This window comes from Perognathus longimembris, chromosome 21, assembly GCF_023159225.1.
Source record: "Perognathus longimembris pacificus isolate PPM17 chromosome 21, ASM2315922v1, whole genome shotgun sequence".
Taxonomy (NCBI): domain Eukaryota; kingdom Metazoa; phylum Chordata; class Mammalia; order Rodentia; family Heteromyidae; genus Perognathus; species Perognathus longimembris.
The window spans coordinates 3,918,283-3,987,982 of NC_063181.1; the positions used below are offsets into that span (position 1 = coordinate 3,918,283).

Below are 69,700 nucleotides of genomic sequence, written 5' to 3' on the forward strand. Positions count from 1 at the left end.
GTACCGGAGGCAGCTGCGGCCTCCGGAGTCCCGGATGTTCAGGTGCACTGCTGAAGCATACGTAACCACTGACTGTTTGTACTGGGGTTCAAGCCCCGGGTCTTGAGCTTGCTAGACAAGCCCTCTGTTACTTGAGCCATGTGCCCGACCTTTGGTTTTTGTTGTTGTTCTGGTTTTGAAGATGGGGGTCTCTAGCTCTGTAGCCCAGGGTAGCCTTGAACTTCCACTCTCCTGCTTCTGCTTCTTGAGTGCGAGAATTGCAGGACTACACCAGCACACGTAGCTTCCAACGCTCCATTTCAAGGGGGATTTGACCCGGGCTGAGCGGCTGAGCCGTTCACAGACACCCAAGCCCAACAAGCAGACACATCGGCCACGAGACCCAGAACGCGGAGGGTCCGTGGGATGAGACAGCACAGCGCTGGTGTCCAGCTCCCCGCCTCGCAGCTCAGAGAAGGGTGCTTAACACAGGCGGGGACGCTGAACCCCAAGCTCAGACCCAGCACGGCCTGGGGCCCCCGCGGAGTTCACCCAGCCCCTGTGAGACACCAGCGTGGATCTCCTACTAAGCCAGATGTCTTTCTAGAAAGCAAGCCTAGGTCTTTCCAGTCCAATGTGGGTCCTTTTTCCATGACGTCGAGAGACAGCAGATAAAGCACTTGGCCATCTCTTCCACATACGCCTGCAATGAACAGGGGCTTGCGCACAGGGACAGAGCCCGGGCTTCTCTCGGAGTTCAACCTGAGGTCCTCACACTGCGGGGTCTTGCTCCTGAGCAATGACATTTTAGGGCTCTTGGCCCAGAAAGAGGCCCGAGGTGGCCAGAAGTCCAGGATGGGACTGTTCTACAAGAGTCCCCGTTCCAGAGTTTAGAAGATCTACCTTTTCCTTCTGGGTAGCACTCTCTTCTGGAAAGTTCTAAAGGTGGAATGAGAGAGAGAAAGAGGGGTAGAAATACCACGCTGTGTGGAGGGAGGAGGTGGTTTTTTTAGACAAGCCATCTCTCCTCCATGGAGAGGGTAAATTCCACTGCTGACAGAGCCGTCTGCCCTGTTTTTTGACGCAAGTATTTGCAGGCTGTCTTCTGAGAATCCCAAGTGCCACTGACAAGGGCCCAGCAGACAGACTGGAGACCAGACAGGTTTTCCACGCCACCTTTAGGGGCTTCAAAGGGATATCATTCCTTTCGTGTTAGGACACGTTCCTTCAGTTGCTTCCTTGGGTTCAAGGCAGCCTTTCCAGAAGCTTCTGTGCTCCTCCATGTACTGTGGCTCCTGAGACATAGGGTTTTTGCCATTTCACCACTTGCTTCCGGGATGGTGGCGTCTCTAACTGGGTTTCTTGGAAAATTTGTTGCAAACACCCAAGCACCTTCTCCCTTCCCAGAGCAAACAGTTTTGTTTGGGGAGTTATCAGGGACCCACCCCAGGCCTTTCCAAGCCCGGCGTTAGCATACAATGCCCAGATCCTCCCAGGAAAGCTGTCCTTTCTCCTCTGTCTCCTGCTTGTCTTCCAGCCCTCCCCTCCTTTCTCCCTGGTGGGATGACAGGATGACTCACAGAGAAAGGCGTTGGCCAGGGGAGGCTCGGGAAAGCTGAGCTGGACCCCAGGCCGGTACCCCTGCCTCCGTGCTTATCTTTCACCCAGTGCTTAATAGCGTTGTCGTGATTATTAGTCCGTCTCCCCTCCCCCTCTCCTAGACAGTAAGCCCCAGGGGACCCGCACCCCGGTTCACATTTTATTCCTGTGTCTCCCGGGGTGGCGGACACTCAAGCCGTGTGTGCCACCCATGGGGTCCCGTGATGTGTGTAAGCTAAAAAGGCCCAAGGGTGGTGCAGAGGTTGACAGTTCGAGAGATGCCACAAATGAGAGGTGACAGGGTTTGGATCCCCACAGGGAGGCCCTGTGATCCAAAAAAAAGAAGACCTGGTCTTTCTCGTGGCGGTGGGAGGAGGGCGGAAGGGATCTGGGAGACCACTGAGAGGGAGCAGGAAGGCGAGGCTGAGAAGGGGACCCCACCTGCCCCTTCTCTGGCTGGGGTGCCCGGCCAGGGCAGGCCACACCTCTCCCTGCATGGACGGCCATTTCTCAGGAGGGAATGGAGAGGGGGACCCCGTGCCTGCCCCATGCTCACCCCAAGACCCGGCCTGCTTTGGAGACCAGAGCTGTAGGAGCCTGGTGGCCCAGCCTCGGCCTGAGACGCTGTCTGCATCACCAGGGCAACGTGGGGACCCCATGCTGGCGGAGACACTGACTTAAATGGACCCCCCACTCCGGCCAGAGGCGTAACTCGCTCTTGGAGGAAGTTCCCCTTCTACCAAGCCACCCTGTCGGTGCAGACCCGCCCTGCTCGGCCCTAAGGAAGCCCAGGCTGGGAGGAACTTGCTGGCAAAAGTGGGGTTTGCCCGGGTGCGCGGGAGCGCCCACAGGCTGCCGTTCCAAGGGCCGCCCTCCTCCGGCAGCCGTGGGGACCAATGTCACTGTGGTCAGGGTGACTTCCAGACCCTCGCTTCCTCGCCCTCCGCCGCTCCAGGCTGGCTCCGAGGCTCTGCCTTTATCTTGTCCCCAAGTTTCCAGCGCTCTGGGCCGTTATCTGGCCGCCCCGCCAGACGGCCAGGCAGGAAGCCGGCCCGCGAGGCTCCTCGCCACCCTCCACCCTCTTCCTTCTCCACAGACAAAAGCCAAAGTCATCAGCTCTGCATTTCCCTTGCCTCTTTGACTCCCATTTCCCTCTCTCATTTTTTCACAGGCTCCAGCCTTCCCCGGCCCGGCTGTCCCCAGGAGCCGCGGTGTCCTGTCCCCGGGCGTGAAGGCCCAGGACGGTCACTTCCTCCCAGCCTGTCTGCAGAAACCCCAGCCCTGCCTCCCGGAGCCGAAGCTGCCCGCGCGGTTTATCCGCGGTGACATCAGCCGGGCCCCGGCCCCGCAGGCTGTCTGGCCGGTGGAGCCAGGCGAGGCTGGACAGAGCTCTGGCCTTGCTCATTAGCGAGGTCTCCGCATCTCTTCCTCCCTCCGGCCTGGCTGGGGTTCCCGTTAGAGCCGCGAGGTCTTGTTTTCTTAAGGGCATCATGCATCGTTCATTATTTCATCATTCACTCACTGGTCTACTGCGCACGTCCTAGCAAAATAGAGCCTCTGTCCTCCGACGAGAGAGCGGGGGGCTCCCTGGACGGGGTCGGAAGGCCCTGGTACGTGCTAGAAGCTTCTCCAGGAGGGATGAGGTTTGCCTGGGGGGTCCCCAAGGCTAGCTCAGAGTTCTCAGCACTTGCGCGGTCCCCTGGCTGCTGGCGTTCTCTGGTTGTCAGGGAAACTCAAGGGGTAGGTAACAAGCACGTCTGCCTCACAGAGCCCGGGGCTTAGAGAAGTTAAGTCAAGCGCATAGACACTGGGGCCCAGAGCCAGCGGTCGAGTTCCCGGAGGGCAGAGACAGCTCAGACGCTACCCCCTGCCTTCCTCCTCCCTCCACGCGTGCCACTCTGTCCAAAGAGCCCCTGCCTCACCCGGACCCCACAGCCCGTCTGACTGAAGACGCTCAGTCGTCCGTCTCCATGAATTTTCTACCAGTGGAATCACACGGTCTTTGTCCTTTTGCAAATGGAGACCTCGGGGTCACCCACCCCAGTGTGCTCTTCTCCCCGGGGGCTCCTCGCCTTGGAGGGCATTGCTCTCCTGGGGCAAGCGCGCTGGTTGGAAAGTTCTTCTTAACCCGAGTTCAAATCCTTTTGCAGCCTTTCCTTGCTGGCCGGGCCCTGCGCACCCCTCCTGTCTCAGTTTGCCCTCCTGTCTGAGGAGTGGCCGCCGGGTCGGCGCCCAGACCTGGCATCTCGGCCCTCTTCATGAGGCCGGTCCCGGGGGCTGGCACACCCAGGCTGCCTGCCCGAGACGCCCCCGGAGCCCAGGGGGCGCAGACGCCGGCAGGGCTGGGGGAGCGCCACTCCCCCTCCCGGGAGTTACTGGAAGAAAACGCTGGCTCTCTAAGGACTTAAATCATCCCTGACTCCGACCCGAGCCCTTTGGCCCACAAGAAAGCATCGCTCAGGCCGCACGGCGGGACCAGGCTGTGTCAGGACAGTCCAGCTCCCATCTGCCCACTCAGAATCCCATCAATCACCCCCATTAGCAGGGCAGGCCTTCAGGTGGACGCAGAACAGCTGGCCAGCCCCAGGGCTCTCGAGTCAAGAGACCACGGGGCGCCCCTCTCCTCCCCGCCACCCCGCCACCAGCACTCAGACTCCCCTTGGGACCAACCCCTGGTCCCCATGAGAGAGAGGGGCCAGGCAGGACGCCAGGACGGCCTCAGGAGGGGCACAGTGCCCCCCAAATGTGAGCTGCGGTCTGCGTCCTGGTTACTGTGGCCATTCTGCCCTTCGTCATCCTGCTCATCCACGCAGTCCACGTGCAACGCTGTCTCATTCCCACCTCACGGGTGGCAAAGTAAAGGCTCAATTCGGCTAGCAAAGAAGCGAGCTCCCAAGTCCGCACCCAGTGTGGTACAGCCCAGGGGTGGCCAGAAGCTGCCCGGGGCGCACAGATCACCCCTCGACCAGCGATGGGGTCCGGAGGCGGGGGATGTCCTAGCATCAGCCCTCAGGACCTGTGAGCCGAAGACGGCCCCGCAGAGCCAGCCGGGGCTCGCCCTGTGTGCGGTGCCACCGTTGAGCTCATCTTCAGGGCCTTTGCTTTCTTGGCTCTGGAGTCCTCCAACTCGCCCCACTGCCTCAACAATCCTGTCTTCTTCGACGTCCTTCCTCAGTCTCCCTGTGCTGAGCTCACTTGGCAGTCCACAATGGCCGTGAGTCCCACTGTCAATGCCCTGATTTCTTGTTTCCTTTTTGTTGGTTGTGGGTCTTGAACGCAGGGCCTGGGCGCTGTCCCTGAGCTCTTTCACTCGAGGCTAGCGCTCTTCCACTTGAGCCACAGCACCACCTCCGGTGTTCTGGTGTTTGGAGATAATCGTCTCACAGACTTTCTTGCCCAGATTGGCTTTGAACTCTGAATCTCAGATCTCAGCCTCCTGAGAAGCTGGGGTTGCAGGCGTGAGCCACCAGCGCCCAGCTTGGGAAAGTTTCTTGAATGTTGCTCCTGCTGCTTTGGCTCCTTCTCATCTGGACCCGAAGCCCGTGGATGGAGCCCCGTGTTCCCAGCAGAGAGGGCTGTCCTGGCCAAGGACGGCTGGGAGGCTCCGTCCTCATCCGGGTCTTGTGACTCCTGCAGGCAACCTGGGGTTGACCCGGTTCCCGGCCCTGTGGGTGAGGAGCAGCCTTGAACCCCTGCCCCCATATCTCCAAGGCCACCCAGGAGAGTTCAGAGTAGAGTCTCCAGGGGGTTGGGTATGGACCCACCCTGCGGTCATCACAGAGGTCTTCAGAGAAGATGAATGGCACCGGGCTCTGGCTGCCCCGGGCACTGCTTACCCTGGGGCATTTAGGCCAGGAAGAAGGCAGCTCTCCACCTTTCAGGGTGACAGGGGCTCCGAGGGTGCCAAGAGCTCAGGATACGGGGGGGGGGGGGGCGCAGAATTGGCCAGCACCCGGGTGATCACAGGAGGGTGTTCTAGAATTCAATGGGCTAGTACACACACACACACACACACACACACACACACACACGTGTGTCGATGTAGACTAAAGGTACATGCATACTGGTACGTGCAAAGGAAAAGTGAACTGAACGTTTAACACGCACACCCCCTTCCTGGGGGCAGGGAGGAGCAACTTCACTTGTAACCCATGTGTACTGTTGATAAGTCCAATCACACACTTGGAACCACCACCTTTGCTGCCAGAAATCCAGCGCTGGCCGTACTCCTGCTTCTCTACACCTCTCTCTTTCCTTCTTCCTTCATCGCTGGGGTCTGAAATCAGGGCCTTGCACTCCTTAGCCTGGTGTGGCCTTGCTGAGCCAGGCCTGCTGCCCTGGCTTTTTCTTGGGGAGGTGGATGGGTGCCGGAGGAAGTCTGTCTGTGTTAGCTTCCCTTGGATGAGCTGGGGTCTCCTGGATTTTCCTCCCTGGGCTGCCCTCAATCCTCTTGTTTCAGCCTCCTACGAAGCTTGGGTTGATGGTGCCTGCCACTGTGCCCAGAAATGGATTGAGGGGCAGTTTCTCAAGCTTCTCTTGTGGAGCTGGCCCAGAACCGTGATCTCAGCCTCACGAGTAGTTAGGATTACAGGTGTGAGCTGCCTGTGCCCAGCCTGGAAGGTACTTCTTAGTCAATGCTGTATCTAGGATTTAAAAGTCAGTGCAGAATTGTCACCGCCAAGAGGAACTGAAGCTGACACAAGGACAGAATGTGCTATTGGATCCTGGGGCCAGAAAAGCACAAAATTCAAGGAGAACTGAATAAAATGTGATCGTGAGTTAAAACTAGATAGCAAAAATAGCGTTGAAGCTGGGCACCGGTGGCTCATACCTGTGAATTACTCTGGAGGGTGAGATCTGCGGATCATGGTTCCAATCCAGCCTGAGTAGGAGTCTGTGAGACTCTTATCTCCAATAAGCTACCCCTAACCGGAAGTGGAGGTGTAGCTCCAGTAGTAGAACACCAGCCTTACGCAAAAAGATGGTCACGGACTGGTACACACACACACACACACACACACACACACACTAGCATTGATAAATGATTGTGACAAATGTTTCAGGCAGAGCTACTTAGGAAGCCTCTGTGTCCATCTTTGCAAGTTCTCAGTAAGTCAAAATCTACTCTAAAATGCAAAGTAAACTTTAAAGAACAAACCAGGCCGCTCGGCCCCGTTCCTGTGCTGATTTTCCAGGGTTTCTGTGTTGAAGAGCAGTAGGCCAGAGGGCTGGGGTGATAGACTATTATTTTCTCATAGCTCCACAGCCCCCTCTCCCTAGTTTGCAAATGGCCACTTTCTTCCTATGTCCTCTTGTGGGCTTCCCTTGGGGACCCCAGGCGTGTTGGATGAGGGGTCCACCCTAGTGGCCTCGCTGTACGTCACCCCTTTACACACCTGGTGTCAAGCCCAGTCGCATTCTGAGTCTATGGGGCTCAGGCCTGCCCTATGTGACTTTTGAGGGGCCAGGGGTCCCGGAGCCTGCCTGAGCAGGTCCCATGGGCCGTGGCCAAGGATGGAGCAAGGGCAGGTGTTGGTGGGATGGTCCGAGGTTTGCTCTGTTCCTTTGCTACCAGCAATCATGGCTTTGGTCAAAGCAGGGGTGCCGCGGTCTCCGCCTGTGCCTGTGTCTTCTGGCCTTGAACCCCGGCTCCGGCTGAGCGCGCAGCCCCGTTTCTCGCTCGCTGTAACGGTGGCCGGCGCAGCCCACACAGCGCGCCGCAGTCAAGGCCTGGGCCGCAGGGCAGGGGAGGCCTGGGGGGGTTCAGACTAAACTTCACAGAGCAGCTTTCCTCAAGGGCACCGCGTCCTCTGGGAAGCAGCTGCAGCTGGGCGGGGGGGGGGGGGGGGGGGGTGCGCCCGAGAGCCGCCCTTTGTTGTGCTTTGAAGGGGCCGGGGATGAGAAACAGCTCCCTCTGGGAACACGGTCCTGTTGCCAGCGGAGCCCAGATGGCGGCCGCCCTGAGTGGGCACAAGGACGCGGGCAGCGACCTGGACAGGGCGGCGTCGGGCTTGAGGTGCGCCCTGGCCGGCGGGGTCTCCAGCATGGGGCACACGGGTGTGTATGGGGCTGAGCCGGGTCCCGGACACCAGCGCATCTGCAAGGCAGAGGGGGAGACAGGTCCCCTCTGAGGTTCCGTGCGATGGAGGACTGCCCGAAGGCTGGGCTGTGGCATGAGTCTGTGCCCGGCACCTCGGGAGCTCAGCAGACACCCCGGGGGGGCACCAACAAGAGAGGTTGGTGCTTGTCATTTTGCAGGGGAAACTGAGGCCCAGAAGAGCCAGGCAGCCCAAGGTCGCAAGGCCGGGGTCCAGGACCTCTTTGGACATCAGGCCTGGGCGCATTTTCCTCCACACGCTCGCCACGTTCGTGGGTCAGGAGTGGGGGGCCGCTCCAGACTCCTCCCCACCTCCTGCCTACTCTTCCCTTCCTGGGAGGGGGGACGGGGAGCCCCCGCCCCTGCTAGGGGCCCCTCCCACCCGGGGTGAGCCGCAGCCCCGCAGTTCCTCTGCCACAAGGGCCTGGGACCCTAATGGGCTTCCTGGGTATGGGGTTGAGAGGCGTCGGCACCTGCTGGCCCCGCCCTCCGGTGTCCCTCAAGATTTCCAGACACGGAGGAAGCAGGCAGGGGAACCCACGGCCCGGGGAGCACAGGCAGCTTCGTGTTCAGAACATCTGTGTCTGTCGGCTCCATCTTGAGCATTTCCTGGGAGCGAAGGCACGGCCGGCTCCCCCTGCGGCTGGCGACGGGCCATTGCCTCAGTGGAGCAAGTGCCACGTCCCAAGGAAGAAGGGGGGTGAGCTCAGGGGCAGCAAGGAGGACGGAGAGCGCAGAAGCCAGAGAGGCACCACGGGGACCAGGGCTTGAAGGCTGAGCAGGAGGGAGCGACGGGCACAAAGGATTTTGCTGTGCCCCCCCGTCCCCCCCAAAACACAGCCTTCCTGTGACGCTCCAGATCCCAGGGCCCGGTCCCAAAGCAAGGCTGGAGGCCCGGGCCCCGCACGGTGCCGCCCAGCCGCCTCGCCCCTGCTTCTGGAGGAAGGTCCAGGCTCGGAGCTGAGGGAGGGAGGGGCTGGGGTGCCGGGCGGCTCCCTGGAGGGGAGGCCAGGAGGGGAGATAAGACCCCCGTCATGTGTCTTTTGGATTGGCCCCATGCGGGGAGGAGCGCTGCGTGCTCCTGGTCCCGCTGGCTGGGGTCCAGGCCCCCGACGTGGGCCACGGCCTGCAGCGGGGGGGGGGGGGGGCGGGGGGGCTGTCCCCTGGAAGGGCACCTCGGGGTGGCTCAGGCCGTCGAGGGGGGACGCACTGCCCAGTCGGAGGCCCCCCGCGGCCCCCACATCCATCTCAGAAACTTTAAAAGCAGCTCAGTGACGGCGCGAGACACCGTGGGAAGAACCCGCGGCATCGCGCAGCACCTCCGGACTCACGCCCTGCTGGGGATGGAGCTGCCACCGCGGGGCCCGGCACGGGGAGCACAGGGAGAATAGGGGAGCACGGAGAGCACGGGGAGCACGGGGAGCACGGGGAGAATAGGGGAGCACAGGGAGAATAGGGGAGCACGGGGAGCACGGGGGAGCACGGGGAGCACAGAGAGCACGGGGAGCACGGGGGAGCACAGGGGACACGGGGAGCACGGGGAGCACGGGGAGCACGGGGACACAGGGAGCACGGGGAGCACGGGGGACACAGGGAGAATAGGGGAGCATGGGGAGCACAGGGGAGCACAGAGAGCACAGGGGAGCACGGGGAGCACAGAGAGCACAGGGGAGCACAGGGGAGCACAGGGAGCACAGAGAGCACAGGGGAGCACAGAGAGCACAGGGGAGCACAGGGGAGCACAGAGAGCACAGGGGAGCACAGAGAGGACAGGGGAGCACGGGGAGCACAGGGGAGCACAGAGAGGACAGGGGAGCACAGGGGAGCACAGAGAGCACAGGGAGCACAGGGGAGAACAGAGGAGCACGGGGAGCACAGAGAGCACAGGGGAGCACAGAGAGGACAGGGGAGCACAGGGGAGCACGGGGAGCACAGAGAGCACAGGGGAGCACAGAGAGCACAGGGGAGCACAGAGAGGACAGGGGAGCACAGGGGAGCACAGAGAGCACAGGGGAGCACAGAGAGGACAGGGGAGCACGGGGAGCACAGGGGAGCACAGAGAGCACAGGGGAGCACAGAGAGGACAGGGGAGCACAGAGAGCACAGGGGAGCACGGGGAGCACAGGGGAGCACGGGGAGCACAGAGAGGACAGGGGAGCACAGAGAGCACATAGAACATCAGGGGTCATGGCCCCATGCCTGCTTAGAACACTCCTCCCACCCCCGGGCGCATTCTGGAGTGGGGGGCAGGGGAGGAGGGAGCAGCCTTTGGGGCAGCAGGAGCTCAGGACATGGAGCTCGATGGCGGAGGAGGACGTGAGCAGGTGGCGGCCAGGGACGAAGAGCTCCGGTGCCTCGGTGCCCCGGGCGCAGGCCGCCTTCTGACGCTTCCCAGAGGGCGCGAGTTAAAATGACTCTCACCGCCCCCCCCCCCAGGTTGCGCTGCTCAGCCTTCCCTCTGCCCCCCGTGGAGTGGGGGCTGGGAAGAACCAGCGTCTCTGTGTCTCCGTCCGTGTCTCTGCCTCCCCGGGCCTGGGTCTCACGGGAGTCCCACGGCTGGGGGAGGGGAGGAGCGTGGAGTCCGCGGGGGCAGGCGTCCATCCCAGGGAGGAATGGCGTCGGTGGGCATGGACTGCGCGTCCGTCCCAGGGAGGAATGGCTGCGGTGGGCATGGACTGCGCGTCCGTCCCAGGGAGGAATGGCTGCCGTGGGCATGGACTGCGCGTCCGTCCCAGGGAGGAATGGCTGCGGGGGGCATGGACTGCGCGTCCGTCCCGGCAGGAATGGCTGCGGGGGGCATGGACTGCGCGTCCGTCCCGGCAGGAATGGCTGCGGGGGGCATGGACTGCGCGTCCGTCCCAGGGAGGAATGGCTGCGGTGGACATGGGCTGCGCGTCCGTCCCGGCAGGAATGGCTGTGGGGGGCATGGACTGCGCGCGTCCAGCTCTGCCCCGCGGGCCGGGGGGCGGAAGGCCCCCTGTGTGTGAAGCTGTGTGTGAACAAGTGTCTTTTCCCCTCCACACAGCAAACTGTCAACGACTCAGGGCAGGGAGGAGCCATTACTGGAAGGACCCCACCTTGTGGATGGTGACCCCACGTGGCTGCCATCCCCACTCGGGGTGTGCGCTCAAGGGAACCCCACCTCCAAACCTTGCTCCTCTGCCCTCGGTCCCACGGACAGAGGCGGGGTAGCGCGACAGTCCTCAGTTTCCCCTTTGTCCTTGCTTTCTCCCTGGGGAGATGGAGGAAGGGAGGCAAGGTATTGCCGTGTCCTGGTGGTGTGGAAGCCTGGCCTCAGTCCCCCCCACCCCCGTCCTACCAGCCCGCACCTCCAAAAGCCCCTGACAGTAACTCTACGTGACTCGCTGTCAGTCACCGGGGACTGTTGTGTCAGAGGGACAGGCACACAGACACCAACAACACCGGGCCATAGTGACAGGAAACCCGGCTCAGCCTTGCCTGACCCGTCCCGCCTCTGCGGAGCCCCCGGCTCAGCCCTAACGGCCCAGCGAGGGTGGCTGTCCCCTCTTGTCTTCTGCAGGCAGAGCGGGCTTGGGAGAGCCATTCCGGGTGCTCAGCAATCGTCCGCCTTGTGCGCACCGAGCAGGAGATCAAAGCCCCGGGGAGGTCCACGCAGGCCGGGCTGGCGGCCCCGTCCATTCACGCGGACGGGTGCTCTGTCAGAGCTCCCAGGCCGGAGGTGGAGGCGGGTGTCAGGGCCTGGGGGGTGAACCGGGGACGGGAGCTTCGGGGGGCCCGGGGAAGGCCGGAGCCAGCCCCCGCACCAGCACCCCCCCCACGGGGTGGTGCCGGCTGCTCAGTCCTACCGGGAGCGCTGTGCACAAGGGGCACACCCGGACATCCTGCCAGGAGCTCAAGGCTGGGCCGTGTGGACCTTCCAGAATCATCTCTGGAGGTGAGGAGGAGTAGAGAGTCCTCGGAGGAAGGAAACAGAGGAAACGAAGGAGAAAGAAGCAAGCAAGTAAAGGAATGAGGCTTGACTGACGTTCTCTTAAAAATCACAGGCCGGCGGGGCACCCGGCTCACGCCCGTCATCCTGGCTGCTCGGGAGGCTGAGCTCCGAAGCCCGCAGCCCACGCCAGCCAGCCAGGAGAGGCCATGACACCCCAACCTCCAGCTAGCCCCCGAAAAGCTGGAAGTGAAGCTGAGCCTCAACTGGTAGAGCACCAGCCTTGAGGAACAGTGGCCAGGGACGGTGCAAAGGCCCTGAATGCAAGCGCCAGGAGCAGCAGCTCCCTCTCCTCCCACCGCCCGCCCCCCCAAATCACAACCAATAATCCTAACGGCTCAGGAGGCTGAGAAGTGAGAATCACAGCTGAAAGCCGTTGCGACAGACAGATCTGAGAGGCTTATCTTCAGTTAACCAGCCAAAATCCAGGTGGCTCTCTTTCTGTGGGGGGCGGGGTCCTGGGGCGCCCCCGTGGGGGGCGGGGTCCTGGGACTCCACCGTGGGGGGCAGGGTCCTGGGGCGCCCCCGTGGGGGGCAGGGTCCTGGGGCAGCCTGTCCTGTGCTGGGAGCTGCTTGCTCTTGGCAGCCAGGCCTACGGCTCCCAGCCAAGGGCAAGGCGGTTCCCCTCCCGCCTCCTCCTGCAACTGGGGTGTTTTACTCGTCTCCAGGGTGGAGCCGGGGCCCCCCAGCCCGGCCCTGGCCCCCCTGGCCGCCAGCCCGGCCCTTCCGGGCAAGCGAGCGGAGACGCCCGAGCAGCAGCCGCCCCGGGCCGACCCCTGACCCGACCCCCGGTTATCACAGGGGACATCCCCTGGTGGCCGCGGACCACCCACGCTGCGGCCGGCCACAGCGGCGGGCAGCGCCCGGGGGACCCTCCGGGGAGGACGTCCAGGCTCACCTCACCCACCGGCTCCAGAGTGGACGGCGCCCCAGACCCTGCCGTGCCTCCACTCAGCCACAAACCCACGAGACTGAGCCACAGACCTGCGCGATGCCCTTGGGCCTCCGCGCGGTCCCGGAGGCAGGCGCTGGGGGCACGGGGCCCGGGCCGTCGGGACACCGCGGCGGGGGACGCCCGCCGGCCTCCCGGAAGCGGCAGCATGCTCCTGCGCTGTGTCCACGCCCCTCCATCCAGGTCTTCACCCCAGAACCCTGTGGCGCAGAACAGGCAGGGGCAGGGGAGAAGAGGGCTTCTTCCTGGGTGGCGGGGGGGGGGCACCCCCGTCCCGCCCAGCTCCTCCAGTGAGCTCGGCCCTCGCCGAGGGGGACGCACACAGCCACACGCCAGTACCCAGTAGGGCTGGCCGGGGAGAAAAGCCACCGAGCTGCTGAGCCGGCCAGGGCCCCCTCCCACCCCCCTCTCACCCCCTCCCACCCCCAGGCCCGTGGGGTTGTTTTTGTGGGGTTACGCCGTGTGACATCTCTGTGGTCAATTATCACCCAGACTTCAGTGCTGGACATCAAGCCCACAGCCTCGTGAATAGCCGGCAAGTCCCAACTCCACCCATTATTATTATTTTTTTTTTAGCACAAAATTAACTTAAAAGCAAATTATCTGTGCCAAGAGCCTTAATGAGCTCCGAGTCACATGACACAAACCCTTCGATTATTTTTGACTGACAAATATGGTCGTTTCGTACAGTACAGCCTAATAGCTAAGACTGACCCAACAGAATGTGCTAGAAAGTCGGCAGGTCATGCCGGTCCTTCTCCATCCAGCCACGAAAGCCACGTGACCACGCTGCCACTACACTTAGCTCCCTCTTCTGAACCCTCCCGTGGGGGGTTGAGAACACTAAACAAGATGGCAGGCGGGAGGCCTCAACCACCGGCTGGCACGTAGGGTGGAGTCTCCAGGAAGAGGCGTGGCCAGAATTGACCAATGCACATTAACGCTTGGCCAGAACTAACACGCATCCACCCTTCTCTCCCACTCCACTGCTAGATGAGGCCTTGCAGGCCACCACCGGGCCCACCAATATGGCCACGGCAGACTGACGTCGTCCTTTTCACCTTCTTGCTCCATCCCTGTGCCATCTGTCTGGGTGCTGGGTGGCTAGAGGCCCTAGAAACACGGTCACACTTGCTGGTGAGGGGGGCTCTGGGTTAGGGAGATTACAGGCCTCTGTTTCTGTCCTACCCCTCCAAGTCCCTCTGTGACTGACCCTGCGCCCTCCCTCTGTCTCATCTGTCCTCCTATCTTCATGGGACAGCTGTCCCCTGCCACCCTGGCTCCCTTCCGCCACTTGTGGTGGGCAGAGCCCACCGGTGTCACCACGCTTCGGATGCCACAGCCGCAGACACTACCGAGGTTCTAGCCTTGTAGCAGACATTGCCTGCCGGTGTGGCAGCTCCGCAGCCGGCCGTGCCCGCCAGTGTCGCGGGTTCTTGTCTGGGGGATGGAACGAATGAATTCTACAGCAACGAAGGGTGCGTGCAAAGAACTTTATTCCAAAGGCTGTGGCTGCTCTGTCCCCTGGCGGCTGCGTCTAAGGGTTTTTGATGCCCTGGCTGTGCTCTACTGGGTTGTTTCCCGTTATGATGTGTTTGGAAGGTAGCTGTTTATTGGTCCTGTCTCATAACATCCCACTTGTTAATACCTAATCAGATTCCGTCTGCAAATCCCCTCCCCTAGGGTTACCTAGCAAAACTGCAAGACCCTACCTGAGAAATAACTAGAATAACGAAGGACTGGGATTATGGTTCACGTGGTAGAGTGCCTGTCTAGCAAGCACAGGCCCCGAGTTCAAACCCCAGCACTACAAGATAAAAACAAAACAACAAACAAACAAAAAGATGTTAGATGACTGGCCAGAAGCAACGGAGCTTAAGTGCACATGGAAATGGGTGGGAAGGTATTTCCTCTTAGACCCGTCGTAAGGGTCTATGTGGAGGTCTAGGGTGGCTTCCTCCTCTGAGAAATGGTTTCAGGGCCCCGAGGAAGCCGTGATTTCCTAGACACGAGCAGGTGAAGGAGGTAAAGCTCACTCTTTAAAAGAGGCAGAGTCCTGGGCTAGCCATCAGCAGAGTTCTGGAATTTCTTGGGAGGCTTTGCGGGAGAAAAGATCTCGCTTGCCTATTTTATTCGGGAAATGAACACCGGTCTGGGAAATCCTCTTTCCTGCAGGAGGGTGTCAAAGAAATTCACTTTGACTTGGCGGATGACACAACTACAACATAGGGTTACCTTTTCCTTTTGACCATGGTGATGGGTGGTGGTGGTGGTGACAATGACAGTGATGGTGGCTGTAGTGATGGTGGTGGTGGTGGTGGGAATGGTGGTGGTGGTGGTGGTGGTGACAATGACAGTGATGGTGGTGGTGGTGGAATGATGGTGGTGGTGGTGGTGGTGGTGACAATGACAGTGATGGTGGGCTGTAGTGATGGTGGTGGTGGTGGTGGGAATGGTGGTGGTGGTGGTGGTGACAATGACAGTGATGGTGGCTGTAGTGATGGTGGTGGTGGTGGTGGTGGTGGTGGGAATGATGGTGGTGGTGGTGGTGGTGGTGACAATGACAGTGATGGTGGCTGTAGTGATGGTGGTGGTGGTGGTGGGAATGGTGGTGGTGGTGGGGGTGGTGACAATGACAGTGATGGTGGCTGTAGTGATGGTGGGTGGTGTGGTGGGAATGATGGTGGTGGTGGTGGTGGTGACAATGACAGTGATGGTGGCTGTAGTGATGGTGGTGGTGGTGGTGGTGGTGGTGGGAATGATGGTGGTGGTGGTGATGGTGGTGACAATGACAGTGATGGTGGCTGTAGTGATGGTGGTGGTGGTATTGGGAATGATGGTGGTGGTGGTGGGTGATGGTGGTGACAATGACAGTGATGGTGGTGGTGATGGTGGTGGTGACAATGACAGTGATGGTGGCTGTAGTGATGGTGGTGGTGGTGACAATGACAGTGATGGTGGCTGTAGTGATGGTGGTGGTGGTGGTGGTGGGAATGGTGGTGGTGGTGGTGGTGGTGGTGACAATGACAGTGATGGTGGCTGTAGTGATGGTGGTGGTGGTGGTGATGGTGTTGGTAATAATGGTATTGAGGATGACGGTGGTACACTCTGGATCTTCTCCTAGAGTTGCTTGATACCCGGGTGTTTGCCAGGCCTCTCGTGCCTCTCTTATTTGCACAGGTGCTTCGATTGTACTTCCTTACAGACAAGCAAAGCGAGGCCAAGGGATGGCCCGGTGGAGTCCAGAGGGCTCCGTGGCATCATTCTGCCAAGTCTCTCCCCCCCCCCGGCTGCCGAGGAGTCTGCCCACGGTCAGTGGGCTCCCGTGGAGGTGGGGGTGGGCACCGTTGTTGAGCGTTGTCAAGAGGACCAGCACCCAGGAGGAGGAGACAGAACGAGTGGCCCAGAAGTGGGAGACCCCGGCCGGGCGCCAACTTCTCCCCCGGACCTTCTGCCCTCTGCGCGGCCCGTGCGCGGCCATCTGTCCACGTGTTTGCGGCCCAGGTCCAGACCCCGACTCTCCCGTGTATGTGCCGTGGCTCGCTCGCTGGGGCCCCGTGTGCTCTCACCCGGGAAGCAGGGGCCCCCACCTTTGTCCTTCAGGACTGGGTCTGACCACCGAGGGACCCATTCAGCTCCGAGCCCTGACCGTCACCGCAGGAGAGCGTGACCCGAGGCCCAGTCTGCTTGGGACGCCGCAGGTGGGGGAGAGCACGGGCCGGGGCTGGGCGCTGCGCGGCCCCCTCACCTGCACTGACCACGCGGCCCTCCTCCCGCCCGCCCCCCTCGGGCCGGCCCAGGCCCCGTCAGCCGTGGAAAGGGGCAGGGAGGAGCAAGACGGCCGGTGAGGCACCGAGGAGAGGCCGGGGCAGCACCCAACCCTCCCGGAGGTCACGTCCTCCATCCCCGGCCACGGCACAATGGTCCATCACCGCCCCGCTGCCCGCCGCCCGTCGGGCTTTCTCCTCCAGAATGCATTAGTGCCTTCTCCCTTTAAACGATGATGACGATGCAGCAACAGAGACAGAGCAGAACACTGGCGTCCCTCCCCTCCCCCTCCCCCTCCTCCCCTCCCCCTCCCCCTCCTCCCTCTCCCCCCTCCCCCCCTCCTCCCCTTCCCCCTCCTCCCCGCTCTTCCTCCCCCTCCTCCCCTTCCCCCTCCTCCTCCTCCTCCCCTCCTCCTCCTCCTCCTCCTCCTCCTCCTCCGCCCATTACAAGCCCACCCGCGTCTTCGGGGTCACTGGCCCTCTCTGTCGGTTTCACTGGAGCCCCTTGGCTGTGTGTTTATATACACGTGAGCGTGTGTGTGTTACAAATGCAAACTGTGTGTGTACAACCACACGTGTTTCCCTGCTCCCACACGTGCCTAAATCATCACGTTCCATATCCAGCCTGTGAAACGCCTGTGTTGTATGAAGGCAGACCAGCAAACAGCTCTAATTTCCTCCCCGGTTTGTGTCCGAGTTGCCCCCCCACCCCGCCGCCCACCGCCCGCCCCCCCAGGAGGACCGACAACGGCTTGCAGAGAGGAGCCCCTGCACTCACCTTCGGGACTAAAGGCACGTGTCGCCCCAGGAAAGGACTCTTGAGTTGCTTTTGTTGGCATACATGTGCAAGTGGGCAATATTGTCCTGTGTACACACATGCGTGGAATGCACTTTGATCAAATTCACCCCGGCCATCTTGTTCTTTCTTAAGTTCCTCCCTCCACCTCCCATTTTTAAAACTGTAATGGCTTTCAAGACACCATTTTTCTACATGTACACAAAATACTTTGACTCGCTGTAGTTTTCTTTCTTTTTTTTGGCCAGTCCTGGGCCTTGGACTCAGGGCCTGAGCACTGTCCCTGGCTTCTTTTTGCTCAAGGCTAGCACTCTGCCACTTGAGCCACAGCCCCGCTTCTGGCCTTTTCTATATATGTGGTGCTGAGGAATCGAACCCAGGGCTTCATGTATACAAGACGAGCACTTTACCAGTAGGCCACGTTCCCAGCCCATCGTTCTCTCTTTTTTTCTTTTCCCTTCCTGCTGGGTTCTCTCCCCCAAACAGCTGCTCTTTTATAATCGTGTCTCCTTCCTTCTCCCTTTTTCCTCCTTCCTCTCCTCCTTCTGCTCTTCCTTCCCCTTCTCTCCCTCTCTTCCTTTGCCTTCTAGTTCTCAGGAGAAAAACCATGCAGCATTGTCTCTCTAGCTTGGCGTTTCTCGCTCGCTCCATCCAACAATCTTCAGTTTCCACTCACTCTCCCTTAACCGACCTCATTTTGTTCTCCTCATGCATATACATGACGTTTACGTTGCACGGGAGGGTTGTTTCCCAGGGGTAGAATACCTAGCTCCAGCCCACCTCCGAGCACCCGCAACTCTTCCCAGGAGCTTCCTACCCTCTTCCCCCACCCTCAGGCTTCCAGCATCTTCTCCGAGGTTGGTTACTGGCATTGCTTTCACTTTCCAGTCTGATGGAGAGACATTACGCAGGACTGTTTAATTTGCTCTCCAGGGCGGCTGGTGCGGCCGCGGAGCGGCTGTTCTCCCCGAGCGGTGCTCGTTCTTATCGCCGGCCCATTTGTCTCCGGCCTGCTTGGGAACAGGAAGTGCTCCTTGGGTTTTCTTTGCGGTAATCCTTTGTTAGACAGGCGCTGCAAATATTTTCTCCCTGTCTGACTTTGATCACAAGTCCTTCGCGAGGCCCCCGGGGCAGGGTCGGCAGCCGTGATATCGCCGCTCCAGGATGTTTACCACCCGTCTCCCGCGCGTACCGGTCGAGCCGCCCTCTGCCTGGTGCCTGTGCCGTGCCCGGTGTCCCGCCGAGGCCTGCAGGGGCACCGGCACGCCCACGGCAGCCAAGGCTTCTGCTGAGGGAAGCTGCTGGACTGTCCGGGGGAGGACGCAGGAGGAGCCGGGCTTGAGCCCCGGTCTGCCTGGCCCAGATGCTTCGGCTGTCTCCCACAGATCTTCTCGCGGCTCAAACCATCCTTGCCGTCTCAGACTCGCTCTATTCACGTGCAAACGTCCGCAGGGCACTTCTCTGCAGCACCAGAGACAGCGGTGGGGAAATAACGCGGCCGGCTCGACGGAGGGTCGGGTCTTGCCAAATCGCTCCTCGTTTTGCGTTGCCGTTGGCTCGTCGACGTAACAACACCTGCGTCTCAGTGGGGTGGTGGGAAGGCCCCACGGGAGTCGTGCGCGGGTCGGTGTGGGGATTCCCGCTCATGGCTGGGCTGGAAATGATGCCATCGGCTGTCAGGTGGAAACCTGGCAGGCAAACAGGAAACAAAGTCGCCAAGGAGTGGATCTGGTGATGCGTGCTCACCACCCCACGGCCGTGTCCTCGCTGGCTCACGGCGGGGTTAGGAACAGGCAGCACGCCAGCCTTGCGCGCGTGCATGTGTGCACACACCCTAACTTCCCGGCTCTCAGGACCGTGGCATGCATTCCACGTGCTCTCTGGAGAGCACGGGGCACACAGCCCAGTGTGCCTGTGCAAGGCCAGGTCCCAGGGGTTCATGGGAAAGGCCACTCACCGTCCAAGGAAATGAGTAGGAGGCTAATTTTAACCACGAGCGGCAGAATGACCTTGGTACGGGGCGTGGGGGTGGGCCGACGGCCCCAGAGATGCCCCTAGATGGTACCCAGGCCCTCCCCGAAGGCCTGGGCTGAGATTGGAGCACCGGTGCTGCCATCCTGCCTCCCCTTCCTCCTGCGATGCTGTCGGCTCAGGGCCGCCCTCCCCCGTCACCCCATCACGCCTCGGGAATCCGTCCGCCCCCCCTGAGCTCAGGGCCGCCCTCCCCCGTCACCCCATCACGCCTCGGGAATCCGTCCGCCCCCCCTGAGCTCAGGCTCCCCCGTCACCCCATCACGCCTCGGGAATCCGTCCGCCCCCCCTGAGCTCAGGCTCCCCCGTCACCCCATCACGCCTCGGGAATCCGTCCGCCCCCCCTGAGCTCAGGCTCCCCCGTCACCCCATCACGCCTCAGGAATCCGTCCGCCCCCCCCTGAGCTCAGGCTCCCCCGTCACCCCATCACGCCTCAGGAATCCGTCCGCCCCCCCCTGAGCAGGCTCCCCCGTCACCCCATCACGCCTCGGGAATCCGTCCGCCCCCCCTGAGCTCAGGCTCCCCCGTCACCCCATCACGCCTCGGGAATCCGTCCGCCCCACCTGAGCTCAGTCTCCCCCGTCACCTCATCACGCCTCGGGAATCCGTCCGCCCCCGCTGGCTGCCCACCGGGAGCCCGGGAGCCCAGGGGCCAAGCTCTGGGGGGGGATGGAGAGTTTGGGTCTGGATGGTGAGGGGGAACAGCGGCCCTGGCGGGCAGAGTCCCCAGGCAGCCCCAGGGCAGGGCTCCTCTGACCTAGGACCTGGCTTCCGAGCACGCGGAGGGAAAGGAGTGTGCGTACGCTGGCGTCCTGTGGCCCGCACGGTTCTGTGCACAGAGTTAGGACATCATCTTGGGGTGCCCAGCACCCCCAGAGGTGGGTACAGTGGGTCCATTTCAAAGGCGACGGGTCTGAGCCAGAGAGGGGATCCCAGGATGCCGCGCGGGCGGGAGGCAGAGCCGAGAGGAGGAGAAGGGGGCCCTGCCCGACCCCCCGACCCCCGCATGTCCTGTGTGTGCGCTGGAGGGGGCTGCGGGGGCCGAGGCCCTGGCCCCACTTCCTGTGCCACCTGTCCCCCCCTCTCCTGGGACCCTGGCGGGAGGCGCGTGGGGTAGGCCGGGGTGGAGCTAGCACATGGCCTGGCCTCTGGGTCTCGGTCTTCACATCTACAAGATGGGGCCAGCCCAGAAACTTCGGTTGTCACAGGCCAGGTGATTCCGTGCATAAACGTGCAAGCAAAGTGACAGAGGGGGGAGGGGTTGTGAGCATGGGGTTGTTCTCCTACCCTCCCCAGCGGCGTGCCAGGGGAGCCCCGGCTTCTGAGGGTGAGGGCAGGTGGAGGGGGGAGCCCGGGCCGGGCAGGGCCCTGTGTGTACCTGGCTGGACCTCTCCAGGGTCACACTCAGGCCGGGAGGCCACCCGGTGCCCACGGAGCTCGTTTCCCACTGTTCATTTGCACCTTCAGATCTTGACTCTGCCCCGTTATCTCCTGGCCACGCCGCGGTCTATTTTCAGGTCTCCGGGGATGTCAGGCGGAGTGTGACTCTATGAGTCACGAGGTCAGGGATCAGTCCCCCCGCCAGGAATCCCCGCCACCTCACCTCTCCGGGGACTCTGACCCCGCCCAGCGTGAGAGCTCATTACTCCCGGGGCCCCGTCAGCGCCAGGTGTTTCTCTTCCTCGCTCCCTTCCACCACTCTCCTCGGACCCTCCTGTCGCCCTCTCGGAACCGTCTGCTTAACCCTGTTGGGAGGACGGCCCGGGGGGCCCCCGGACAGGCCTCGAGGCTGGGCCCTGCCCACCCCCCACGTGAGGCCTAACTCAAGGAAGACCGAGGCCCAAGGGGGCCAAACAATGAGGTCACCACCGCTGGCTCGGACAGCACCTGCCCCCGTTCTCCAGAAGGGCTTCTCCTAAGCAAAGCCACGACAAGCCAGGAGGCGACAGACGTGGTGAGGACACAGGGAGGTTGGACCCCCGTGTGCGGCTGATGGAATGTGAACAACCCTCCCCCACAAACCACACATGGGATCGGTCTGATCCAGTGATGGGCCCACATTTGCACACACACACACACACACACACACACACACACACACACACACACACCCGTCACCAGGGAGGTTATTCACAGTAGCCCCAATGTGAAAACAAGCTGACTGGCCGCGGGCGGAGGACTACACCGAGAGGGGCGTGTCCACAGGTGGAACATTAGCCACCGTGGAAGGAGGAATGGAGGTGTAGCATGAGCTACGAGATGGATGAACACGGGATGAGGCCTCACCAAGGAGGTACACAGCACAGGGGCCCGCAGGCAAGAGGGGTCTGAGCACCCCGATCACACCGACGGTCAGGACGGCCGCTGGGGGGGGGGTTGGGGTGGGGAGGGAGGTTAGTGCTAACGATGACCAGCTTCAGCCGGGGAAGGTGGAGATATTCTGGACAGATGATGGTGTTTGTCGTACTCCATGCTGGTCAACGAACACTTGGAGTGTGGCTAATTTTATGGTGTGTATATCCCACACAAAGTCTCAAGCAGGGCACGAGAGGCTCATGCCTGGACACCCCAAGTACAGGGGAGGCTGAGAGGGGGAGAATCATAGTTCTGGAGCTCTAGGCCAGCCTGGGTGAGAAAGTTCACAAGGCCTCATGTCATTGGAAAAAAGCTGGGTGTAGTGGCTCATGATGTCATCCCAGCGATTTACGCTTCCCGGAGTGTAATGATGGGAGGATGGCAGCCCGGTATGGCCTGAGCCAAAAGCAAAAAGCTGTCTCAGAATCTTCAATGCAAGAAGAGCTGGACTTGGGGCCTGAGGTGTAGAGCATGGCTGCACAAGCACAAAGCCCAGGTTCAAACCCCAGTGTCCAAACCAAAACAACACGCCTGGGAAGCCTGAGGCCGTGACTGCAGGAAACGCTGACGGATCCGCGCCGGGAAGGTCCGTGAGGGGCGGCACCCGGACAGACCTTTCCAGTGAGCTTGCTCTTCACACGCGAGTGGGCTTATGGTTGGCCCCACAAGGGAGTGAGCAGGTGCGTGCTGAGGTTAGGAAAACAAATGCGTATGCTGAGGTCACAGCGGTGCCAAGGACGTGCCGCATAGAGTGCACGGAGCACACGGAGCACGCACGGTGCACGGAGCACACGGGAGCACACAGCACACACGGTGCACGGAGCACACGGAGCACGCACGTGCACGGAGCACACGGAGCACGCACGGTGCACCGGAGCACACGGAGCACGCACGGTGCACGGAGCACACAGCACACACGGTGCACGGAGCACACGGAGCACGCACGGTGCACGGAGCACACGGAGCACGCACGGTGCACGGAGCACACGGAGCACACAGGATGCACGGAGCACACAGCACACACGGTGCACGGAGCACACACAGCACACACGGTGCACGGAGCACACAGGATGCACGGAGCACACAGCACGCACGGTGCACGGAGCACACGGAGCACGCACGGTGCACGGAGCACACAGCACACACGGTGCACGAAGCACACACAGCACACACGGTGCACGGAGCACACAGCACACACGGTGCACGGAGCACACAGAGCACGCACGGTGCACGGAGCACACGGAGCACGCACGGTGCACGGAGCACACAGGATGCACGGAGCACACAGCACACATGGTGCACGAAGCACACACAGCACACACGGTGCACGGAGCACACAGCACACACGGTGCACGAAGCACACACAGCACACACGGTGCACGGAGCACACACAGCACACATGGTGCACGGAGCACACAGGATGCACGGAGCACACGGCACGCACGGTGCACGGAGCACACGGAGCACGCACGGTGCACGGAGCACACGGAGCACGCACAGTGCACGGAGCACACGGAGCACACACGGTGCACGGAGCACACACAGCACACAGCACACACACGGTGCACGGAGCACACACAGCACGCACGGTGGCACCGGAGCACACACAGCACGCACGGTGCACGGAGCACACGGAGCACGCACGGTGCACGGAGCACACGGAGCACGCACGGTGCACGGAGCACACACAGCACGCACGGTGCACGGAGCACACACAGCACGCACGGTGCACGGAGCACACACAGCACGCAACGGTGCACGGAGCACACACAGCACGCATGGTGCACGGAGCACACACAGCAACGCATGGTGCACGGAGCACACACAGCACGCATGGTACACGGAGCACACAGAGCACACAGAGCACGCACGGTGCACAGAGCACACGGAGCACGCACGGTGCACGGAGCACACACAGCACGCATGGTGCACGGAGCACACACAGCACGCACGGTGCACGGAGCACACGGAGCACACACGGTGCACGGAGCACACACAGCACGCACGGTGCACGGAGCACACGGAGCACGCACGGTGCACGGAGCACACACAGCACGCACGGTGCACGGAGCACACAGAGCACACAGAGCACGCACGGTGCACAGAGCACACGGAGCACGCACGGTGCACGGAGCACACACAGCACGCACGGGTGCACGGAGCACACAGAGCACACAGAGCACGCACGGTGCACAGAGCACAGCGCACCTCACACACAGAGCACACAGAGCACAGTGCATCTCACATGCAGAGCACAGTACTCATCGAGTGCAGAGCGCACACAGTCCCCCGTGCCGACAGCACGCAGCACCCCCACACAGTGTGCAGCACGCGCAGTGCACAGCTCCGGTGCACCCAGCGCGCACAGCGCACAGCAAGCTTGGTTCATGATAAGGTAGCAGCACTGGCCCATCAGGCGCATGCGCATCTGCACATCTGCACATCTGCACATCTGCACTCACCACGCCCAGATCCTAGAAAGGGAGTCAGGCAGGAGGGAAGAGGCTGACAAGTGTGGCGACTCGGCACCTGGTTTGTTTTGTTTTTTGAACTGCTGAAAAGACGCCTTTTAGAAGCAAAGCAAGGGGGCTGGGGATATGGCCTAGTGGCAAGAGTGCCTGCCTCGGATACACGAGGCCCTAGGTTCGATTCCCCAGCACCACATATACAGAAAACGGCCAGAAGCGGCGCTGTGGCTCAGTGGCAGAGTGCTAGCCTTGAGCGGGAAGAAGCCAGGGACAGTGCTCAGGCACTGAGTCCAAGGCCCAGGACTGGCCAAAAAACAAAAAAAAAATAGAAGCAAAGCAAGGGCTGGGAAGGTGGCCTGGTGGCAGAGCGCTTGCCTAGCACGCATGAAGCCCTGGGTTCGATTCTCAGCACCACAGAAACAGAAAAGGCCAGAAGCGGCGCTGTGGCTCAAGAGGGAGAGTGCTCGCCTTGAGCAAAAAGAAGCCAGGGACCGAGCCCAGGTTCTGAGTTCAGGCCCCAGGATGGGAGAAAAAATAAACCAAAGCAAAACAAAGTGAAAAGCCAGGCAGACGAGGGCACGTCTGGGATTGGTGGGGGTGCTTCCCACTCTGGTCCCGTGGCCCCTTCTCTACCACCCCAGCACCCCTCTTCCTTAGCAGTCGGCGGGTGTTGCCGAGGATTTGTGGGGTGATGGTGCCCCCTGCAGGCCCTGGAGCGCCTGCGGCCTTGGGGATGTCGCCAGTAACCACGCGGGTGGGGGCAGAGGGCGGCTTTATTGTCCGAAGGCCCAGGGGCAGCGGTGCGGTCCAGGTCAGGGCCGCCCCTTCCCCGATGACCCCGCCGAGGCCCTGGCTCTGGGCGGGCAGCGGGCCAGGCCCGGCTCACCGAGGCCTGCTCGCCTGCGGGGCCGGGAGCCGGAGACGAGGTGTGGGACCGGGCAGCCTCCCCCTCTGCCAGCAAGGACGGGGCCCAGGGACCCGCCGGACGCATAGCCGACGAGGGGCGGCTGCCACGTCCCCAGGGGAGCGTGTCACCTGGGGGGACCGGCTGCCGGCCGCTAGGGCTGCAGCTCGTACTGGCCCTCGGTGGCCGTGTAGAAGTCCTCCAGCAGCGACTGCAGGAACTCGAAGGTGGGCCGCTCGTCGGGCCGGCTGCGCCAGCACCGCGCGATCACCTCGCGGTACAGCTCCGGGGGACACGTGTCCGGCCGCGGCATGCGGTAGCCGCGCTCCAGGCTGCGGACCACCTCGGGGTTGCTCATGCCTGGGCGGGGGGGGAGGCATGGGGAAGGGGAGGGGCCGGTGAGGAAGGGCAGTCGGGGGAGTTACGGGGTGCAGCCACCCGGGGGGGGGTGTCCTGTCTCATCCTGTAGTCTAGGCTGGCCTCCACACCCCACCTTCCTGCCCCAGCTCCCAGGGTGCCGGGGACTGCAGAGCATCTATCTCCACGGGTCCTTGGTCGGCCTCGTGCTGTCTGGGCTCCAGCGGGAAGCGAGGGCACCCTGCCTTGTTGCCTGCAGTGTCCAGGCCCCAGGAGAGCCGGAGAGCCCCCTCCCCCCAACTCCGCCTCCCCCCTTCTGACACGGGCCGGCAGGATCTGCGCAGCGGGGACAGGCTTTGGGGAGACCCTGGGCGCAGGGCCCGTGACTGAGACAAAACCGCGGGAGTGGACTGGGGTTCAGACCCGACCTTCACCCCCGACTGCTGCTGTGAGGGGTCCCTTGCCCCCCTGGAGGAAGGGGCCCAGAACCCCACAATCCCAGCCCATGTCTGGGTCTCTGTCTCTGCTGATGAACCCCCACCCTGCGGTGCCAGGGGGCTCGGGTACCAAGGATACCCTAGGTGTGCACAGAGCAGGGGTGGCGGGGCTGCCGGCGGCCGCTCCTACCTGGGTAGGGCACCCGCCCCGTAGGTGACCAGCTCCGTGAGGAGGACTCCAAAGGACCACACGTCCGCCTTGATGGTGAACACCCCGAAGTGGAGGGCCTCGGGGGCCGTCCACTTGATGGGGAACTTGGCTCCTGGGAGAAAAATCCCAGCAGCTCCGAGGGGTGCCCGCCCGCCCGTCCTCCCACCCTCGGCCCCGACTCTCCCTGCCCCTCCCCTCCGCCCCAAGCCTGGCCAAGCTGGCCCGCCGGGCCCCGCGTCTAGGGGTCACGGGAGGGCGGGCCGCGGGGGGCCGGGGGGCAAAGTCACGCCCACCCGTCCCTGGGGGGCCTTCCCAGGGGTAAGGACAAGCCCAGTGGGGCTTCGCACAGCCAGGAGGGAGGCCCGAGGGGGAGGCCCGAGGCTGGGGTCTCTGCTCACCCTCTTGGGCTGTGTATTCACTATCCACGATCCGGGGCCAACCCGAAGTCCCCAATCTTGCAGCACAAGGTCTCAGACAGCAAGATGTTGGCCCGCCCGCAGGTCACGGTGGATGGAGTTCATGTGTTCGATGTACGCCATTCCCTCGGCAATCTGCAGGGACAGATGGCCCACCAGGGGAAGGAGGGCAGGGACAAGAACACATTCACCCACCAGGGGAGGGAGGGCAGGGGACAGAGAGCCGCCTGCATCCCCACACAGCCCCGGGGAGGAGGTCCTGCCTGCCCTCCCAGCCCATCTGCCGCCCCGCTGTCCTCGGCAGGCTCCCGGGTGCCGCAGGTGGGGAGTGCTCTCTCTTCCCAGGCAAGAATCCCTCCCTCCCTCCCTCCCTTCCTCCCTCCCTCCCTCCCTCCCTCCCTCCCTTCCCTCCTTCCTTCCAGGCAGCTGTCTCCAAGAGTCTGTAAGCAGCAATAGCAGAAGGGCAGCGAGGAGGCGAAGATGAGAGGGAGGGAGGGGAAGGGCTGGAGCTGGGCTCTGCCTGGGACACCCAATGTCCAGCAAGGCATGTCACCTCCTCGAGGGGCCACAGCTCTGGCTTGACGAAGACGCAGAGTTAGGGCGGGGCATTAGAAGAAGTGACCAAGCACCGGGCCCTGAGTTCAAACCCCAGCCCCACCAGAAGGAGGAGGGGACAGGGGAGGGGGAAGAAGGAGGGGAGAAGGGCAAGGAGAAGGAGAAGGAGAGAGGGGGAGGGGGAGGAGGAGGAGGCAGCTGCTTGTAGCTGAAGCCCAAACCCCGCACCTGCCCCTGCACTCCCTGTGCTGGGAGTGAGGGTGGAATCCAGGTGAGCAGAGCATGCAGAGAAGGGGGGCTGGTCTCCGTCCCACCCCCAGCGTGCTCCGCCAGTGAGCGGCACACCCCAGCCCCATCCACTCTGTTTCCATTTGCATCAGTGTCTGCAGCATTCATTCATTCATTCATTCATTCATTGCCAGTCGCTGGGCCTTGGACTCAGGGTCTGAGCACTGTCCCCTGGGCTTCTTTTTGTGCTCAAGGCCAGCACTCTACCACGTGAGCCACAGCGCCACTTCTGGCCATTTTCTATATATGTGGTGCTGAGGAATGGAACCCAGGGCTTCAATGCGTGCTAGGCAAGCACTGTGCCACGTTCCCAGCCCCCCACTCATTTATTATATTCCCCGGCTAAATCCTTCTCCATCACACACCAGCGAGCGCAGGACGCTGAACACCTAATGCCTTCCGTCTGGGCCGTGTTCGCAGTACTCTTGTTGGCCAGCACTGGAAACGCACCCCAAACCGAGATGGGTGGGCCCAGACCTGTTTTCTAGGGAGAAGAAGGCCATTGCAGGTGCTTGCCGGGGGGGCGGGAGGGGGGAGGGCAGCAGGGGCTCAAAGGTCTTTACAGTCAAGCTGCTCTCTGGAGGCTGAAGAAACGAAGGCTCAGTCACCAGCAACGGGGGAGAAACTGAGGCCAGGAACAGAGAACCCACCGACTTGCTTCCGTGTCGGAAACTTTAGTAGAAAGGACCTGCGACTCGGTCAGGCTGGACGGGGCCATCAGGAAGGAAGCCGAGGCCCTCTGGGTAGGGGAGCGGAGGGACGGGTTGCCGGGGAGGGTGGGCACGTGCACCTGGCGTGTGCGTGCACGTGTGCGTGCGTGGTGTGCACAGGGAGGCCGGCGCGTGGCTTCGGAGCTGCGCTCAGGGAGGGGCTGGCGTGCCAGCACGCCGAGGTCCCGAGCTCGAGGCCCGGCAGACTTTGCCCCTGGGCAGCCAAGTTCTGCAGCGAGGACCTCAAAAGCCACGGGGCGGGGCGGGGCGGGGGGAGAGGAAGAGGGGGCAGACGGGCCGTCGCTGGGGTGTGATTAGAACCGGGTGTCGGCGCCAATTTTCCATGCCCGGCCCACGAGCTGCCTCAAAGGGGGCCTGCCCACCTCAGTGGAAAAATCTGTGCCCTCAGTTCCTGCGTGATACCCGGGGCAGATAACAGCGGTCGGGGCGGCGTGAGGAAATCCTCTCCACACAAGTGTGAGTGTGTGCGTGCGTGCGTGCGTGTGTGTGCGAGAGAGAGAGAGAGCACAGGCTGACCACAGACCACAGCCGTCTTGCAGAGAGCTGTGGGTGTTAACAGACACACCACGGGACCCCCCCATCGACGCCGCCTCTCCGGATGGAGCCCAGCCCTCTGCCGAAGCCCCCCGGGGAGGAAGGCGCCCTCCCCTTCACTCTGCCCTCTCACGCGGTCTAGAAAGTTCTAGATGTGACCTAAGGGGACACGCACGGAGGACCAGTCCGGGCCCTTAACGTTCCCAGATGGCGGCGGTGCTTGAGAACTTCCCGGAGAAGCAGTGCCCCGCGCACGCGCGAGTGCCCCGCGCGTGCCCGCCGGGCAGGGCCAATCCCGGCGGCCTCCGGACCCGGGCCGCGGGCCCTCCCGCTGAAGGCGGCGCGCGCCCCCCTCCGCGGAGGGACCGTGTGTGTCACCCAGCGCGCCCACCCCCGGACCCAGGCAGCTCCTGTCCTCTCCTCTTGGTCCGCCCCTCCCCTCCCTCTCTCCAATGATAGCGCCCGTGTGCGCCCCAGTGTCAGGACGACATCTCCCAGACTCCCCGGCAGCCCGGGACCCAGGAGCGTGGAGCCAGGGGGAAAGGAGAGGACGCGATGGCGGAGCACAAGCAGCCGTCTTGAACAGTGAGCCGCCATGCTAAGATCCTCTGCTTCTGCCCGCAGGCCCTGCCCGGCCCCAGACGGCCACGCGATCCTGACCCCAGGGGTTCTGTCTCTCACAGCCTTGCCTGGGTCGAACCCACAGCAGGGGCTCAGCTGAGCCACGGGGGGGGGGCGGGGGGCAGCCCTCCCTCCAGGAGCCCTTCGCAAATGGAAGCTCACCCACCTGGGCCGCCATGTCAATAAGTCTCGGCATGGACAGCCTGCCTCCTTCCTCCGTCTTCAGGAAATCCAGCAAGCATCCTAGGAAAAGACAGCCGCGCTGCACTCAGGGGGTGCCGGGCCCCCCGCCGGCCTCTCCTTAGGGGACAGGGAAGTGACACCAGAAACTCCAGCCTCGGGCCTCGCAGGCCTCTAGCCACCCCGGGGGCAGGCCTCTAGCCACCCCAGGGGCAGGTCTCTACCCACCCTGGGGGCAGGCCTCTAGCCACCCCGGGGGCAGGTCTCTAGCCACCCCGGGGGCAGGTCTCTAGCCACCCCGGGGGCAGGCCTCTAGTCACCCCGGGGGCAGGCCTCTAGTCACCCCGGGGGCAGGCCTCTAGCCACCCCGGGGGCAGGTCTCTAGTCACCCCGAGGGCGGGTCTCCGCCGGCCCGGGGACCGCGGGAGGGGGAGTGGAACCCGGTTCTGGTTCCCCAAAGGTCATTTCCACATGGGCTTAGCCTGGCCGTCGTCACTGGCCGGCAGACGGGGGGGGGGGGGCAGGGAGACCCGGAGAGGGGAGGGAGAGATGGGGCTCCTCCTCGTGCTCGGCCATTCCCCCCCCCCCCGCACCTCTGGCCATGTACTCGGTGACGATGTAGATGGGCTCCCGGGTGACCACGGCGTAGAGCCGCACCAGCCGCGCGTGCCGCAGCGTCTTCATGAGGCTGGCCTCGCCCAGGAAGGCCTCGGGGGACATGGCGCCCTCCTTGAGCATCTTCACCGCCACCTTCACGTGGTTTTTGTAGTAACCTGGCCGCAGAGGAGGAGGGAGGAGCGAGAGGCCGATGGCTCCTCCGGCCGGGTGTCAGCCTTGCTCAGGCGGGGGGGGGGGGGGAGCCCAGCGCAGAGCCCCTGCCACCCCTGCCGCCCCTGCCGCTCCCGGCCTCAGAGCCTCCGGGGGGGGGGGGGCGTCTTCCTAGCTCTCCCCGCCTGGGCCCCTCATGAGGCTCTCTGGGGAGACCGACCCCCTGTGCTCACACCGTGCCCTCTGCTTCCGAGTTGGGGTGTGGGGCGTGGAGAGGGGGTGCGGGGTGCGGAGAGAGGGTGCAGGGCATGGAGAGGGGGTGCAGGGTGTGGAGAGGGGGTGCGGGGTGCGGAGAGGGGGTGCGGGGCGCGGAGGGTGGTGCGGGGCGTGGAGAGGTGGGGGCAGGGTGTGGGGGTGCGGGGCGTGGAGGGGGGGTGCGGGGGCGCGGAGGGGGGGTGCGGGGCGCGGAGAGGGGGGCGGGGCGTGGAGAGGGGGTGCAGGGTGTGGAGAGGGGGTGCGGGGCGTGGAGAGGGGGTGGGGCGTGGAGGGGGGGCGGGGCGTGGAGAGGGGGTGCGGGGCGTGGAGAGGTGGGGCAGGGTGTGGGGGTGCGGGGCGTGGAGGGGGGTGCGGGGCGCGGAGGGGGGGTGCGGGGCGCGGAGAGGGGGGCGGGGCGTGGAGAGAGGGTGCAGGGTGTGGAGAGAGGGGGGCGGGGCGTGGAGAGGGGGTGCAGGGTGTGGAGAGGGGGTGCGGGGCGTGGAGAGGGGGTGGGGCGTGGAGGGGGGGCAGGGCGCGGAGAGGGGGTGCGGGGCGTGGAGAGGGGGTGCGGGGCGTGGAGAGGGCCGGCCCCCACTCACCCATCCAGACTTCGCCGAACTGCCCGGCCCCGAGTCTGCGGACCAGCGTGAGCGCCCGCCGCGGGATCTCCCACTCGTCCCGGGCCCAGGGGTCCTGGGCGGCCGCGGGCACGCAGGGCGCCGCCAGCCTCCGGCACAGCCCGTCGGCTTCCTCTGCGTCGGGAAAGAGGAGGGCGGGACGCAGGGCAGCCGGGAGGGCAGCCGGGCGGCACGGGGGCGCACGCCAGCCGCCCCCCCCCGGGTCCCCTTGCTCCCCGACGCGCCGTAGCCCCCCCCACGCGCGCACACACACACACACACACGCACGGCAGGGCGGCAGGCAGGCGCTGCCCCCCGGCGGGTCTGCCCCCCTCCTCCCACTCCAGGGCTGGGAACCCCCCCCCCCGCAGGCGCCCCTCTTACTGGAGTAGTGCTGCACCAGGGCCGGGAGGGAGGGGAAGGAGGCCCGGGGGGAGATGGAGTAGCCCCCCTCGTCCCGCGAGCGGATCTTATAGTGCTTGACCGCCTCCCCCTGGGGGCCCACGTCCTTCACAGACAGGGAGAAGGCACCTGGAGGTCGGCAAGACAGAGGCACGGGGTGACGGGAGCGCGAGGACGGGGGAGGGGGGCGGGGGGAGGGGGCCGGCCCCCCAAATCCCCCAAGTCCCGTGCTCCGTTTTCCCGACTTCCAGCCTAAGTTCCTTTTTCCTGCGTCGGAACCGGGCTCTCCAGAGCCGCCCTGTTCGCTCGGCCCCCCAGAACGTGGAGACTGTGAGCTCTGGAGCGCCGGGACAGCCTGGCTCACGCCGCGCCCCCCCCCCAGCCCTCCCTCCCCAACCCCCCTCCCCCCCATGCCCCGGCCACGCGACAACCATTCACCACGGAACACCGGGAGCTCAGGGGCGACTTTCACTGACTTTTCCGGTTTAAAGACGGACAACCCCCCACGGCAGCACTGAGCCACAGCCCCCGAGCCCCCCGTCCCTGGTGGGGAGCACGGCGAGGTATTCTCCAGGGGTCTGTTCAGATTCCTTGCTGCTGGTCGCACAGCTCTGTGGGTTTGTCCCCTGTCCCATGGCCTCTCCACACACAGCGGAGCCGACGCCGTGGGTCAAGAACAAGTTAGGAGGTGGACGCGTGCCGGCTCGAGGCGTCTCTGAGAGAAGCCCGGCGCCCCAGCCGCCTTGGTTTGGATTCTTGGAGATGGGGTGCCAGCTCCCCGGCAGACCGCCCGCCATGCTCACCGCCCGCCACCAGGGGTCAGCAGCGCACGCATCTTCCTCCGCCAGCGCCCGATTTCCTGCCCTTCTTCCCGGTCCCCCCTCCCCCGCCCCATTTCACACCTGTCCCCCACTCCAGGGCGCCTGGGCCCGCGGCAAAAGGAGGCCCGTCCACCTCGCGGCTGCGGCGACCCTCGTGCCCAGCCCCGGGTCCCAGGCCGCGGGAGACCCCCCTCCCCCCTCGCTGTGCCACCGCGCCCCCCCATGCCCCGTGGTGGGGGGAGCTTTCCCCCCCTCACCGCGAGCCTCCCCGCGTGCTCGCTGGCCCCCGGGGGAACGGGGACCGGCCTGCACTCTCGCGTCCTGTCCGTGCGCACTGGCTGTTCCCGGGACAGTCTCACGCCTGAGCCGCGACCTGACCTGCCGGTTTACGCGTCCCAGCTAGCTGGGTGACAGGCTCATCGCGTCACACCCAGCAATCGGGGAGCTCGCAAACAGATCCAGGAAGCCCGTGACCCTTAACCCCCCACCCCTGACCTCAGCCTCGGGGATAACCAGGCTTGCAAGTTTCAGCCACCACCGCCGGCCAGCCCGGGTGCTTTTCTTAGAGACTCTCAGCCCACAGGGGAGGACGACAGGGGCGGAGCTGCCCCTCCTGACCCCAGAGCAAGGCCTTGTGGGGGGCCTTGTGGGGGGCCCCTCCCCCCCCCCCCCCCCCCGCTCACCTTTGCTGGTCTCGCTCTCCCGGATGAGGAAGGAGCCCGCCTTGTTCACGGGGGCCAGCAGCTGCCTCTCGGCCTCTTTCCGGCTGATGGTCCTGAAGAACCACCTGCGAAACCGCAAGGGCAGCGCGCTGGCCGTGCTGCGGGCGGCCCTCCCCACCCGGCCCTCCCCACCGGGCCTCCCCACCGGGCCCTCCCCACCGGGCCTCCCCACCGGGCCTCCCCACCGGGCCCTCCCCACCCGGCCCTCCCCACCGGGCCTCCCCACCCGGCCCTCCCCACCCGGCCCTCCCCACCGGGCCTCCCCACCCGGCCCTCCCCACCCGGCCCTCCCCACCGGGCCCTGTCCACCTGCTCTCCCCTCCCCCCCCCCACCAGAAGAACAGTCCCCGAGTGAACCCCGAGGCTGCAGGCCCCTGCACCACGGGAGGCAAGGCGCTCATCTTGGGAGCCGCGAGTGGGGTGTTGGGGAGCCCTGCGGGGGCCCCCTCCAACCCCGCGTCCGGCCCTCGAGACCGCAGGGAGTCATTACGGGTGCGATGTCCACCTGTAAGTGCCCAGTCGCCGCGAGGCCCGGCAGCTCCGCACGCCCGGTCACCCCAAGGCGGACTTGGGGGTCGCGCCACTGGGGGGAGCCGGGAAGGGAGGGCTCTGGCTTTGTTTCTATTTCTCGTTTTGTTTCGTCTGTGCCCGTATCGGGGCTTGAACTCGGGGCCTCTCGCGCTCGCCCAGCCTTCCGCGGACAGGTCGGGCTCCGCCACGTGGGCCTCGCCACGTTCTGGTTTTTTGGCTGGTTGACTGGAGGCGAAGGGCCCCTCGGATTTCTCTGTCCCGACAGAACCTCGAGCCTCGGGCCTCAGCCTCCCCAGCAGCCCGGACGGCGGGCGGGCGGGAGCCACCGGGCCCGGCTGGTGCCACGGGAGGCTGGCCACCCCGTGGTGCGCACGGCTCCCCTGCGTGCCCAGCCCGCCCCGCCCCGGTGCCTCCACCTACTTCTCCACCTCCAGGGTCTCCACCGGGGCCACAAAGTTGCTGGGGACGAGGCCCTCTCTCCCGGTGACCAGCGACCTGGCCAGCCACCAGCCTCCGCGCCTGAAGGGGAGACGCCCAGGGGGAGGAGTCGGGCGGCGTGGAGGGCATGGCGGGGGGGGGGGGGCGGGGGAAGTGGGGACCCGCGGGGGGGGGTGGCACTCGGGGTACTCACTGCCTCAGGACCTGCAGCTTCTCCCCCTGCACCATCTGCAGGTCCCGGTCGTTGTGCCCCGCGTAGTCATACAGGGCCACCACGAAACGCTCCTCTGGGGAGACGGAACGGGGGGGTCGTGGGGGGGAGCCCAGCCCCCCCCCCGCCTGGGCCCACGGCCTCCCGCCCAGCCGGAGCCCCGCCGGGATGCGGCCGCCTCCGCCCGTGCGTCCCCCGAGGGCCGGCGTCCACCCCGGAGCTGATGCGCCCCTCGCCCTCGAGTGGACGGGGCCCCAGTGCCCGGGCGGGGGGGGGGTCCCCCTGCCCGAGCTTCCTCCCTGGAGACGTGAACTCCTCCGCCCACGAGGGGGACGGTCCCCAGCAGGACAAGGGACCCGGGGGGCGGCGCCGGCCCGCTCCAGCGCGGCCCGTGAGGAGCCCAGGACGGGCGCTGCCCGCCGTCACCGCGGCCGCCCCGTCCCCGCCGCTGAGCCTGCGACCCAGAAGGCCGTGCGCGCTCGCGACATCATCCCTACAGCGCTGACAGCAGAGTGCGGTGGAGGGGGAGGAGGGGGAAGGAAGAGGAAGAGGAGGGAGGAGGAGGAGCAGGAGGAGGGGGAGGAGGAGCAGGAGGAGGGGGATAGGGATGTGCTCTGGACTTGGGAGGCAGGCTGCTGCTCCCGACAGGCCCTCACCTGGGCAGGGAGGGGAGGACACCCCGCCGTCCCCCTGAGGTGGGGAGTTCGAGTCTCCTGCGGCGTTGGGCTTTGGTCCCTGGTCTGCACGCGCTTTCACGGCAGTGCGCGGGCCCGGCTGCTCGTCTGCCCACAGGGCCCCCCCTCGCCCTCCCGGGCCCCCGCCCCCCCCCGCCCCCCCCCCCCGCACACAGCCAGGGCCGGGACGGCCCCTCTCACCTTGGTCGGGGTGCTGGTCTGGAGGAGGAGGGGGCAGGTGGTTAAAGATGAGCTGAGGGAGAGACGCGGAGTCAGCTCGGCACCTGCAGGGCCGGGCGCGGGGGGGGGGGGGCGCGGGGGGGGGGGGAGGGAGGCCCGGGCGGCCCGAGGCCCCGGCCGGCGGTGGGGCCCGCGCTCCGGGACACCCGGCCAGGGGCCCCACCACGGGGCCCGGACCACCGGCAGGCCCCCCACCACGGAGCCCGGGCCACCAGCCAGGCCCCCCACCACGGAGCCGGGCCACCAGCCAGGCCCCCACCACGGAGCCCGGGCCACCGGCAGGCCCCCCACCACGGAGCCCGGGCCACCGGCAGGCCCCCCACCACGGAGCCCGGGCCACCGGCAGGCCCCCCACCACGGAGCCCGGACCACCGGCAGGCCCCCACCACGGAGCCCGGGCCACCGGCAGGCCCCCCACCACGGAGCCCGGACCACCGGCAGGCCCCCCACCACGGAGCCCGGGCCACCAGCCAGGCCCCCACGACGCTGAGCCAAGACCCGCGCCTGACTCCGTGGGCGCCGCGTCCACAGCGCCGGCGACAGAACGCGGTGGCCGGGCCGCGGGCCGCGGGGGGCGCGGGAGCTACAGGAGGCGGGCGGGGAGACGGCAGCGCAGGTCACCTGCACACAAGCGTCCTTTGACAGCCGGAGCCGGCGCCCCCTGGGTGCTGGGGACCCCCCCAGGCCCCCACGGCGCGGGTCCACTTACCAGGGCGGCAGGGCAGGGGGCGCCTTGTCCTGGGGGCCGGGCTTCCTGGGGCTCCAGCCCCCCGCCTTCTGGCTGACCTGCCTCTTACTGTGCAGCAGCCCCATCCTGCGAGAGAGCGGAGCACTGTGTGAGGGAGCACGGAGAGGAGCACTGTGTGAGGGAGCTCAGAGAGGAGCACTGCGTGAGGGAGCACAGAGAGGAGCACTGAGTGAGGGAGCTCGGAGAGGAGCACTGCGTGAGGGAGCTCGGAGAGGAGCACTGCGTGAGAGAGCACGGAGAGGAGCACTGCGTGAGGGAGCACGGAGAGGAGCACTGCGTGAGGGAGCACGGAGAGGAGCACTGCATGAGGAGCACGGAGAGGAGCAATGCGTGAGAGAGCACGGAGAGGAGCACTGCGTGAGGGAGCACGGAGAGGTGCTCCTTTGCTGAGGGGGAGATTCCATGACAGCGTAAGCTGCCTGACATGGGGGCAGACTGACAGATGACGCGCGCATCGAAGGCCGTGCCCAGCTCTCCGGGAATCTTCTTCCGAGACGAAAGCAATATGGCTGTTTGTCCTCCAGGAACTCGAGTGTGAGCCCAGGGACCGCAGGGCTAACTCCACGCGCCCGCTCGGGCTTTGGCCTGAAGCAGCTGTGCCAGCTAGTGAGTGCCGGTACCCAGCCCACGCTGGAGACCCGCTGGGCACTACCCCCCCTGGCCCCCCGCTCACCGCCCCCCCACTCACCGCCCCCCCCGCCCCTGCGGTGGACCCTCACTGGGCTGGAGGACCCCGGCCTTGCCTCCCTCGTGTACACAAATGTTACCAACTCCAAGGTGCACCTTTTTCACGTCTCTGGAACCCTGGGACCAGGAGGGGTGTGTGTATGTGTGTGTGTGTGTGTGTGTGTGTGTGTGTGTGTGTGTGTGTGTCTTCCAGTCCTCGGGCTTGAACTCAGGACCTGGGTGCTGCACTGAGCTTTTTATGCTCAAGGCTGGTGCTCTAGCACCTGAGCCACGGATCCACTTCTGGCTTTTGTTTTTTTGCTGGTTCGTTGGAGATGAGAGTCTCAGGGACTTTTCCTGCCCGGGCTGGCTTTGAACTGTGATCCTCAGATCTCTACCTCCAGAGTAGGTAGGATTACGAGGCATGTCTCGGGGTTAGCACGATTGGAAAAGGTAAAAGCTGTCTGCAGAAGCCGAAGACTGTGACCCGAACACGGTCCCTCTCCAGGGAAGCCAGCTGGAAGACGGGGCGGCCAGCCCTGCTGATCCACGGTCCTCCCGTCTGGAGTCAGGAGAAGCCAGCTGGAAGACGGGGCGGCCGGCCCTGCTGATCCACGGTCCTCCCGTCTGGAGTCAGGAGAAGCCAGCTGGAAGACGGTGCGGCCGGCCCGCTGCTGGGCGTGGCCGGGCCGGCGGTGGCCCCTCGGGTGCCATGTTCTTCTGTTCCCTTGGTCACACACACTTGATCGCTGCCGGCCAGGCTCCGTGTCAGCACGGGTGGCCACTGAGCGCGAGAGGGAGGGAGGGAGGGAGGGAGGGAGGGAGGGAGGGAGGGAGGGAAGGAGGGAGGGAGGGAGGGAGGGAAGGAGGGAGGGAGGGAGGGTCCGCTCCCGCCGGTCGCCGAACGGGGCCGATGCACATGAAGTCCCGGCCATTCTGGGCAGAGGAGGGGTGCGGGCCGAGGGCTTGGGGAGCTCCGCGAGGAGAAACCGACTCCCCAAGAGCCAACCCAGGCGGGGCACGGGCAGGAAGGCCGGGCAATGGTTCTGCAGGCTAGAACCACGTTGACGAAGCATCCAGAAACCCTTGTGGAGAGTACCAAGCCCTCACACGCTGGTCACGCGCCTTCCATAACCACCCGGACGCTTCCTCGGCGTTCCATCCCAAATGACACATCAGCAGATTGAGACGTGGGTTCAAAGCCAGTCCTCCCGCCTCCTCAAGGCTGCGCGCGCCGCTAGAGCCGTTTCCTCGCGTGCCGCCGTCTAGGCCGTCCCTGGCCCGAGCGCCGTCCTCCCAGGGTTCTTGCGTGGTGCTCTGCTTTGCTCCTCTGCTTAGGATTCGGCCGCGGTCGGCGTGGGGCGCGTGCTGACCGGGCTTCGGCGCGGGGGGGGGGGGGGGGGGCGCGTGCTGACCGGGCTTCCGGCTGCGCGGCGGGGCAGGACGCGATGGAAGCGTTCAGGCGCCACGAGGAACGTTCGGTGCGAGGCCTTCCAGAAGCCTCCCGCGCCCCAGGGTGCCCATTCGAGCTCCCCAGTAGACCAGCCGTGGGCCCGATGGGGGGGACACTGCTCTGTGCGGCCCCTGCCCGGGGGGGGGGGCGGGCACGCGGCGGTGACCCACGGCTTTGGGTGACTCGGGTCAAAGGCGCAGCTCTCGGGCCCCGTGAGGAGCAGACGCCCCAGTGTTATGAACCACACGCGGGTTCTGGGGCGAGAGCTCGCTCCCCGCCCCCCACTGCGGTGATAGGAGGCCTGGGGTTCCGAGCACAGCGTCGGGGGGGGGGGGGGGGAAGGTGCGTTCCGGCACGGCCTGCGCTGCGTCGGCAATGGCAGGACAAAGAACGTCCCCTCGTGTGAATAAATCCTCTCTCTCTCTCTCTCTCTCTCTCTCTCTCTCTCTCTCTCTCTCTCTCTTTGGTGGGGGAACTTGAGGAAAAACGCATCCTTCCGATCGTGATAACTGAAACATGTTAGTGTCGCACTCCAATAGCAGTGCAGCTACTCCCGTGTTTGGTGTCGATGCACGCACCCCGATCTACTTTTCAGGTTTGTGTTTTTCCCCCCACACTGTCGTCACGTTTAAAACACAAAGTGAGAAGCTCACTCGTGGACTCGTTGCTTGAGTGGAGTTAGTTTGCTCTGTGGGGCTTGAACTCTAAGCACTGACCCTGAGCTTTCATGTTCAAGGCTAGCGCTGTATCACTTGAGCCATGGCTCTACTTCTGGCTGTTTGCTGGTTCACTGGAGATAAGAGTCTCAAAGGCTTTCCTGCCCTACCTGGCTTTGAACCTCAGTCCTCAGAGCTCAGCCTCCTCAGTAGCTAGGATGACAGGTGCGGGCAGCGGGTTAGACTCTGTGTTTCATTTGACCTTGCTTGTGCAGTCGGTATTGTAAAACCCACTGAAACACAGCCCCGCAGACCCCGTAAGTAAAATGAATCTATTCTGCCTCCATACAAGCTTTCACTATTTCTGAACGATTTTTTTTCTGGCAGGAGGAAGCAACATTTCCTTCTGTGATAACCGGCACCACCGCGGTACTTTCCGAGTTTGTTTTTCTTCCCTCATCTCCTTCCTTCTCTTTCCTCCTCCTCTGACTTCTCTTTCTCCCCTCGCCCTTCCCTCCTCTGAAACAACCAGAAAATCGCGACACCAGCGCTCGGGAGCCGGCAGCCGCGGACCGGGAGCGGCGGGACGACCTGAGCCAGAGCGAGGCCTGGCCTCAAAAACCACGCCAGGCCGGCAGCGCCATCTCCAGCACCGCTGTGAGCAGCGAGGCCCAGCCACACGCGAGGGCTACATCTGATGAACGCGCACCCGGCCCGTAGAAAGAACGCCCCGTGTCCTTGACAGAAGAAACAGCAGATCCATCTCGACACCCACGTCTGTGGATAAGAAGCCTCACTAGCGTCAAAAATGTGAGGTTTCTCAGCCTGACGAGTAGAGTCAGCAGGTTCTTTTCTGATTATCAACAAAGCGGTTCTGGAGTCTCGGCAGAGATGCAAGGCCGAGAGGACCGGGAAGGGAACAGAGGGGACCGCCGGGGATGGACTCAACGTCAAGACATTGTCTAACGCTACGAAGTGGCGCTGGTGAAAGCGGAGACAGCCAGATCACTGGGACGGAATAGAGCCCAGAAATGATCTCCAACCAAGACCATTCAACTCCACAGACGAGGGAGAGTCTTGTCAAGACCTGGGATAGAAAAGTGAGCACATGTACCCCAGCAGGCAAAAACTACAGGGAACTCTAGACACCGCTCTCACACTTTAGTTTAAAATGAACCATAGGACCAAATATAAGGTGCAAACTTGTAAACTCCTACAAGATAGCATAGGTGCCATGTAGGCGACCTTGGGTTTGGTAATGACTTCAAATATACGAGTAACGGTACAACCCCAGAACGAAAAGGAAATCAGTAAGGAGACTTTCTATATTTATTTACCAGAGAGAAATGAAAACGGATGGCCTCAGCAAGACTCGCTCTCAGTACATTTTCCTCGCCATCATTCCCAACTGGGAACAACAGGACTATGTATGAACTGATAAGCAGGTCGGAGCAATTGTGGTTGTGATAAATGACTCCAAGAACGTGGTGAGCTGCAGGAGCACTCTGAATGAGAAAGCTGAATGCCGCCCCCCCCACCCCCACCGACACACACAGTAGAGAAATCTGTGGGGTGAAATACTAGAGGGGAAGAAACAAAATGCTGCTCAATGTGGCGAGGGGCTGAGCTGAAGGAAGGGGACAGGTAGGAAAGGATGGAGTGCTATGATTCTCAGCCTGCGACTCCCGTAGGTCACAGAGATGTTAATATTCATATGTATTAACATTTTTGCTGGGTACCATGAACACCTGGAAAAAGTCTCAGACCTTTCTGTCCAGGCTGGCTTCAAACGGCAATCCTCAGATCTTCTCGGCCTCCTGAGTAGCTAGGATTACAGACACGAGCGAGCAGCTCCCAGCCCTGAGGACTCTTATGTGGGTGAATTCTAAGCTTTTGTGGGTGAGAAACGGTTCCAGAACAGCAAAGATAACCACAGAGAAAAAGAGCAAGATAGAGAGACACCTCCATCTTACCGACATCCACACCTGCGTGCTGACAGCCACGGACTGGCGTTGGCAAAGGGCACATGCGTGCCACCGAGGACGAGAGGAGGACCCCGAAGAGACACCCCCGCCCCCCGCAGGTGGAGATGTAGGCGCGCCAGAAGACACCGAAGGTCACCCAGGGACACTGAAGGTCATCCAGAAACGATGCTGAGTGGACTGTTGTCCCACAACAACACAAAGGCTGGTGTGGGGTACGCCACCAAAGCTCCCTACCTGCTAATCCCAAAGACCGAAACGTCAAAGGCCAAAAGTGAATCGGCTAGGACAATTCCAGGAGAGGATCTTTGGAAGAAAGATCACTGGTTGTTGAATTCACAAATCAAACACTATATAATAAAACTTCAAAAAGTAGCCGCCGTTTCCACGGTTTGAAACCCTTGCCATGGCCTACCCCAGAGGCTGACAGCCAGGCTATGGCTGCCCTCCCATTGAACAAGGCACCGACCCCCGATAGTGGTGAAGTCTAATTCCTTCTTTTTCAAGACTTTCTTTTGATATTTCAGTTCTTTTTCTAATAAGATTTAAGAGTCTCATAGTGTGTGTGTGTGTGTGTGCGCGCGCGAGCACACACGCGCGCATGCCACATCTGGGGCGCGAACTCAGGGCCTAGGTGCTGTCCCTGAGTTTTTGTGCTCAAGGCTGGCATTCTACCACTTGAGCCACAGCTCCACTCCTGCCTTTTTCTGGCGCTTAGTTGGAAGTGAGAGTCTCACACACTTTGCCGCTGGGGCTGACTTTGAACTGTGAGCCTCGGAGCTCAGCTCTCTGAGTAGCTACGATTATAGATGTGAGCCACTGGCGCCTGGCATTTTAGGAGTATTTTTGACAAATCAAAATGACATTTCTGTTCATATATTATTTTTGGAGAACTAGCCAAGTTACTGTTATTATTCAAAAACAGAAACCTGTGGCTTTTTGGATATTGGCATTCTCTTATTAGTTCTAAATAAATTTGTCATTTATTTATCACACGGAAGACAAATATTTCATCTTTCATTATAATTTTTACCTCATTTTCTTGTTATATTAGGAGAAAATAGTGAGAATATAACAAGAGAAAGTAAGTTCCCAAACAACATTAAACAGTATCACAGTTAGCAGGTACCTGTCTTCTCCTGAATTTGGTTGCAAGCTGCCATTAAATATCTAGTGTTTCTCCTTTTCTGGGTCCCAAGAAAGCTTTATAGAAATCTCACTGAATTCTGTTGAATATCTTTTAAAATACTTAGCCAGACATTCAACTATAAGCCTACATTTTGTCTTGCTGATTGGGATAAATTTAATGAATATGCTTTCTTAATGTTGACTTGTTTCACTGTGAACTGAATCCTACTCTTCCAGAATATTCAATATTGTCTTAGACCCAAACTGCTTGTTTTTAGAAGTACTGTTACATTTTTTGTCTCTACATAAATTGGCTAAATTTATTTGTCATTTGGGTGCAACAACTTCTTTTTTCTTTCTTCTCTCCCTTTCCCTCTCCTTTCTCCCTCACTTTTCTTGTCTTGATATAGTCTCTTAACCATCCAGGCTGTCGTTGAACTTGCAATCCTCCAGCCCAATTCCCGAGTGCGGGGGTCACAAGTATGCACCACTATACACAGCTTAAGATTTATTTATTGTTGACTCAAAACTTTACCTGAAAATAATGTGCGCTCATCACAGAAAAACATCAATATAGAAAATTACATAGGAAAAACGTACCATGCTTTCCATACGGAGGCCACCTCTGTTAGTATTTTGTATATTGGTTTGTCTTTTGGCGGGGAGACACTTTTTTTTTTTTCCCAGTCCTGGGCCTTGGACTCAGGGCCTGAGCACTGTCCCTGGCTTCTTTTTGCTCAAGGCTAGCACTCTGCCACTTGAGCCACAGCACCACTTCTGGCCATTTTCTGTATATGTGGTGCTGGGGAATCGAACCCAGGGCTTCATGTATACGAGGCAAGCACTCTTGCCGCTAGGCCATATCCCCAGCCCCGGGGAGACACTTTTAATCTCTCTAAACTTGCTATAAAGTTGAAATCAATGCAATGCAAGGCTCAAAATGGGGTCTTCGGAAGGAGACGCTCGGACACAAAACCCCACGCGCGATTTACAAGCCCTGGCGTCACTTCAAGTCCAGCATTAAAGTCAAGTGGATAATAACTAGCTCACACCACTTCAAAATCTTTCCCTACTCTGTGTGTGTGTGTGTGTGAGAGAGAGAGAGAGAGAGAGAGAGAGAGAGAGAGCTGTTCTCTGTGTTGCACTACAGGCTAGATGTATGCAGGTCTGACGGGCAAGGAGACAGCATGGAAAGGTCTGGAAGGGTAGAGGAGACAAAAGGCATGAGGTGGCCACAGGGTCAGGAGTGGGGGAGGGGGCACTGGAGCACCGGGAAGCAGGGAGCAGCAGGAGGAGGAGGAGGAGGAGGAGCAGCAGCAGGAGGAGGAGGAGGAGGAGGAGGAGGAGGAGCAGGAGGAGCAGGAGGAGCAGGAGGAGCAGCAGGAGGAGGAGGAGGAGGAGGAGGAGCAGGAGGAGGATGAGGAGCAGGAGGAGGAGAAGGAGGCCGTCTGGACCGCATCCCCCCCCTCCCCAGTGTGGCCCCGGCCTGGTGCCCAGGGGCGGCTTACCTGCTCCGGAGCTCGCTGCCTCTGCTGGGCGCGGAGCTGGGCGCGGAGCTGGGTGCGAAGCTGGGCGCGGGCTGGAGGCCGGGGCCCAGGCAGGAGCAGGCGGGGGGCTGGGCGGGGTGGTGTCAGCAGGAAGGGGGCACGGGTGGAGATGGGGGCGGGCAGCGGCGCTGGGTGGGAGGAGCTCTGGGCGGGGCGCCGGCCCCCAGCCCCGCGGAGGGCGAGGGTCTGCGCTCCCCTCCCATCCACAGCCCCCTGCGGGCACCGGCGCCTGGCAGGTGAGTGCTCCGGAGGCCGGTGCCCGGGGTGAACTCTGTGACCGTGGGTGCGTACGCACGGGCTCACGGGGACCCAGGGAAGCTGCCTTCTACCCCCATCCCCCCACCAGGAAGGCTCCTGTGGGGCCCTCCCTCCCCCACCCAGCCTCAGTTTCCTCTTCTGCACAGGGAGCTCTGAATTCCACCTCCCCTACATGCACAGGTGTCCCTTGCGTCATCTGACAGTGGGGGGGGCACACCCAACCCCAGCCCCCGCCCTGGAACAAGCTCGAAGCCCCCCTACCCCACCCCAGACACAGGCTGGGCTCTGTGGCTATTGGGACACGGGCTTCTTGGCCATCTCCACCCTGAGCACACACACACACACACACACACACACACACACACACCCCATTCCAGAGTCCACCCTACTGAGGGGCCAGCAGCCTTGTCCCCAGAGGCTGACCTTGGGGCTGCCCTTGGGGTCCGCCCAGGCCCAGGGAGCCCTGGAGGGCAGGGGCGCGGGGAAGATGACACCCCAGCTGGAAGCACAATTGTGCGGCTTGGGGCTTTTGAAGCCTGCCTCCTCCAGGCCTCCCGTGGCCACGCAGGCACCCACGGCGTGGCCAGAGGGGCCTCTGCCGTGGGAGAGGGGGTTTTGTGCACAGGGCGCCGTAGCCGCTGGACCAGATTAGGAAGTGAATGTTCTGGAAAAGAGCAGGGCAAAGCCTTCACCTGATTTCCTTGGTTCCTCCAGAGGAACTCGCGTTTGTTCTAGAAGGAGCGTGGCTCTGTCCCCCCGTGTCCGAGCCCGCCACCCCTCCCTTGGGACCCCTCCCCCCCCACACACAGGACACGAACCGCCCCCCTTCAGAGCGAGCCCCTCACTGAGCTCCTGCGGGGGCTGTTTTACGCTTAGCACTCGGAACGCAAGGCACAGGTGGCAGCCATCCTTGCCTCTGAACGAGTGGGCGAAGCCATCGGGGAAACCCCAACCCCAACACAGAGCCGCGGGGTCACCTCCGCCCCAACATCCCACCGCCACAAGGTGCACGGACGGACGAGGGGCTTGCCCTCGCCGGGGGCGGGCGGGAGGGGGGAGGGGGGGCATCGTATGATGAGGGCTCGGGGCTGAGCAGCGTTCCTGGGGGGAGCAGGGAGACGTGGGATGGGACCCGTGCCTCCGTCTGTGTGTCCACCTCCACCCACGAGTGCGAAGCTGCTGGGCACGGGGTCACTGGGAAAGAGCGAGGCTGCCGTGGTCCCCAGAAAGCCAGCGGGGGCGGGGGCGGGGGCGGGGGGGGGCTGAGGGCGCCACCCTGGTGGTTGAACTTCTGGGTTGGGTCTCTGGGATTTTAAAAGGTGTTATTTGTTTGTTTGTTTGTTTTCCCCTGACTCCTTCAGCTTTAGCTACCGGCGCTTCAGTTTGACCACAGCCCCCTACGGCGAACGCCGGTAGCAGGAAAAGATAATCAGCCGACCACAAGTATTTCTATGTCAGCCTAGCTTCCTGGTGAGAAACGCAAGCCGGGTGGGTCCTGATCTACGCTGAGAACAGCCGCACATTTCCTCCAGCGAAGAACCACAGGGGGGCCGGGAACGGGGGCCTGAGGGCTGTCACGGCAGCGGCAGGAGAGGCAGAGGAAGACGGATCCCAGTCCAACACGGATCCCGGGCAAACAACACACACACACACACGCACACACACACGCACGCACACGCGCGCACACGCACACACACACATGCACACACACACGCACACACACACATACACACACGCGCACACACACGCACACACATACACACGCACACACACGCGCACACACACGCACACACACGTGCACACACACACATACACACACGCGCGCACACACATACACACACACGCACACACACGCACACACACGTGTTCCAGACACACACACATACACACACACACGCACACACACACACACACGTGTTCCAGATCCCAACTTAAAAGCCCAGCTGGGAGTGGTAGCACACACCTGTAACCTCAGCAGCTACTCAGCACCCAGGTGGGAAGATCACGTCTAAGACTGGCCCTAGGCCAAAGGCTTGAAACCCTACCTAAAAAACCAAACCAAGGCCGAATGGTGGGAGGGAGCCGAGTGGTAGACTGCTAGCCTAGCAAGGCGCTGAGTCAAACCAGGACCACAAAAGGAGGCGGGGGGGGGGGGAGGGACAGGGAGGGAGGGCAGGAGGGAGGGAGAAAGAGCATAGGCGTGTACACAAATTATTTTTAAAATAAGTTTTGCTTTAAAACATTATTTGAGACGTGACTTAAACGATATTTTAACACGCGAATGCTTTCTAACCGTCAGGGGCCGCGGTCCCCGGGTTTCTGACGGAGCCGGGATACAGCCGCGCGCGCAGCACGTAACGGGCCAATTTTCTTTTTCGTTGTTTTTTTGCAGTGGCACCATTTTATTTTTAAAGCGCAGGGAGGGAGCCTGCCTCGTGTCCTCCCATGACTATGAACATCTGACATCGATTCACATTAGCTCCCGTTTCTCTGAAAGTTGACGTGTGCAGGCCAGGTCGGGCACCTCATTTCGGAGCCCCCTTCCCGGTGCAGTCCCCCCCCCACCCCCAAGGGTTCGCAGGCTTCGGGTCCTTGCCTTCTGAGTCATTTTACTTCACAGACAGAAAAGTCTGCTCTCGGGCCAAAGACCGCAGCAGCAAGCCTGGCCAGGAATCTGGTCGTCAGGGAGCCAGACGGGAGAGAATTAAACACTCCACCCCCCCCCCCCCCCACCAAGCATTTCACCTCCCCCATCGAATTGCCATTTCTTGGAAGGATTATAAAAGAACAGCTTCCACTTGCATGATGTAGTTCAGAACAGCCTTTGCCAGCTGCGTGTTGTTTTGTTTTTCATCTCAGTTCTCTACTGTGGATATATATATATATACATATATATGCAAATTATAACTGCAACGGAACACAATAAAACATTATGCAGCCTTGAAAACGGCCACTGGGTAGACATGGGTCCCTGGGAAAGACGCTTCTATGACAGTGAAGAAGAGAAAGGAAACAGCTGGGACCAGGATCCGCGGCCGGGTGCCCGTAGCCAGCCTGGCAGATAAACCCCTGGGACCCCTGAGTCCACGTCACCAGCACAAAGCCGGAAGTAGAGGGATGGCCCAAGGGGTAAAGCCGCGGCCTGGAGTGGGAGACAGTAGAGGACCTGGGCTGCCAAGCCCCGGTCCTGGCCGACTCCGTGCCGGGATCTCCTGGGAGCGTGAGGTCAGCAGGGGGGAGGGAGCCTCGGTGGCCAGGGAAGCTGCGTCTGGGCTCCAGACGGCTCCCCTCCCCCCTCCCCCGGGTGGATCCCAAGCCCACGCCGTGTGTGGGCAGCAGATGGGGCGGGCACGGTCCCCGGGGCCCGGGGCCTCCGCGCTGACGTGGGCGCTGCAGCTCGGTGGTTTACCCTCTTCCTCTCAGCGTGGCGATGGTGATCTCAGCGCTGCCTTCCCGCATCCCAGCAGATCTCCATCTGCCCACCGAGGCCTCCTCGGAGCAGGTGCACTGCGCGGGCCCCGCCCGGCCCGCAGGTGGGGGTGGGGGTGGGGGGTGGGGGGCCCTGCGGCTCTGTTCGGCACCTGCGGAGCGCAGTGCATGCCGGGAAGCGTGCTCCAGGCAGGTCACGGCGGCGGGACTGGCCGCTGGCTCCGCGGGCGCGGTGGACTCCGTCGGGTGGGAGGCCGAGCCCCGCGGCGGGCTGTAGACGCCACTCTGGGCATCTGTCTCCTTCCTGGAGCAGAGTCAGGTTTGGGAGGCTGAGCCGAGGACAGACGAGGAGTGCTCAGTCCTAGCACCCCCACGCCGAGGACACAGGAGGAGTGCTCAGTCCTAGCACCCCCACGCCAAGGACACAGGAGGAATGCTCAGTCCTAGCACCCCCACGCCGCGGACACAGGAGGAGTGCTCAGTCCTAGCACCCCCACGCCAAGGACAGAGGGGGAGTGCTCAGTCCTAGCACCCCCACGCCGGGGACAGAGGAGGAGTGCTCAGTCCTAGCACCCCCACGCCGAGGACACAGGAGGAGTGCTCAGTCCTAGCACCCCCACGCCGCGGACACAGGAGGAGTGCTCAGTCCTAGCACCCCCACGCCGCGGACACAGGAGGAGTGCTCAGTCCTAGCACCCCCACGCCGAGGACACAGGAGGAGTGCTCAGTCCTAGCACCCCCACGCCGCGGACACAGGAGGAGTGCTCAGTCCTAGCACCCCCACGCCGCGGACACAGGAGGAGTGCTCAGTCCTAGCACCCGCAGGCCGAGGACACAGGAGGAGTGCTCAGTCCTAGCACCCCCACGCCGGGGACAGAGGAGGAGTGCTCAGTCCTAGCACCCGCAGGCCGAGGACACAGGAGGAGTGCTCAGTCCTAGCACCCCCACGCCGGAGACAGAGGAGGAGTGCTCAGTCCTAGCACCCCCACGCCGAGGACACAGGAGGAGTGCTCAGTCCTAGCATCCCCACGCCGCGGACACAGGAGGAGTGCTCAGTCCTAGCACCCCCACGCCGGGGACAGAGGAGGAGTGCTCAGTCCTAGCACCCGCAGGCCGAGGACACAGGAGGAGTGCTCAGTCCTAGCACCGCACACCAGATGAGGGCTGACCATTAATCAACAAGTGAATGGGCCATAAATAGCAGAAAGCTCCAGAGGCAGGGAGGGAGGGGACCGCCAGGCGGGGGCTTTGTCCCCAGAGTGCCCAGCATTTGTAGGAAAATCGTGAAAGTATCACGTGGAATGTGTAGACAGCCTGGACCCCTCTTCCCCTGAACGATCACGTCTCACCCAACCGCAGGCGTCTGCCGGAACTAAGGGCTATAGCCACATTGGGGGATGCTACTAACGCGACTCAGGCTGACTCCAGACTCTATCTGTTTGTCCACGTGGCGTCCCGGGGGCTGAGGCGCTTGGCTCTGATCTAGGACGAGGGTGCTGGATGTCGTGGTCACTGCTCTGATCCGTGCCGTTCTGTCCACGCCTTCGGTAGCTCCGAAGGACACATACGTCGGGTTTACTTGCCATTTCCCTCACAAGGAGAAGGACTACACCATCGCAGAAGTCCACGAAGCAACTTGACGACCCCTGGGGTCGTGGGCCTTGGTTACCCGGTGAACCTGGCTTGGCAGGGTTTCCTCCCAACACTCGGGGTCCGGTTCTCACACAAGGTCAGGTGAATGAAGACAGGCATGCCCCCCACACCGGGCCTGGAGCACCAGGGAATTCTCTAGAACCACAGACACACAAGTGTAACCCCCCCTGCAGGTTGATAGTGCGAATCCAGGAGGCTGAATCGACCTCTAATTACAACGAATAGAAAAGTTGCCAAAGTCCAAAATTGTCTAAGCTCCTCTCAAAATGTATTACCAACGTACCATCCCTTCCACTGTTGGCCTGTCCCGGGAAAGTCAACCCCTCAGCCAAAAAGTTCACCACGCGAGCCATCCGCCACCACCGTGCCCCGCAACTCCCCAAAGTGCCGCAAGCTCGATTCCCAAACAGAATAAAACAAAGCAAGGGCCGATCGCTGACCTTGAACCAGACCTTCCCGCATACACGTGACTGCCAGCCTTGCTCAGCCTGCAGAGCAATCAGCTGCCCTTCTCTCTAGAGGCCCATTACGTGGCCTCTGGCTCCACAGCTGGTCTGCGGGCCCAGCCCTGGCCCCTGCCACCCACACAGAATCCGAGTCCTCTGCAGCGTGGAGCTCCCAGATGCAGGATTCACCCTGATGGACAGACGGACACACTTTCGTCAGTCGGGAATCTCTCATAGAAAGGAAGCAAAGGAAGGCAGGTGCCACTCTTGTCATTCCAGCCACTCGGGAGGCGGACATCCGGGGATCCAGACTGGAAGCCAGCCCGGGCAGGAAAGTTTGGGAGACTCTTAGCTCCAACTGACCACTAAGAAGCCGAACGTGGAGTTGTAGCTAGCCAAGTAGTAGGACACTAGCCTTAAGCGAAAAAGCTGAGGACTGGCACCCAGGCCTTGAGTTGAAGCCCCAAGACCAGCAAAGATAAGAAAAGGAAGGAAGGAAGGAGCAGATGGTGAGGGGATCCGTTCACAGCCATGGCGCAGACCGTGGTGACGCCTTTCCCCGTCTACAGAACCGAGAGCAAAGCTCCTGCCTGCAGTGTGCGCGCCCCGAGGGCTCCGTCGGCACAGTGCGGACGAAGGAGGGAGGCGCCTACCTCGCGGGGCGTCACTGGCTCTTCATGGCGGCTCCGGAGCTCCCAGGGCCCGGGGGGTGGGTGGAGCGGCCTTCAGCGGTGGCCGGCGGCTCTGGGGACAGCTCCAAAGGCAAGGCCGGTCCCCAGCCGGCCCTTCTCCTCTCTGTCAGTTTGTCTTGCTTGTGGCTTCCTGCCGGCAGCAGGCAGAGGTGTGCGTACCCTACCCGTGACCAGAGCATGGGCTCCCCCAAGCAGCAGCCCGATAGGCGCCCCACACCTCCAAGACTTCTGGGGGTTCACCGTGTCCGGAGGCCCCTCTGCCCTCGGAGCAGCCTGAGGAAGGAGGTGGGCAGCTGGCCTTCGCACGGTCTTGGGCCACGTTAGTCACAGTGCCGCCACCATGTTTTCCCACGGGGTTTGGGTGACATGGCACGGCCTGGTGCTCTTCCTCTCGGCGTCAGGCAGGGCTGGCGCGCCCCCCCCCCCCCCCCCCCCCCCCCCCGTCTAACGCTGGACGGAGACGCACTCCGCTTCGCCGGTGGAGAACGCGGGCTGCCTTCGTACCACCTGTGGGGGCCGGGCAGCTCTCTGCCGGCTCACTGGTTTTACTTTGCGCTTCGGGGACGCTAAGAATAGCTAGGTCACAAGACACAGGGCGACATCGCTGGTAGAACGAGGCGAATCGCGGGGCTGGGATTGGTGCTCGGTGCATGCACACCCACTGTTCAACAGCTCTACTTCACTTGGCTCTGAAAACTCAGAGGAGCAGAGAGAGTAGAGGTGATGCAGGCAGGACCCCAACGCCTGGGTGGCAAATGAGTGTCCCATCCCGCCCTGCTGAGGGTCCCACCGGACCAAGAAAGCGACCTTGATGACCACAGAGACCCCCTGGCCCGGCGGAGGCCTCGAGCCACAGGTAACCGCTTCTCACCTGGCTTCTAAGGGAGCGGGTGGGTGGATCCTCCTCCCTTTACGGTCTGGAAGCCGTGTGTGTGTGTGTGTGTGTGTGTGTGTGTGTGCGCACGCGCGTGTGTGCGGGCAGCAGACAGATGAGTCCCTGTCTACACCACAGCCCACAATCCCAGTCTCCTCCTGGAGGGTCTTTCCTCGGAGCCTAGGGCGAAGGCACTGGCTTTCCCACTCACCGCTCAGCTCAGGGAGAAAATCCATTTTCCTTTATCACTGCGTGAGCGTGGCGCGTTCTCCCGGGAGGGAGCTTTCTGACTTCAGAAGCAGGTCCTACCCCATCGTAGAGGAACAAGCGACACAGGCATCCTCCCTAAGGCTTTTTGAGACGACAGCCGGATTCAAGTCCAAGTACCCAGGTACCCATGGTAGCCAGCTAGCTGCTGGTGGCTCCTGCCTGTAATTCTAGTTACTCGGGAGGCTGAGATCAAAGGGCCATGGTTTGAAATCAGCTCAGGTAGAAAAGTCCCTGGGCCTCTTATCTCTAATTAAGAAATAAGCTGGAAGTGGAGATCATCAGCCTTGAACAGAGAAAACCAAGTGAGAACCTGAGGCGCTGAGTTCAAGCTCTGACACTGGTGCGTGTGTGTGTGCGTGTGTGTGTGTGTGTGCACGTGCACACACAGTACCTATTACCGTATTAGGATACAGTAAGCTAAATAGCTGCAGTCAAGTGTGAAAATCTAGGTTCTAACTCTGATCTGTAATGTTGCTTTGTTTTCCACATTTGGTAGCACAGAGCCCAGAATGATATCCAGAGTACTAGGCATGCTCAGGACATGGTAGCTTTTATTCATTTTAGGATTGTCTTGAGCTCTTAACCCCTAATAGTTGGACCTAAACATTAAACACAAGTTGGAAGAGCTCCAAATACCTATGGTGTATAAAGTGACGGACTGGAGATGAGATTACTCAGGCTTTTTATTTGGATTTAATAAACACAATAACTTCCGAGCACCCTTTGTGTAGACGGCACGGCAGAGCGAGGGACGCAGGTATTCACGAGCACAGGGCTTTCTGGGCCGGCCAGCGGATGACCACCACGGGGAGTGGGCGGGGCGGTCCGAGAGGCCTCGGAGCGAAGGTGGGAGCCATGACCCCATGGGGACTTTGGGGGACAGCTGCAAGGGCGTGGCTTTGAACGGGAGCTGTGTCGAGGGATTCCCCGAAATGTCTCTCCGAGGGACATCCCTCCACTGAATAATTAACTCATTTCCAGGGAATGCCAAGATACTACCTAAAGTGCCTCTGGTGTTTCCTCCGTGGAGCCTGGGTATATCATTTTGGATAATGCGTATGTAGTTAGATCTGAGGCTATAGGGAATAGAACAAAGAGCTGGAAACCCAGATTCTTAAGGAGGAAATCCAGTTTCCACTCCCACTGGTCTACCTGCTTGCAGGTAGGAGAGCTTGCAGGAAGAGGACTTTCAGCTGTGCTGGCCTCTGTGTAGTTTGGGAGGGGGAAAAGCCACCTGTTCCCCCCCACACACAGTCTAGACCCTCCTCCCCCCCCCCCCCCCCACAAATGGATTCCAGCAGCCACTCAGAAAAGAATGAGGAAGTGGCATGGCTGTTAGGCTCCAGATGTCTGAGCAGAAGTGAAAGTTTCAGCCCACCTCCCCCTCACAGGGGCACAGGGTCCACAAGCAAGGTGGTGGGAAAGGACCCAAGGCCCCCGGAGAGGAGGGTTGGTAAGGTGACGGGCGTCCTCCGCTGCAGAGATCCTCAAGCGTGTCCTCTCGGCAGACGGAGACCAGACCCTGGCTCTGAGACTCCTACTTGGGCGTTCTGCCTCACTAGCTTCCCGATTCGTTTTTGCACATTGGAGGCAACTAATGCAAATTCAGAGTTCTCCTTCTACAAGTCTAAACCCGCCTCCTCACAACAGTTCCTCGCTGGTTAAAACCAACAGCTGTATGGAGTAGAACATGTGAGTGGAAGAAAACGACAAATCACGCATTCCCAGGTTCCCTGGAAAGAGGGGAGTGTGAGAAGCCAGCCAGAACAAAGATGGACAAAGTTGAAAAGCAAAACAAAACTACCATTTTAGGCACTAGAAAACAGCCAAGGGCAGATGGCAAATGGAGTGAGAAGAGCCTAATCTTGACTTGCTAGCGTCCCTGAGTGGCCCTGAGTCCCCTGCCCTGGTTCCCACCCACATGGGGTGAGGAGAGACAGGCCTGCAGGTGAAGACATTGGTCCACGAGTTTCTGGCTTCCAGTGTTACCTGTCAAATCCAAAGCAATTTGGGTTACCGACCTCTCGTGTTTCCTTTCCTCTCCGGAAGGCGGTGGGCATTTCCTTCCCTTCGTTATTGGGAGACTCTATGGAGCAGTGCCTTGGTTTGTTCCTCCTCACTTTGTGCTACACCCTCAGGGGGCCCTTTCAATCTGGACATGTCTGTGAGGTCTAATTGACCTAGGATACTGTTCAAAGCTTCTATGTGCTCACTGTCTTCGGTCTGCACTCCACCCATGCAAACTACCGCTGTCTCACGGTCAATTTCTCCAGGGCTTTACGTACGTGGTATAGGTGCGTGTTCTAATGCGGTATGCATTCCGCTTCTACTTCCCTCTCAGAGCGGCCTTTTATTTAAAATGTTTTGTCTAATAGAACTACAGCCACCCCTCCTTTCTTTGGCTCACCATTTACCTGGTCTTTCCTCCATTTCTTCACGTTCAGCCTGTAGAGAGGCCTTAGATGTAAAGTCAGTGGGCAGTTGCTCTGTTGGGCACCTGGAACGCATCATCTTGGGTGCGACTGCAGCCCTGATGCGTGAACAGTGCCGTGATTGCTCCCTCCTGTGTGATGGATTGTTTTGCTCTTGCTTTCAAAATCCTCTCTGTTCCTGACGGTTGACAATTTGGTTATAATGTGTGCATGTCCTGTTCCCTGGGTTCATACTCTTTGGGATGAATCTTCCTGAACCTGGACTTCCATCTCTCTCCTCAGGTTTAGAAAGTTTTTGGCCCTTATTTTCTGTAAATGGGCTGTCGGGACACATCGCTTCTCTTCACCTTCTGGGACTCTGATAATGAGTATATTGGTTCGATTTCTGATGGCCCATAAATTCCACAAGTTTTTCCTCAGCTGGACAATTCTCTCCTCTGCTCGGTCCAGTTTCCTGTGGATAGTACATATTGAAGCGGTTCACCTCTCTGTCTTCTTGAGTTCCAGAATTTGTTGGTTCTTCCTTGTTCAGTTTCTTATTTTAAGTACTATTGTACAGTTGTGGTTGACTTGCCTGTCTGTGGATTTTGATGGGCTTCTTTAAAAAAAAAAAAACTAATTGCTTGATAGGCAATTGGTAGAATTCTATTAACTCGGGGTTGTGTTTGGAAATGTGTTGCCTTGATCACGTTTCCCTGGTATTTTGTGTTCCTTGTCACCCTGTCTTGGCATCCGCACCATTAACAATGCAGTTACCTTTGGTTGGGTTTTGGGTTTTTTTTTTCCCCAGTCCTGGGCCTTGAACTCTGGGCCTGAGCACTGTCCCTGGCTTCTTTTTGCTCAAGGCTAGCACTCTGCCACTTGAGCCACAGCGCCCCTTCTGGCTTTTTCTCTATATGTGGTGCTGAGGAATCGAACCCAGGGCTTCATGTATAGGAGGCGAGCACTCTACCACTAGGCCATATCCCCAGCCCCCTGCAGTTACCTTTTCACAGTATATGGACCCACGTGGCGGGAGACCCCTCCACTTGTGAGGACGCTGGCTCGGTGGGGCGTGGTCCGCGGGGACACAGGCTACGGGCCGTGGGGGGACCCTGTTGCGGAGGCGGACGGGGAGCTGGAATGTCCGTCGGCGAGAGCGCACGCACAGTGCGAGTCCGAGCCCAGAGGTCGGCATGGATGTGTCCGCGGCGGTGACCAGGGCGCCAGAAGGGCAGAGAGGCCCCTCTCGGCCCAGAGGGCACAGGGGCAGTTCTGGGTCAGGTCAGCTCTACCTGCCAAGGGGCTGCACTAGTCAAGAACTGGCGTTCTTCAGAGGCGGGTGTTCGGGTCACCATGGCAACGGCAAGCACCTGCCGCGGAGTCTTTGGAGGAGCAGGCCTCCGACCGCGGAAGTCAGGGCCAGGACGAAGCCTCCGCCCTGAGTTCTGTTGGCCTGGGGCTTGGGGTAACGCCTGCACGACGCTTCCCACCCTCTCCTAGGTGTCTGTCCTCGGTTTACGTTCTCCTCTGAGGCACTCGGGTTTCCTAATTGTACCCCAAAGCGCACCCGGAGCTATTTTCGTCCAGGGGTGCTTGTTAAGTCCCTGCTTTTGTGGGTAAGCTAGGGGGTGGGACCTCATAACCTCCCATCTTACTGACGTCATGCCGTCTCGATTTCATTTTTTAAATGTTAGTTTGATCAACTAAGTTGATTTTCACTCTTTGCGGGCCTCGAGCCCCACGGAGCAAGCATCAAGCGCTGGCGTGGAACTCCTGGAAGGGAGTCGGTCGTGGGCAGGGAGGAGACAGATGTAGCCAGAGGAGCCCAGGCCTGTCCAGTGTGCACTGCGCAGCTGCAGTCCCAGGGTGATGAACGGAGCCACTGCCGGAGCCTGGTTCCCCGTCTCTAAAGCCCAGCTTTGAGCCCAGCTTTGAGCGTTCTTGGTGACAGCGGGTCTGTAAACATACTCAGGACATTGTATTTCCTTTTCAGTCTAAGGCACAAACTCCAACGTCATGAGTCCTTACATTTGAGTCCTTCCATCTCGCACAAATAGCTTCGTGTCTAATACTTGAGACTTTGCCTTGAAATGGAAATGATGCTGATGTTTCTCCCCTGGGGTTTGTGAAGCCTCAGAGGCAGCGATCACCCCGCACCCCAGTCATCTCGTGTTCCAGGTGCGCAGGAAACCTTGGGGTTTCCTACCTTCCATTGATTCCAACCTCCTCTTCCTTTTGTGGCTGAGAACACTGAGGCCCAGAGAGAGACAGGGACCCCACAGGGTGGTAACTCGGGGTGCGCCTGAGTGCTCCCCCGACTCCTCCCGTGTCTGTTGGGTGCTCTGCCTCGCGGATGAAGCACAGATGTCTCGGGCTCTGTCCGCACACCCGCTGGGAATCGGAGGGAAAGCTGGGTGGAAAGGTTCCGCTCTTGGGTAGCCCCTTCCTGCAGTCCCCCCACACTGACCGCAGACAGCGGGGATCTGTGTGCTCGGGAAAAGCTCCTGCGGGGCCCGTCACTCGTTAAAGGAGCTGCTGGCCGAGTTACTCGAGTGCTCTGCACGGCTGCTTTCTCTGTTTCAAAACGGGTAGGCCTCTCCGTTCCCAGGCGGGGCTGGCAGCGGGGGAAATGTGAACGTTTGTCCAGAAGCCTGGCGTGGTCAGAGAGCCCGGCGCCCTCTGCTCTCTCTGAACAGGGGGCACCTTCCGCGTCCGGGAGTCCTCCTGGCTGCTTTCCCCTGGCCCACCCTCCAGTGGGGCTGCACGCTCACGTACACACCCACTGCCGAGCTCGGGCCCGGGCACCAGTGACCTGCACGGCTGCTTCCATGTTCACTCCCTTCTCCCCTCCAGTCCTTGTTTTGTTTTCGCATCATCATCATCATCATCATCATCATCATCTACGCAGACCTTGTTTACTGACTTGTTTGACCACCGTTATGTTCTTTGCCTCCCAGAGTACAGGCAACCCCAGGAGAGGAGCTAGGCCTGGTGTGCCAGTGCGTCCCTAGTAGCCTTGTGTCACTCTTTCGAGGTGTCCTGCGATCCAGAGCATAGGGCCACGCTTCATGGGGATTCGGGAGGAACAAGTGTTGCTGAAGGTCACAGTCTCTGAGCGGCGACACAGGACCAAATCCCAGGCCTCCTGGCCCGCAGTCCAGTCCTCTTTTCTCTCCAGCATTGGCCTCTAAGCAAATCCTTCCCAGACCTCCATTCCACAATCCCACTAATGACTAGGGTAGGAGCAGCTGAGTCGAGAACTTCCAATCCCAGGGGCTGGGCTCCCACAAACCAAACTTTCTCAGCAATTTAAAGGTCAAAAACATTGACAGCTCAGCCAGCGGCAAGCCCTTCTGAGACCCCCAGATGCTGCGGGGGCCAGGGGGCCCACCCTGTGAGCACTGGCTAAGTCAGCACAAGCCCCCCAAGGCCTCCTGGGCTCTTCCAGGGCGCGGCAGACGCTGGCGTCCGGTCAGAACCACGCGGAGCCCCACTCCAAGCCCGGGAGCACGAGAGAATCCCCAGGGTTGGGACTAGGATGGGCAGGCCCAGTGCCCCCCATGAATCGGCATCTGGTAAGTTCTCCCCAGAGAGGAGGTAGAAGCTCCAATTAGGACAGGAAGCCTGGAGGGCCCCGCAGACCACGCTCCCCCACCCCCGACTCGGTGATGAGACCCCCGATTCTACACCACCACCAAAGTGTTTCACCTCCGCTGCGCATCCACAATCACTTTGCCAGACAGATGCCTTCCGCAACGCTCAAATAAAACATGGCAAGAGAGCATGGGGTTCAGCAGAACCCGTCAAAGGGCGAAGGAAGAGTAGAAAAGTAGAAAGTGGTGAGGAACGAAGGTTCCATTTCCCAAGGAGCCATGCTGTCGGTTCCGGGTTTTCTAGAATCCAGGGCGGAGCACACACACCAGAACAAGGAATCTTGGGTCCAGAAGAGAAGACCAAACCAGCCACTCGAGGGAGGCCGGTTCTCTTGAGCTATGATCACAACATAGTCCACCCCCTGCCCTACAATGTCCCATGAGTCTTAAGGGTTTGGCCTGGAAGGTTCTGATCTCTTCAAAGAAAATATTCACCCACATATGGCGTACTTCAATGGCATACCTCAAGAAAACAATACGCAGCACAGAAGCGCATAGGAGAAAATGTGCCAGCGTTTTAGTAACAGTTTGTGATGGGTAGTATTTTGTTTTGGCGTGAGGGGAGTCACTTCAATTTCTCTTTTTAAGTTTCCTACATCTGAAAAGAGACAGGCCCCAAAGGAAAACCCAAAACCTTCAACTAAAAAGAAAGCTAAACGCATGCATAGACAATGGTGATGGTATACATCTGGTAATTAGTTGGTATCAACCACGGCGGCACTGTCTTTTGGGGGGGGGGTCTTTCCCACACCCTCCACCCTGGGATCCGTGAGGGCAAAAGACCTCTGTCTTCCCAACGTGAACATGCTAGCAAGGCCTAGGAAACCAGAGTTTTGTCTCCTTAAAAAAATTGTTCTTTTGTGGTACTGGGGTTTGGAGCCAGGATCTTACCCTTGCCCGGCAGGTGCTCTATTGCTGAGCCACGCCCGGAGACTTTTTTTTTTGCTTTATTTTCAAATAAGCTCTCATCGTTATGCCCGGGCAGATCTGGACCCCAGTCCTCCCGTTACACCTCCCCAGAGCTGAAAGCACAGGTGTGTGCCACCTCGCCTGACTTCGTTGGTTGACATAGGGCTTTGGGAACTTGTGTCCTTGGCTGCCTTGAACTACAATTCTCCTAACCTTTGCCTCCCTTGTAGCTGAGATGATAGGCATGAACCCCTGGGGCCAGTCCCGTGCTTTTCTCTCTCTCGAGGGCTAGTCAGCAGCTCCCAGAGCCAAGAGCCACCTACATCTTCTCCTCTGTGCACAGACAAAGGTGGAGACCCACTGAGGGGCGATGCCAAGGTCAGGAAACGCACGCCCGTGTTCCCTTCCTCTGCCGGCCATAGCCCCCTTGCATTTCCCGGAGCCCGTAGGAGAACACCTCGCTTCCGTGGCCTTCGCCTTGAGGGGGCGGTGGAGAAGGGTAGCATGTGGGAAGGTTAGCTCAGGAAGGGACACCTACCATGTCAGTCAAGGAGGCATCCTGTGTAGCAACCTCTCCCTGGCCTTCGCCTCACCCTTGGTGGAAAGATCATTACAAAGCTGACCCCCTGGCTGATGGCTGGCAGGAGGAGGAGGAATCATTGATAGCCACCCTTTTGCCCTTTCGATAAGAGAGACGAGGGAGAACCCTGGAAGGGGTGATCAAGCTGCCGCACACGCGTGGGGCATTATGTTGAAGTAAGATCTTTTTGCATGGCTTTTAAAGATAATCTTTTAAAGTTAAGGAAATGGTGACTTATGCCTAGAATCCTAGCCTCTTAGGAGGTAGAGACAGGATGGTCCTAGTCTGAGGCCAGACTTGGCAAAAGCATGAGACCCTATCTGGAAAACATACTAGAAGCCAAAGCACGGAAGTGGTAAAGCTTGCCTAGCAAGCATGGGGCCCTGAGACCAAGGCTTGGTGCCCGCCCCGAAAGATGGGAGGTCACAGACCCTTTAGGGCCAGGGCGGGTGGAGGGGGCCATGGGAGCCCCGTGAAGCGTCTTGCTGTTTCTCCTGTGTTCTTTTCTCTCTCTGCCTGCTTCTTTCCGAGGAGGAAAGGCCTAGCCCTGTCATTACCCACCCAATTTCCAAATGTCCATCAGGAACATTCCACTATCTCCCTGCCATTCCTTTTTTCCCCCCCGCCAGTCCTGGGCCTTGGACTCAGGGCCTGAGCACTGTCCCTGGCTTCCGTTTGCTCAAGGCTAGCACTCTGCCACTTGAGCCACAGCGCCCCTTCTGGCTTTTTCTGTGTTTGTGGTGCTGGGGAATCGAACCCAGGGCTCCACGCATGCTAGGCACGGTTCTGCCACTAAGCCACACTCCCAGCCACCATTCCTGCTTTCGCAGAGGCGGCTCCACAGTACCAGTGCGCGCTCATTCGTCTGTCCAACGCCATGGATCACTGTGGACCAGTGTGCCAGGCCTGGGCGAGCTGCTGGGGACACTACCAGATCAGAAACGCACACAATACCATCCCTCACCTTCCAGGTCCACTGGGGCGGGGCGGGGGGGCGGGTAAGAGATGAGTGACCTCGGAGGCGAGTGACCTCAGAGGCGAGTGACCTCACACCTAAGTGACCTCACACCTAAGTGACCTCAGAGGCGAGTGACCTCACACCTAAGTGACCTCAGAAGTGAGTGACCTCGGAGGCGAGTGACCTCAGAAGTGAGTGACCTCAGGGGTGAGTGACCTCAGGGGTGAGTGACCTCAGGGGTGAGTGACCTCGGAGGCGCGTGACCTCAGGGGTGAGTGACCTCAGTGACCTCAGACAAGTGACCTCAGAGGCACGTGACCTCACACCTAAGTGACCTCAGGGGTGAGTGACCTTGGAGGTGAGTGACCTCAGGGGTGAGTGACCTCGGAGGCGCATGACCTCAGAAGTGAGTGACCTCGGAGGCGAGTGACCTCAGGGGTGAGTGACCTTGGAGGTGAGTGACCTCAGGGGTGAGTGACCTCGGAGGCGAGTGACCTCAGGGGTGAGTGACCTCGGAGGCGCATAACCTCAGGGGTGAGTGACCTCAGAGGCGCGTGACCTCAGGGGTGAGTGACCTCGGAGGCGAGTGACCTCTGGGGTGAGTGACCTCGGAGGCGAGTGACCTCAGGGGTGAGTGACCTCGGAGGCGTGTGACCTCAGGGGTGAGTGACCTCAGGGGTGAGTGACCTCGGAGGCGTGTGACCTCAGGGGTGAGTGACCTCAGGGGTGAGTGACCTCGGAGGCGTGTGACCTCAGGGATGAGTGACCTCAGGGGTGAGTGACCTCGGAGGCGAGTGACCTCGGAGGCGCGTGACCTCAGGGGTGAGTGACCTCGGAGGCGAGTGACCTCTGGGGTGAGTGACCTCGGAGGCGAGTGACCTCAGGGGTGAGTGACCTCGGAGGCGTGTGACCTCAGGGGTGAGTGACCTCAGGGGTGAGTGACCTCGGAGGCGTGTGACCTCAGGGGTGAGTGACCTCAGGGGTGAGTGACCTCAGAGGCGTGTGACCTCAGGGGTGAGTGACCTCGGAGGCGTGTGACCTCAGGGGTGAGTGACCTCGGAGGCGTGTGACCTCAGGGGTGAGTGACCTCAGGGGTGAGTGACCTCGGAGGCGTGTGACCTCAGGGGTGAGTGACCTCAGGGGTGAGTGACCTCGTAGGCGTGTGACCTCAGGGGTGAGTGACCTCAGGGGTGAGTGACCTCGGAGGCGAGTGACCTCGGAGGCGCGTGACCTCAGGGGTGAGTGACCTCGTAGGCGAGTGACCTCAGAGGCGTGTGACCTCAGGGGTGAGTGACCTCGGAGGCGTGTGACCTCAGGGGTGAGTGACCTCGGAGGTGCATGACCTCAGGGGTGAGTGACCTCAGGGGTGAGTGACCTCGGAGGCGTGTGACCTCAGGGGTGAGTGACCTCAGGGGTGAGTGACCTCGTAGGCGTGTGACCTCAGGGGTGAGTGACCTCAGGGGTGAGTGACCTCGGAGGCGAGTGACCTCGGAGGCGCGTGACCTCAGGGGTGAGTGACCTCGTAGGCGAGTGACCTCAGAGGCATGTGACCTCAGGGGTGAGTGACCTCGGAGGCGTGTGACCTCAGGGGTGAGTGACCTCGGAGGTGCATGACCTCAGGGGTGAGTGACCTCAGGGGTGAGTGACCTCGGAGGCGCATGACCTCAGGGGTGAGTGACCTCAGGGGTGAGTGACTTCCGAGGCGAGTGACCTCAGCGGTGAGCAGCAGAGCAGCAGCTCGCCCTGGGTGGTAGGGGGATGGGTCCCCAAGGGGCAGCAATCCAAGATGGAGAAGCAGACGTTGCCCCCAGTGTCCATGAGGGAAGCAGCGTATTCCGCGGGCAATCAGAGGAGGGCGGATGCTACCACACACCCGTCTAACCGAACTCACCGGGTCGGCTCATGCCGTGGTCTCTGCACGCGGTTGAGTGCGTGTGTTTGGGTAAGTTTGGTACGTGCGGAGCTTTTCAATGAAGCAATCACGCCCCAGCTCTGAGTGTAAGCCCCACCGCAGGCCCCCCAACCCCCGCGAAGGTTGGATCTTAATTGCATTTTCCTCTTGGCCTCTGCCAACATCTTTGGCCTGGTCTGATTCCTTTTAGCTTCTGTCATCGAAAGGCTTTTACATGACTGGGCCTGACGGCTGGAAGAGCCGGTGAGGCAGGGAAGGACAGACCATCGCGTGCATGCGTGCCGAGCCTCTTCCCCTCCTCTCCCGCTTCCTCCTGGGCTGCCGTCTTTTCCTCTTCCTCCTCCTCTTCTTTTTCCACCTCTTCCTCCTCCTCCTCCTCCTCCTCCTCCTCCTCCTCCTCCTCCTCCTCCTCCTCCTCCTCCTCCTCCTCCGGCATGGCACCACTCCAGCCAGTCATTTTCAAGAGGGCTGATCGCATTAGGAAGCATGAACCAAAGCTGGTTCATTCAGTCCTTGTAGAGGCACATCTCTGTTCCTCAGTTTCTCTGCAGGCTCCAGGGCAGCAAGCCAGCTCCTTGTTGTGTGTCTGTGCCTGCTTCTCTCTCCCTTCCAGATTCTGGGAGGCAGAAACAACGTCGTGGTCCTAGCTGCCAACCAGTGGACTGGCAGTTGACTGTACTGGAGTGGCCTGCTCTCCCCCCGCCCCCCGCCCCCGGTGCTCTGCAGTCTGTGCCCGAACACGGAGGCTGGACCGCGGGCGTCTTAGCTGCTCAACGCTCAGGCTTGCTTTGCTGGTGTCAGATTGCGAACAGGGCGACCTCATGCTTGGAGAAGACAAACAAGACAGCTAAGACGTTTGGGAAGGCGGCTAGCTGAGTGTTGGCGATGGGTTCTTGCTGGGCGTTGGCCTAGAATGGGCTAGGGGCACATCCCTTTGCGGTGGGGCTCCATGGCAGGACCAGTTGGAACCAGGATGTGGGATGCGATGGGTAGCCATGTTTATTGTGTGCCTGAGCCCGGCCAAACAGTACAATGGCGTTTTATGGGCATTAATTCTAACCCTCGCAACACTTCTTGGAAAATAGTGTTAGCTCTGGTGTGTGGATGGGGAAACAGAGGCTCAGAAGACCAAGGGATTTGCCCAGACAAGTAGCCCAATAAGCGTGTCCCACTCTCCATCTCTTTTTCCTCCAGGGACTGGCTGATGGAGACACGCCGGCTCCGGGGCCTTCTCCGCGCCGCAGCGTGGCTGAGACCGCGGGAGGGGACCACACTGCGGGGAGAAGCCACCCAGCACCGGCGTGCGTCACGGCCACAGGGCCAAAGCGCTACCACACCGCCTCACGCTCCTGCCCTGCCTTGAACGTGGGGCACAGTGTCCACCAAGGGGGCTCTTTCTCTACCTCCTTCATGAGCCTCTTGAGGCCGGATCTCAATCCGCCTCCAGCAAGCGGCTTCTCCCCACCAGCTAGCCTCCATCTCGGGCTGGTCCAGATCGGCTGCCCCCGCCCGACAGCTACGGTTCCACAGCGTCCGGGGGGGGGCCTCTTGACCCCCCCCGCCAGGACATGGCGTCCGGGGGGTGCGAAGGATCGGGGAACTGGAACGCAGCTGCCAGAGCTCGACCCACGTGCTCGAAAGTCTCATGAGTAGCAGGGCTGGAGCCAGAACCTCGGCCTCCTGGCTCTTCCCGGGGCTCCTTCCGTCACGCAGGGATCCAGGCTCTGGAAGCTTCTGTCCTCCGGGGCTGGGCGCCGGCTTGGCGATTCCTCCTGATTTCATTCGTGCGTTCCTTCCTGCGCAGCGCGGGCCCGGGAGCCTCCTCCCAGCCGCCCGCAGATGTGCCGGGGCCGGGCCTGGAAACACTGGTCAGGGGTGACAAGCGTTCACGGGAGTGAGCAGGGCGGGGCTGGCGGCTGCCCAGGCCTGGGGCGGGGTGTCCCGTCACCTGGCTGCGATCACCCCCCCTCCCCCCGACATTTGAGAGACCAAAGGAAGCGCGGGAGAGGAGGCCGCGTGCCGTGGTCTCAGTAGTTGAACATCGTGAAGCAAGCTAGTACGCTGTGGACCGAGGTTTGTTCTCGCCCCCCGCCTTGACAAACTTACTTTCCCATCACCCCCCAAGGCCAAGCACTGACTTCACGTCCGCGGACCCCGAGAGCCCAGAGGGGCCGGGGTACCGGAAGCGCAGGGCAAAGCCGGGGTGTGGACGCAGAGGGAGATGTGGCGAGCTCTCCATGGCGGGCGTCAGGTCAAGGCTGAGGAAACCGCGCCCACCCCTCTGCGACGCCATCGCAGCTCGGGAGACTCAGTGCCTGCTCCGGCTGCCCTACTGACCCCAGCAGGCGGGCTCTGCCTGACCGCAGGTCCCCTGCCGCCTCCGGTGTCCACGGCCCCCCTCGCATCCTCGGACCCGGGAAACACCACAAGCATTCCCACCCGCCATCACTGCCAGCCTCGTGACGGACACCACGGGCACGACGCCATGAATACATAACGGCGCAAGCTCTTCTAACCCACTTCCGCACGGCTCCCACCTGCAAGAACCACCCTCCCTCCGCACCTAGGCTCAGATAAGGTGTCACCTCCTTTAGCCCCGGATAGTGAGCACTGTTCTCTTCCACGTAACGATTTCTGTGCACCAACCCCCCAATGCCTAGCACTGGGTGTCACAGAATGACTTGGCCCTACATAAACCGAATGGGCTCCCTCTGGGGCAGAAAATCCACCTGGCTGAATCAACCTCTTCTGAGAGATAAGGGCAGCCAAGAGTCATGGCTGTTCAACATGACTAACGACCGCCACTTCCCGACTCTTCTCAAAGCCCACGGTACCCTTCCCCTGGGTGGAAAAGGACGGCAGAAGCTGACTCCAAGGCCTAACTGCTCCCGGGAACAGGGTGGGGTCACCCCCACCCCCTAGCCTTCTATGGACCACAAGGACAAACGGGAATGTCATCCTTTGTGCTCTCAGCCAATGAGAACAGACCAGGCGGTGCGGCTGGACTCGTCCAAGGGGAGCAGGAGACCCCCTCGGGCCTGCGTCTCCCCGTGGCTGGCCGTGTCCGTGACGTCACCCTCGTGGACGGCTGCTCACCGCACTCCAGCTGCGGCCCGGGCGCCCTCGCTGCCTTCTGGTGATGGCAGGCGCGCGTGTTTGCTCAGGGCCTTGGCACTCGCTCCCCCCCACCGCCCTCCCCCCCTCTACCAGCGCATCCAGAACAGGTCCTTCTCCTTCTTGGCTCTCGCGGATGAGGTCACCCTTGCCCGCCCTGCTCCAGAGCGCCGTGCTCCTCCTTCACCGTCACTTCCAATCCAGGCGGACGTGGTTTTCTGCCTCTTCTGTCGGTCGTCCACCTCACAGCTCCCGCTGGGATGGGGGCCCCGAGAGGCAAGGGGAGCCAGCGTGTTCCCCTGGGAGCCCACAGTCGCCTCCCGAATACCAATCGATGGGGACTTGTGGAATGGGTGGCGAGTGGATCTACAGACAATGAAAAACGGGTGGGCAACCCGGGTTCGAAGCTCACCATGTTACGCGGGCAAGCTGGGCACTTAGAGCCGGCTCCCGTCATCCCAGCTATGCCGGAGGCTGAGACGGGAGGATCGCAGTTCAGAGTCAGTCCAGACGGGAAGTCTGTGAGACTCTTTACTAAGTACTGGCCAGCAAAACCTGGAGCGGTGGTAGAATGGCAGAGCACCAGCCAGAAAGGAACTGGGACTCAAATAGTAGAACACCAGCTTTGAGTAGAAAAGGCTAAGGGACAGCTCCCAGACCCTGGGTTCAAACCCCAGCACCAGCACAAAAAGGGCTTGGTGGGAAGAGGAAGGGGTTTCTCTTCTCCACTCCCCGGTTTAGCTGAAGGGTAAGTGGAGGCAGGGGTGGGGGGGCACAGGTTGGCTGACCTCCCAAAGGAAAGCAGTCCAAGTGGTCTGTGACATGGGCTGACCAGTCAGGGCAGCTGCTGGCCCCTGGACTGGCCGCGTCTCTCCAAACAGGATCCCCTCTTCCATACCTAGATCCCCACCCCACCCAGGGGCCCCCACTCTAAGCTGACAGTATCGCCAGCCACCTCCCCAGAGGCAGCGCACCGGGAAGCTCACAGTACTCCCTCACACCTTACGCAAGCTACGCTTGGATGAAGGCGGCAAACTCACGGTCCACACTTGATACTTGATGTGGGGCTCAGCCCACCCAGAGCCCAGACTCCAGGGTCGTCCCTAAAGTGCCTCCTAGCTCTGCAGGAAAGGTCAGGAGTCATCCCCCAAGCGAGGACCACTGGCTCACACCGGGAATCCTAGCTACTCAGGAGGCTGAGAGCTGAGACCCTAGTTTGAAGCCAGCTGGGGCAGCAAAGTCTGTGATACTCTAGTCTCGGGTTAATAAGAAAGCCAGACGTGGAGATGTGGCTCAAGTGGTAGAGCACCAGCCTTGATGGAAAAAAATCAAGCAAGAACAGGAGGCCCTGAGTTTAAGCCCCATGTCGGTGTGGGTACATTAAAAAAGAACCACCCCAAACCTCACCAGGAGCCAAGGGACTGCGTGATAACCGCGAGACCCCTCCCGCCTCTGCCTCTGGGAGGAGAAGTTGCCTCTGGGGTTAGACGTTGGGGGTGGGAGGCGGCAGGGCCCCTCTGGAGCCCCCCACCAGGGTCCGCCTTCAGCGCCAAGGCATCCAGGAGCAGAACCGGGGCCTAGGGGAGCAGAGGAGGGTCTAGGGGAGCAGGGGCGGGTCTAGGGGTGAAGGGGTTGTCTAGGGGGCAGGGGTGGGTCTAGGGGTGCAGGGGCGGGTCTAGGGGCAGGGGTGAGTCTAGGGGTGCAGGGACGGGTCCAGTGGTTCAGGGGCGGGTTTAGGGGTGCAGGGGCCGGTCTAGGGGAGCAGGGGCGGGTCTAGAGGAGCAGGACCCGGGTCTAGGGGGAGCAGGGGCGGGCCTTGGGGACCCAGACGCGGTTCGCTCCCCAGGAGGGCGCCGGCTTCTCTCGGCCCTTGCCTTCCTGGGCCCGGGGCCGGGGCTCGTGGCGGGCGGGCGCTGCGGGGAGCCCGGGGCTGGCTGGGGCGCAGGCTGGAGTCCTCCACCCGGGACGGGCCCGGGCCACGCGGCCACGCTCGGGGTTGACCGCCGCCCGGGTGCTGCGGGGCCGGTGCGGCCGGGCCGGCGCGGGGAGGAGGAAGTCGGGGGGCTCTAGGACCCCGCCGCCGGGCGATCGGCCCCGCGCGCCGTCGGGGGAGGCCGGGCCGGCCGGGGCTTGAATGGGCGGCCGGGCGGCGGCGGCGGGGCTGGCGGGGACCGGGCTGGCGGGGCCGGGGCTGGCGGGGACGGGCCCGCGTCGCCTGGCAACCGCCCTGACGCAACCAGGAACAGAGAATAGCCGAGAGCCGGCGGGGCGGCGGCCGGGCGCGGGGCTGGGGCGCGGGGCGCGGGCGGCGGCGGGGACGGCCGCGCTCCTCTCCGGGGGCCTCGGGTGCTCCAGGTGCGTCCGCGGGCGCGCGCGGGGCGGGTGGGCGGGCGGGCGGCTCCCCGGGCGGCCCTGGGCTGGGCCTGGGCAGGGCTCCGGGGTCCGGGCTGGGAAGCGGGGCCGGCCTGGCTCCCCGGGCCCCGCGGGGGTCCCGGGGCGGGAGACCCCGGGATGGGGTGGGGGGGACCCCGCCTGCCCCACCTGCTCCAGCCTCCCGCCCAGCCGCCTGCCGCCTGCGAGGGCTAAAATTCTGGGGTCCAGTCTGGGGGGAGGGCACCCCCCCAGCCTAACCCAGGGCGGCTGTGCACGCGGGCGGCCCCCACTCCTACCCCCACCCCCACGTCCTCTTAGACGGAAGGAACTCCCCACGCAGGGGTGTCACCTCTAACTGGGAAGCCGCCGGGGCGAGGCCCGGGGCCCGGGGTCTCCAGCCAGAGGGCCCTTGGGGAGGGGCAGGCCAAGGACAGCCCCTCGCCCGCATTCCCCTCTGCCAAGGGGGATGGAAGCGGTGCTTTTAGAAAACCTGTTGTGCGCGGGGCTGTGGAGCGTGCCGGCCCGTGGAGCGTGCGGGGCCGTGGAGCGTGCGGGGTTGTGGAGCGTGCGGGGTTGTGGAGCGTGCGGGGTTGTGGAACGTGCGGGGCCCGTGGAGCCTGCGGGGCCCGTGGAGCGTGCAGGACCGCGGAGCGTGCGAGGCCTGTGGAGCGTGCGGGGTTGTGGAGCGTGCGGGGCCGTGGAGCGTGCGGGGCCGTGGAGCGTGCGGGGCCGTGGAGCGTGCGGGGCCCGTGGAGCGCGCGGGGTTGTGGAGCGCGCGGGGTTGTGGAGCGTGCGGGGCCCGTGTGCGCGGTGCCCGGCTAGGCGGGGGAGGGGGATGGCGTCCCTGGCTTCTGTCTCACACCCGCAACAGGTTCTCCCGGCTTCCGCAACTCACGGACAGCCCTGGGGACTCAACCACACCTGTCTGTCAGCCGTGCCTGGCCGCTCCAGAACCGCGCCCCGTGCCCCCGCCCTGCGCCGGGCCTGAGGCGGGACAGACCCTGGAGAGCCCAGGGGCTGTGGTGCCTGGAGTCTGACTGTGTGCGGGGCGGGGGCTCCTGTAGTCTCACTGTGTGTGGGGGACAGGGGCTCCTGTAGTCTCACTGTGTGGGGGACGGGGGCTCCTGTAGTCTCACTGTGTGTGCGGGGCGGGAGCTCCTGTAGTCTCACTGTGTGTGCGGGACGGGGGCTCCTGTAGTCTGACTGTGTGCGGGACGGGGGCTCCTGTAGTCTGACTGTGTGTGCGGGACGGGGTCTCCTGGAGTCTGACTGTGTGTGCGGGACGGGGGCTCCTGTAGTCTCACTGTGTGTGGGGGACAGGGGCTCCTGTAGTCTGACTGTGTGCGGGACGGGGGCTCCTGTAGTCTGACTGTGTGTGCGGGACGGGGTCTCCTGGAGTCTCACTGTGTGTGCGGGACGGGGGCTCCTGGAGTCTCACTGTGTGTGCGGGACGGGGGCTCCTGTAGTCTCACTGTGTGTGGGGGACGGGGGCTCCTGTAGTCTGACTGTGTGCGGGACGGGGGCTCCTGTAGTCTGACTGTGTGTACGGGACGGGGTCTCCTGGAGTCTCACTGTGTGTGCGGGACGGGGGCTCCTGTAGTCTGACTGTGTGTGCGGGACAGGGGCTCCTGTAGTCTGACTGTGTGCGGGACGGGGGCTCCTGTAGTCTCACTGTGTGTGCGGGACGGGGGCTCCTGTAGTCTCACTGTGTGCGGGACGGGGGCTCCTGTAGTCTCACTGTGTGTGCGGGACGGGGGCTCCTGTAGTCTGACTGTGTGCGGGACGGGGGCTCCTGTAGTCTGACTGTGTGCGGGACGGGGGCTCCTGGAGTCTCACTGTGTGGGGGACGGGGGCTCCTGGAGTCTCACTGTGTGGGGGACGGGGGCTCCTGTAGTCTCACTGTGTGTCGGGACGGGAGCCATCTGAAGGGACCTGGCAGAGCAGCTTCGGCAGTGCCCACAGTGGGCCACAGTGACGGTGTCTCTCCCCAGAGAACCCTTTACCTCCTCAGGCCCCATGGCTTCAGATCCCCTTAGAGGGGACATTATTATTATTATTATTTATTGAGTCCAAGAGGTCAGATGAGTGGGTGCAGCTCTGGGGTAGATGAGCAGGGGGCATCAGCTGATCCCCTCTGCTGACCGGAGACTCGAGAAATTATATTCGCATAGGCAATCCCCCCTGCCGGCGGCCCGAGCGGGGGACGCGAGGCGACCGCCATGCTGAAGGGCTCAGCTCCCAGTCCGGTCTCTTGCCACCTTGGGGAGCTCTGGGGAGCCGGCAAAGCGGTTCTGTGGAGGCCGGACGACTCTGCCATTGGGCCTGGCCAGCCACTCCAAGCCCTTCTTCCCCAGCCGTCCCCAGCCCCTGTGTGCTCGTTTCTACCCTGGTCTTCCCAGTTACGAGCACAGGTTACGCCTCGGTGACCATCCTCCACTTGCCCGTCTCCAGCTCGGCCTGTGTCGGGAGGAGGCTGACGTAACTGGAGGCAGGGCTTGCTGGCAGAAGGAAGCCCCAAGGCCTGCGCCAGTGAGGAAGTTGTTTCCCAGATCCCTCACACACCAGGCTGCTTTGCTGGTAGAAAACTCCACGGGAGTGGCGAGGCCTCCCCCCCACCCCCGCCCTCCCGGAGTCCTGCTGGGCCCGGCAATGGCTCGTCCCTTCCCTGGGACATTGATCTGCTGGCCAAGGTAGAAGATGAACAGAAACTCGGTTGGCCACGAGTGGGAGTCAGTGGAGTAGCTGGGATGGCTCCGAATCCACGCACCTGGCTTAGAAGTGTGTGACTCCGAGGAGCACAGGTGCGCATCAGGCCACCTCGCAGGAAATTCTTGCCGACCGTCTGGGCTCTGGAACTTTGCAGAGAGAAACAGAAAACCAATAGTCAAGACAAATTCTCACGTGAACTGGACTTTGTTGATTGTGCTTCCTAGAAGTTGAAGCCAGTTACCCTGCGGGTTTGAGTGGGCCTAACGCCTGTGCCCAGGGTCTGGGACACATGCATTGGGGAGACTCTGGTAGGCCACTATGTCAGAGCTGTGGAATGGCCCCCCGAGT

The 69,700-nt window shown here is 61.9% G+C and overlaps 1 protein-coding gene across 1 annotated transcript; it reads right to left on the reverse strand.

Moving 5' to 3' along the window:
- Positions 1 to 25,071: 25,071 nt before the first annotated feature.
- Blk (BLK proto-oncogene, Src family tyrosine kinase) lies at positions 25,072 to 49,585 on the reverse strand. Its single transcript, XM_048330395.1, is given in 16 exon segments — positions 25,072 to 25,279; positions 25,904 to 25,922; positions 25,924 to 26,036; positions 26,323 to 26,356; positions 26,358 to 26,414; positions 26,416 to 26,475; positions 29,236 to 29,312; positions 29,843 to 30,022; positions 30,872 to 31,024; positions 31,274 to 31,420; positions 32,796 to 32,899; positions 33,786 to 33,884; positions 33,997 to 34,090; positions 34,890 to 34,941; positions 35,634 to 35,742; positions 49,548 to 49,585. Coding segments are annotated over 15 exon segments (1,503 nt in total). The 5' UTR covers position 35,742; positions 49,548 to 49,585; the 3' UTR covers positions 25,072 to 25,073.
- Between the last annotated feature and the right edge of the window lie 20,115 nt (positions 49,586 to 69,700).